We start from the raw sequence: 72,089 nt of genomic DNA, 5'->3' as shown, positions 1-72,089 counted from the left end.
AAGAAGATGTGGTACATATATACAATGGAATATTACTCAGCTATAAAAAGAAATGAAATTGAGCTATTTGTAGTGAGGTGGATGGACCTAGAGTCTGTCATACAGAGTGAAGTAGGTCAGAAAGAGAAAAACAAATACTGTATGCTAATGCATATATATGGAATCTAAAAAAGAAAAAAAAATGGTACTGATGAACCTAGTGGCAGGGCAGGAATAAAGACGTAGACATAGAGAATGGACTTGAGGACACAGAGTGGGAGGGGAAGCTGGGGCAAAGTGAGAGTAGCATTGACATATCTACACTAACAAATGTAAAACAGTTAGCTAGTGGGAAGCAGCAGCATAGCACAGGGAGATCAGCTCGGTGCTTTGTGACCACCTAGAGGCGTGGGATAGGGAGGGTCCGAGGGAGGTTCAAGAGGGAGGGGATATATGTATGCATATGGTTGATTCACTTTGTTGTACAACAGAAACTAACAGAGTATTGTGAAGCAATTATACTCCAATAAAGATTTGTTTAAAAAAATAATAAAATAAAATAACAAACAACAAAAAAAGCACTGTTGCTTTTGCCATGTGATCTTTGAATTACTCAGCATGAGGGAAGCCAACCACCATGTTGTGAGGACATTCAAGCAGCCTGTGAGGAAGCTCACATCGGAAGAAACTGAGGCCTCCCACCAACAACCAGCACCTATTTTCCAGCCATTTGAGTGGGTTACCTTGAAAGCCGATTTTCTAGTTCCATTTAAACCTTTAGATGCCTACATCCCCAGCTGACAACTTGACTGCAAACTTCATGAGAGACTTCAAGCTAGCTAAACTGTTCATGAATTCCCAACTCAGAGAAACTGTGAGGAAAATAAATACTTATTATTTTTTAAGTCACTAAGTTTTGAAATAATTTGCTATGCAGCAAAAGATACTTAATACATGCATGTAACATATTATAAATTAAGAAATAGAATAAAATGGACATCCATGAAGTAATCACCAAATTAAAACCAGAATATTGCCAATATCATACACCAGAGGTATTGGTGATCTTTCCTCTCTCTTTCAATCTGTCTCACCTTCAGACTGTTTTCTTAAAATACAGCACATCTGTGTAATTCCTCTTTCAACTCTATCTCATGTGATTCCCCTCTGTGCTAGTCTGAATCCAAGAAAGCTTCTGCAGGCAGCCCAACCATCCCAGTCTTGTTATTTAAAAGGGATTGTTGATATTTCCCTTCAGATTATGATACCAATTTTGGAAAATAGTAACCTAATTTTCTTTTTCTTTTTCTTTTTTTAATTGCTCTTCAAAAGCCCAGCTTTCAGAGCTGTTATATAAGAGATGTGCACTAAGGAATATGTTAGTTTCTCAATTTTTTTAAGATTCCTAAGATTTTAACCATGTATTAAGACAAAGCATTAAAAGTAGCAATCCTGAACCACTATATTCTCTATTTTCCCTTTGCCCCATCCATTCACCAACTACTATCTATTTGCAGACCTGTGCTTTCTCATTATTTCATGCACTTTCACTGAAGGCCATCATAAAGAACAGTAAGTGGAGAAACACTGATGCACTTCTTTTAAAGTTGCTCTCGACTTAATTTTCTATTATGCTACTTAAGCTCCTTACCCCCAAAGACCTTTAATGATAAATTTATCATAGGATTCAAGTCCAAGGAGGAAAAAATAGTTTTATGATGAACTAGTATATAATTTCTTACTGGTAAATTTTCTGGTTCAGAGTTTATAAAAATGGGATCCATGTGCATATATTTACTGTTAGTATTACATTAGTACCAAGTAGAAAGGAAGGTTTAATAATAGGTATAATAGAAAAAAATGGAAGAATTGAGTCTTCACAGGAGAGAAATTAAATTAGTAAACACTTCCTTTTGTAAACTAAAACGGTTTTCCAGAATACTGTTACTTACAATAATGTATACCCTTTTCTCAATTAAGGCTTATAGTAAGGACGATATGAAAGTTTATTTCTAAATCTATGTATCATACTTCTTGCTCCTCCTATCCATTTTGAGATTCTCAAATGGGAATGCACAACAGCAGTCCTGGCATTAGGCATCATCTACACAACACTTTAAGTAAGTCTTTTCATTTAATGTCTTTTCATCTTGTGCCCTATTTTGGAGGAGAGAGGATGGGAGAAGAAAAAAAAAAAAAAAAAAAAAAAACAGGTATTACAAAGATACCACACTCAGAAGAACCAGTGTCTTAGTGGTAATACTTCCAAGTTGCAATTTTATGTTAGTAAATGTCCAAAATTACTTTTTTATTGTTGAATTATCATTAATTTATACATTTATTTTTCTAATTTTATCTATTTATAAGTTCTAAAACATAGAGTACACACTTTGTTAATTGTATTTCAGTTCCATTTAAGTTATATTATGAGGCAGTTAATTTAAATCTTCCTTATGAATCTATGAATATGTTTTTCCTTTTCTCTAAAATACTGATATTGATCATTGTTTTTCCCTCTTTGCCCTGGTTGCTAAGAAACTCAGAGCTAAGCTTTGTTATCAATTGCTACTCCATCACAGATAGTTCCCTATACAGTTTTCTTCCTTCCTTCCTTATGTCTCCATTTCTTTTGTCTTTGGTAAATTTTTTTGACCTCATCATATTTGTTTTTTACAAGATTCCTAAAATAAATTTAACACATATAGAAAGTAAAAGTAATCAATAAAGTATATACTAAAGTGCTATGCAAAAATTTTAGTCTCTATTTCTATAATAGTACAATCAAATTTAACTTTCTGCAATGATGGAAATGTTCTATATTGTAGCCACTGTTCAGTATGGTAGCCACTAGACACAATTGCCTACTGGAGCACTTGAAATGTGGCTGTGTGACTCAGGAACTGAATTTTAAATTGTACATCATTTTAATTAATTTAAATTTAAATAGCCATACATATCCAGTGGCTACAATATTGGACTGCAAAGGTGTAACTTATATTTATGTATTTCTTCCCATAAGATATAAACTTCATGTGGAATATTATATATTTTATATAATGCCTCAAGCACACCAAGGCAAGTTCATAAATAAAAAGTAAGATAGTATACTCTTTGCAATGGACTGAATGGTTATGCTCCCCCAGATTCATATGTTCAAACCCTAGCCCCCATATGATGGTATTAGGAGAGAGGGTTGAGCACTCATAAATGGGATTAGTGACCTTATAAAAGAGTCTCTAGGGAGCTCCCTTGCCCCTTCTGCTATATGAAGACACAGCAAAAAGACAGCTGTCTATGAACCAGGAAGCAGACTCTTACCAGACACTGAATCTGCTAATGCCATGATCTTGGATTTCCCAGGCTCCAGAACTGCGAGACATTCTTCCTGTTTCAGCCACCCAGCTTATGGTATTCTTTTACGGCAGCCTTAACAAAGATATTCTTGTTCTGTGAAAGACCATTAAACCATGAAACATTTTTGAGTTTTTACATCTAATGCAAATCAATACACCACTATGAGTTCTTCATCTATAAAGTCCAGATATAATGTGATTCCTACTATATCTCACAAAGTTATGTTAAGAGTTGATAAAAATACTTTATTACTGGGCTTCCCTGGTGGTGCAGTGGTTGAGAGTCCGCCTGCCGATGCAGGGTACGTGGGTTCATGCTCCAGTCCGGGAAGATCCCACATGCCGTGGAGCGGCTGGGCCCGCGGGCCATGGCCGCTGAGCCTGCGTGTCTAGAGCCTGTGTGCCGCAATGTGAGAGGCCACAGCAGTGAAAGGCCCGCGTACCGCAAAAAAAAAAAAAAAACTTTATTACTATGTTGGAGACTTAGGAGAAGAAGCTTGGTATTCAGAGGGCAACACTTTTATTGTGTTATGACCTCCCTTTTATGGTTTGGGTAATGAGTTATTTAATTCCCATAATATTAAACAATTTAAATAAAACTTTTGGAGATGGCTAAATTAAATGGTTTGATGGCATAATGTTTAGACTTAGGCAACTGAATAAAACTGTAGGGAGCATGTGTAATCAAGCTAGATTTAAGTAACATCTGATGCACATTTATGGAATAATAGCCTTGATGATAAGCTAATTTGAGAAAAGTCGGTCCAGCTGTATATTCATTAGAAAGAAGGAAAATGCTCTCCTTAAAACATAAAGCAACACACAAGAGGCAATCTAGTAAAATATCCATTAGCTTAAGGGTATGTGTAATTTCAACAGCAGTCTTAGTTCCCTCATTGACTAAGCAAGTTCATTTCAGTTCCTTCCTTTATGTTCCAGTGCCTCAGAAAAATAGAGGGGAACAATAGTATATTTGTCTTGCATGTTTCATGAATACATTGTGATTATAAGTATACCAATATGGATGAGGGAACAGTGTATACTGAACATTTTAGGCAATGTATAATATTACTTCAATGTATTAGGATAAGAACTTCAGAACTTTTCAAACCATACACAGTGTGAAAGGACAGTATGTTATCGTTAAAGAGTTATTTATATGCAGTCCAAACTTACTTGCACTTACTGACTTTAATAAGTACCTGTAAAATTCTTTTAACACCTGAGCAATTTCATAAAATGTTTTCAGAATGAAGTTTTAAAAATGTTTACAAATCCATGCTGAGGTGTACAGTATTCCTCACTCTGTTCTATGGAAGATCACAATGTAATATATCACAAAGATGGGCTTTATGCGCCCAACAAACCTGAGTTTGAGACTCAACAAATAGTTTGTTACTTAGTAATGTTACCTCTTCATGTCTGTTTCCTCATTTATAAAATGGGTATTGTAAAACCTATCAGTATGTTTTAGAAAACTAAGCGAAAAACGTATGTATTTAGTATCTGTGATAACATAGATGCTTATAAATATATTCTTTACCATTAATTCTGAGTTATCCGTCAATTTGTTCTCCCTTACTCCCATTGCTGTGCATATTTTACCCTCTTTCTATACCACAATCTGATCATATGATTCAATCACAAGAGGATGAAGAAAGAACATTATATCTCCTTTTATTTCCTTTCGGGACTACAATCATGGGTTGAAAAACTACAGCTCGGGCCAAACACAGCCTGCAGCCTGTTTTTGTATGGCCCATGAGCTAAGCATAGGTTGCAAAGAGGAAGGAAGAAGAGGGCAAGGAGAAAAAGAAGGAGAAGGAAGAAGAGAAGGAAAACGGAGAGGAGGAGAATATGTGACAGACTATATGTGGCCTCTAACACCTACAATATTTACTCCCTGGCCCTTAAATGAAAACGTTTGCCAACTTCTGGACTATACCCCAAAGTCTTTATGATTGAAGGTCTCCTCTTATTGTGTAGTATTGAGAATTCAGGATAATTGTTTGTAAGGAAATAATAAATAAAAAACCTAGACTTGGAAATAACAATGTTCACTAACAATAAAGAAACTATAGGAAGATTAAAGGTATAACAAATCTGTGATTATTTTTAGATATTAGTAAAGATAATTCTTAGTTACACGGAGTCTGAGTTAAAATTAAATTCATTTGAAATGTTGCTTAAATTACTGGAGGGCTTCCAGTTTTGCAACCAAAAAGGCTCACTGCATCATGCATTATTTGAATATTATGCCAGTGAAAGTTAGATGCTTAACTAAAAAGCCTAAACCACGATATTAGTAGTTATTTATTGAGCTGTTATTTCAGAGTGTTGGAGGAAATACAATTTATATCTTAAGCAGTCAATAAAAATTCCAGTAGCAGAGTGGAGTCAAGATGGCAGTGTGGGAAGACACAGAGTTCACATCTCCCCACAACTAGGGCACCTTCCAGAAGCTGGTGGGGGACCCTGACGCCCAAGAAGACAGGAAGAACCCCCAAACGAACTGGTAGGATGTGTGGGGACTGAGGGGGGAGGAGAAGTGCAGGCCAGACAGGACCAGAGCCCCAGAGGGGTGGCTGAGATGGGGGAGGGATTCCCATGCCTGGAGGGACCCTCAGGGGCTCAGACCAGCAGGGAACAGACCCAGCATTTCCCCTGCCCAATCGGTCGGGGAAGTCTGCCAGGCTCTCGGGCCGGGTCCTACACCCTCAGAGGTCCCCTCTGAGCCAAACTGGTCCTGGGGACATAGGAGAGAGGCCGGGGAGATCAGGAGAAGCAGGTGGGAGGGGACCTCCAGTACCAGAGGAACAGGAGAGGAGCAGAGGGCATTTGCCCCACCCACTTGAGCCCAGGAAGCCTGCTGGGCTCCCAGGTGGGGTCCTCCACCCTCTGAGACTAGAGGCAGAGGCACACCTGGCCCCCTTCTGTTCTGTTGAGCCTAAGCCTCACCCCCCACACCATCTCCCCTGGGACTTTTCCAGCCCTGTGGGTCCTAAGCATAGGCCTTGCCCACGGCCCAAAACTCACACCTGCTTAGGCCACACTCTCCACAGCCAAGGCCTTTCTCCACCTCCTCTTTTTTACTATTGTGGTTCTGTTTTACATTTCCATTGTTATTACATCTATATTTTTATTTTTATGTTCTTCCAACATATCAGTTAGTTTCCTGGTCTAATTTTAATTTTTACTTTCTTATTGCCCTCCTGTTTTTTTTTTTTTCTTGCCACCCCACGTACATTAAAGGATCTTGGTTCATGAGGCAGGGGTCAGGCCAAAGCTCCTGCGGTGGGAGCTTCATGTCCAAACCACTGGACTAACAGAACCTCAGACCCCAGGGAATATTCATCCGAGTGAGGTCACCCGGAGGTCCTCATCTCAGTAGCAAGACCCAGCTCTATCCAACAGCCTACAAACTCCAGTGTTGGAAGCCTCAGGCCAAACAACAAGTAAGACAGGAACACAATCCCACTCATCAAAAAAAAAAAAAAAAAAAAGACATGGCAAAACAATATGTCACAGATGGATGAGCAAGGTAAAAACCAACAAGACCAAATAAATGAAGAGGAAATAGGCAATCTACCTGAAAAAGAATTCAGAGTAATGATAGTAAAGATGATCCAGAATCTCAGAAATAGAATGGAGGCATGGACTGAGAAAATATAAGAAATGTTTAACAAAGATCTAGAAGAACTTAAGAACAAACAAACAGAGATGAGCAACACAATAACAAATGAAAAATACACTAGAAGGAATCAATAACAGAATAACTGAGGCAGAAGAACGAATAACTGAGCTGGAAAAGAAAATGGTGGAAATAACTGCCAAGGAGCAGAATAAAGAAAACAGAATGAAAAGAATTGAAGACAATCTCAGAGACCTCTGGGACAACACTAAACGCATCAACATTCAAATTATAGGGGTCCCAAAAGAAGAAGAGAAAAACAAAGGGTCTGAGAAAATATTTGAAGATTTTGTAGTGGAAAACTTCCCTAATATGGGAAAGGAAATAGTCACCCAAGTCCAGGAAGCGCAGAGTCCCATACAGGATAAACCCTAGAAGAAACACACCAAGACACATATTAATCAAACTAACAAAAATTAAATTCAAAGAAAAAATATTAAAAGCAGCAAGGGGAAAAAAAATTACATAGAAAGGATTCCCCATAAGGTTATCAGCTGATTTTTCAGCAGCAACTCTGCGGCCAGAAAGGACTGGCAGGACATACTTAAAGTGACAAAACAGAAAAACCTATAACCAAGATTACTCTACCCAGCAAGGATCTCATTCAGATTCAACAGAGAAGACAAAAGCTAATCAGACAAGCAAAAGCTAAGAGAACTCAGCACCACCAAACCAGCTTTACAACAAATGCTAAAGAAACTTCTCTAGGCGGGAAACACAAGAGAAGAAAAAGACCCACAAAAACAATTAAGAAAATAGTAATAGGAACATACACATATTGATAATAACCTTGAATGTAAACTGATTAAATGCCCCAACCAAAACATACACACTAGCTGAATGGATACAAAAACAAAACCCATATATATGCTGTCTACCAGAGACTCACTTCAAACTTAGGGACGCATACAGACTGAAAGTAAAGGGATGGAAAAAGATATTCCATGCAAATGGAAATCAAAATAAAGCTGGAATAGCAATACTCATATCAGGTAACATACACTTTAAAATAAAGACTGTTACAAGAGATAAGGAAGGACACTACATAATGATCAAGGGATCAATCCAAGAAGAAGATAAAACAATTATAAATGTTTATGCACCCAACACAGGAGCCCCTCAATACATAAGGCAAATCCTAACAACCATGAAAGGGGAAATCAACAGTAACACAATACCAGGTGGGGACTTTAACACCCAACTTACACCAATGGAAACTTCATCCAAACAGAAAATAAATAAGGAAACACAAGCTTTAAATGACACAATCGACAAGATAGATTTAATTGATATTTATAGATCATTGTACCTGAGAGTGGCAGAATACACTTTCTCCTCAAGTGCACATGGAACATTCTCCAGGATTAATCAAATCTTGGTTCCAAATCAAGCCTTGGAAAATTTAAGAAAATTGCAATCATATCAAGTATCTTTTCTGACCACAACACTATGAGATTGGAAATCAGTTACAGGAAAATATATCTGTAAAAAACACAAATACATGGAGGCTAAACAATACACTGCTAAATAACCAAGAGATAACTGAATAAATCAAAGAAGGAATTAAAAAATACATAGAAACAAATGACAATGAAAACACCATGACCTAAAACTTTTGGGACACAGCAAAAGTAGTTCTAAGAGGGAAGTTTACAGAAATTCAATCTCACCTCAAGAAACAAGAAGAATCTCAAATAAAAAATCTAATCCTACACCTAAGGTAACTAGAGAAAGAAGAACAAAGAAAACCCAAAGTCAGTAGAAGGAAAAAAATCGTCAAGATCAGAGAAGAAATAAACGAAATAGAAATGAAGAAAATAATAGCAAAGATCACTAAAACTAAAAGCTGGTTCTTTGAAAAGATAAACAAAATTGATAAATCCTTAGCCAGACTCATCAACAAAAAAGAGAGAACATGCAAATCAATAATATTAGAAATGAAAAAGGAGAAATCACAACTGACACCACAGAATTACAAAGGATTATAAGAGACTACTACAAACAGCTATATACCAATAAAAAGGACAACCACGAAGGAATGGACAAATTCTTGGAAAGGTACAATTTTCCAAGACTGAAACACGAAGAATTAGAAAATATAAACAGACTTATCACAAGTAATGAAATTGAAACTGTACTTAAAAATATTCCAACAGGGCTTCCCTGGTGGCACAGTGGTTGAGAGTCCGCCTGCTGATGCAGGGGAGACGGGTTCATGACCCGGTCTGGGAAGATCCCACATGCTGCAGAGTGGCTGGGCCTGTGAGCCATGGCTGCTGAGCCTGTGCATCCGGAGCCTGTGCTCCACAACAGGAGAGGCCACAACAGTGAGAGGCCCGCGTACCACAAAAAAAAAAAAAAAAAAAAAATCTTCCAACAAACAAAAGTCCAGGACCAGATGGCTTCACAGGCTAATTCTATCAAACATTTAGAGAAGAGCTAACACTGATCCTTCTCAAACTCTTCCAAAAAACTACACAGGGAGAAACACTCCCAAATTCATTCTACAAAGCCAACATCACCCTGATACAAAAACAAGAAAAAGATATCACAAAAAGAGAAAATTATAGGCCAATATCACTGATGAACATAGATGCAAAAATCCTGAACAAAATACTAGCAAACAGAATCCAACAACATATTAAAAGGATCATACACTATGATCAACTGGGATTTACCCCAGGGATGCAATGATTCTTCAACATAAGCAAGTCAATCAATGTGATACACCATATTAACAAATTAAGGAATAAAAACCATATGATCATCTCATCAGATGCAGAAAAATATTTTGACAAAATTCAACACCCATTTATGATAAAAACTCTCCAGAAAATGGGCATAGAGGGAACCTTCCTCAACATAATAAAGGCCATATATGACAAACACACAGCAAACATCAAACTCAATGATAAAAAACTGAAAGCATTTCCTTTAAGATCAGGAACAAGACAAGGATGTCCACTCTCACCACTCTTATTCAACAGTTTTGGAAGTCCTAGCCACAGCAGTCAGAGAAGAAAAAGAAATAAAAGGAATACAAATGGGAAAAGAACAAGTAAAACTGTCACTGTTTGCAGATGACATGATACTATACATAGAAAATCCTAAAGATGCCACCAGAAAACTACTAGAACCAATCAATGAATTTGGTAAGGTTGCTGGATACAATATTAATGCACAAAAATATCTGGCATTCCTATATACTAAAAAGGAAAAATCAGAAAGAGAAATTAAGGAAATAATCCCATTTACCACTGCAACAGAAAGAATAAAATACCTAGGAATAAACTTACCTAAGGAGGTGAAACACTTTACTCAGAAAAACTATAAAACGCTGATGAAAGAAATCAAAGATGTCATAAAGAGATGGAGAAATATACCATGTTCTTGGATTGGATCAATATTGTGAAAATGACTATACTATCCAAAGCAATCTACAGATTCAATGCAATCTCTATCAAACTACCAATGGCATTCCTCACACAATTAGAACGAAAACTTTAACAATTCGTATGGAAACACAAAAGACCCAGAATAGCCTAAGCAATCTTGTGAAAGATAAACAGAGCTGGAGGAAGCAGGCTCCCCAACTTCAAACTATACCACAAAGCTACAGTCATCAAGACAGTATGGTAGTGGCACAAAAACAGAAATATAGATCAATGGTACAGGATAGAAAGCCCAAAGATAAACCCATGCACATATGGTCACCTAATTTATGTCAAAGGAAGCAAGAGCATACAATGGAGAAAAGACAGCCTCTTCAATAAGTGGTGCTGGGAAAACTGGACAGCTACATGTAAAAGAATGAAATTAGAACACTACCCAACACCATACACAAAAATAAACTCTAAATGGATTAAAGACTTAAATATAAGACCAGACACTATAAAACTCTTAGAGGAAAACATAGGAAAAACACTCTTTGACATAAACCACAGCAAGATCTTTTTTGACCCAACTCCTAGACTAAAGGAAATAAAACCAGAAAGAAACAAATGGGACCTAATTCAACTTCAAAGCTTTTGCACAGCAAAAGAAACCATAAACAAGACAAAAAGTCAACCCTCAGAATGGGAGAACATATTTGCAAATGAAACAATGGACAAAGGATTCATCTCCAAAATACAGAAACAGCTCATGGAGCTCAATATCAAAACAACGAACAATTCAATTAAAAAATGGGTGGGAGACCAAATAGACCACAGAAGACATACAGATGGCCAAGAGGCGCATGAAAAGATGCTCAACATCACTAATTATTAGAGAAATGCAAATCAAAGCTACAATGAGGTATCACCTCACACCAGTCAGAATGGCCATTATCAAAAAATCTAGAAACAATAAATGCTGGAAAGGGTATGCAGAAAAGGGAACCCTCCTGCACTGTTGGTGGGAATATAAATTGATACAACCAACCACTATGGAGAACAGTATGGAAGTTCCTTACAAAACTAAAAATAGAACTACCATATGACCCAGCAATCCCACTACTGGGCATATACCCTGAGAAAACCATAACTCAAAAAGAGACTTGTGCCACAATGTTCACTGCAGCACTATTTACAATAGCCAGGACATGGAAGCAACCTAAACGTCCATCAACAGATAAATGGATAGAGATGTGGCACATATGTACAATGGAATACTACTCAGCCATAAAGAGAAATGAAATTGAGTTATTTATAGTGAGGTGGATGGACCTAGAATCTGTCATGCAGAGTGAAGTAGGTCAGAAAGAGAAAAACAAATACTGTATGCTAATGCATATATATGGAATCTAAAAAAGAAAAAAAAAATGGTACTGATGAACCTAGTGGCAGGGCAGGAATAAAGACGTAGACATAGAGAATGGACTTAAGGCCATGGGGGCGAGGGGGAAGCTGGAGTGAAGTGAGTGTAGCATTGACATATATACACTACTGAATATAAAATAGTTAGCTTGTGGGAAGCAGCAGCATAGCACAGGGAGATCAGCTCGGTGCTTTGTGATGACCTAGAGAGGTGGGATATGGAGGGTAGGAGGGAGGCTCAAGAGAGAGGGGATATGGGATTTATGTATGCATATGGCTGATTCACTTTCTTGTACAACAGAAACTAACACAGTATTGTGAAGCAATTATATTCCATAAAGATCTATTAAAATAAAAAATTCCAGTATGAAAGTCAAACTTTCAACCACCTTTCACTCCAGCAGAAATTTAACTTTCTTGCCAAACCCAATTTATTTTCATATATCCAGGCATATGGAAATGAGCATAGAACTTAGTCAAAGTACAAAAGAATCAAACTGTGGACAAGAAATTTAGTAAAAATTAGAAAGGTAATTCATTAATATTAGTGGCCTTACATCTTGAGTCCTGATGTTCACTGTGATACATAAGCCCTTGTCCTGACTGACTCGTGTCACACAAGTGTGAGTCCCCTTCAGCCCTGTTTGTCACATATGATTCTGTCAGCATGGCCAAAACTTATCCAAATTGACTGGATCAAATCTTTCTCCTAAAATTGGGTTTCTAATTCATTAATCAATCTCTATTAACCCCTTGAGCTCTTGTGGAGCTAAGGAAGGGTTACTTTTCAGACATATGTATAGAGAAGCAGATTAAAAAAATCTTTAAACAAGTAAAACTTCAGAAGATTCACAGAGTAAATCCAGGACAGACCATGCCATCCTGTACGTAAAGAGTCTGTGTCATTGCCTTGTGTCCTGATGGCTTTTGTGTTTCTGTTTCACATCCTTCATGAGGCCCACCTGACCTACCTGTTCCCCGGTTGCATGAAACACTATGGCTCCATATGTAGTACATATAAGTTTGCTCTATAGACTAGTCACTAGAGTTTCTAATTAGTAGGTCTAAGAATTTGTATTTCTAAAATGTTTAGAAGTGAAAATAAAGTCTGAGGGTCAGTTAATAGTAGTATTGGTTTATTAGTTTTGTCAATTTACCAATGTAATGTGACATGTTACCCATAAGGGAAACTGTGTGAAGGGAATATGGAAATTCTCTGTATTATCTTTGCAACTTTTCTGGAATTCTAAATTATTCTAAACTAAAAATGTTATTGTTTTTAAATCCTCTGACATAACAGAATAAAAAATTAATGTAGAAAAAAATAAAATAAAACATTTACAAGTGATTCTGACATATGGAAAGGAACCATACTTCAAGAATTACTACCCTAAGTTCATACACACAAAAGTCTTGGGTTGGAGTGATGGGATGGGGTGGTTAATGGAGTGATAGGATGGGGTGGTTAAGTTATTGGATGGAGTGGTTACATACATAGTTCAACAAATTGGGGGAAAGGGACTATGGTCTTCACTTCCATATGATTCCTCTGTGACATGAATTGTCCCATCATCCCTTTATAGACTAGTGTTTATACCCCCTCTGTGATAACTTAGGATTCAAGGAATAATTAATAAGTGTCTCAAGCCATGACTTCTAGTGCCACAATACATTCAGTCTTATGGAAGATCCATTACTTCCAAGAACTATGGGTATGAGGGGAACAAGATGCTGGTCCCTATTATTCCAAACAACCTTCCATCATCTGTGACACCTAAACAAAAGGACTCTAACACTGTCTCTCCCAGGGTGGAATACTGCCATTGGAATCCTTCCAGCCCAAAACAATCAATTTGCATCGCCTTGATGACTCTAGGTTTTCAAAAACAAAGGTTCCATTTGATATCCTGTAAAGACAAGAGGCTAAGTTTCTGGAGGAGGAAGGGAAAATCTCTGAATATAAAATGCAGGTAGTTAGCTTTAGGCAGGTATTGGAATGGAAATATAATAAATTTGTACAGAGCAACTTCATAAAGTACAGAGTCTTGAAAGCATTTCCTCTAAGATCAGAAACAAGACAAGGATGCCCACTCTTGCCACTTTTATTCAATATATATTGGAAGTCCTAGCCACAGCCATCAGAGAAGAAAAAGAAATAAAAGGAACACAAATGGGAAAGGAAGAAGTAAAACTATCACTGTTTGAAGATGACATGATACAATTCCTAGAAAATCCTAAAAACACCACCAGAAATCTACTACAGCTCCTCAATGAACTCAGTAAAGTTTCAGGATATAAAATTAATACACAGAAATCTGTTGTATATCTATATACTAACAATGAAGAAAGAGAAATTAAGGAAACAATCCCATTTACCACTGCATCAAAAAGAATAAAATATCTAGGAATAAACCTATCTAAGGAGGCAAAAGACCTGTACTCCAAAAACTATAAGACGCTGATGAAAGAAACTGAGGATGACATAAACAGATGGAAAGACCTACTGTGTTGTTGAATTGGAAGAATCAATACTGTGAAAATATCTACACTACCTAAGGCAATCTACAGATTCAACGCAATCCCTATCAAAATAACAATGGCATTTTTTGCAGAACTAGAACAAATAATTTAAATTTTTACATGGAAACACAAAAGACCCCAATAGTCAAAACAATCTTGAGAAAGAAGAACAGAGCTGGAGGAGTCATGTGCCCTGACTTCCAACAATACTACAAAGCTACAGTAATCAAAACAGCATGGGACTGGCACAAAAACAGACACATAGATCAATGGAACAGAATAGAGAGACCAGAAGTGAACCCACGCACTTATAGGTAATTAATCTATGACAAAGGAGGCAAGAATATACAATGGGGAAAAGACAGTCTCTTCAACAAGTGGTGTTGGGAAAATCGAACAGCTACATGAAATCAGAACATTCTCTAACACAATATACAAAAATAAACTCAAACTAGGTTAAAGACCTAAATGTAAGACTGGATACTATAAAACTCCTAGAGTAAAACATAGGCAGAATACCCTTTCATGTAAATTGTACCAATATTTTTTTGGATATTTCTCCTAAAGCAAAGGAAATAAAAGGAAAAAATAAATAAATGGGACCTAATTAAACTTAAAAGCTTTTGCACAGCAAAATGAAAAGATAACCTACTGAATGGGAGAAAATATTTGCAGATAACATGACTAATAAGGGATTAATATCCAACATATATAAATAACTCACACAACTCAACATCAAAAAAACAAACAACCCAATTTAAAAATGTATAGCAGCACTAAATATTTTTCCAAAGAAGAAATGTAGATGGCCAACGGACACATGAAAAGATGCTCAGTATCACTGATCATCAGGAAAATTCAAATCAAAACCACAATGAGATATCATCTCACACCTGTCAGAATGGCTATCATCAAAAAGAACACAAATAACAAATATTGTCAAGGATGTGGACAGTTGGGAACCCTAGCACACTGTTGGTGGGATTATAAATTGGTGTGACCACTGTGGAAAATAGTATGGAGGTTACTCAAAAAACTAAAAATAGAACTACAATATGACCCAGCAATTCCACTCCTGGGTATATATCCAAAAAAACAAAAACACTAATTTGAAAAGATGCATGCACCCCAGTGTTCATAGCAGCATTATTTACAATTGCCAAGATATGGAAACAACATAAGTGTCCATCAACAGATACATAGATTAAGAAGCTGTGGTATTTATACACAATGAAATACTACTCAGCCATAAAAAGAAAAAAATTCTCCATTTGCAGCAACATGGCTGGACTTGGAGGGCAATATGCTAAGTGAGATAAGTCAGACAGACAAAGACAAATATTATGTGATATCACTTATATGTAGAATCGAAAAATACAACAAATTAATGAATATAACAAAAAAGAAGCAGATACAGGGAACAAACTTGTGGTCACCAGTGGAGGGGGGGAGGTGCTTCATAGGGTGGAGGAGTGGGAGGGACAAACTACTGGGTGTAAGACAGGCTCAAGGATGTACTGTACAAAATGGGGAATAGAGCCAATATTTTGTAATAACTGTAAATGGAAAGTAACCTTTAAAATTGTATAACTTTTTTAAAATTTTTTAAAAATAAAATAAATTGTTTCCATTTCAAACAGAAATAAAATAAATAAAGTACAGGGTCTTTCTCCCAGCCTTGAAGAGAAACTCCACCCAAAACTACTTAAGGTGAGAACTTCAGAATATCAAGTCACCTTGGCATCAAAACCAATTCCTGAAGATGCTTTACTCATTCAACAAATATTTGCTGAGCACATGTACTTCAGCGGAGGATATAGGCTTTATGAGGCCTTAATTTTTCACAGTTTAGGAGAAAAGGGCCTCTTTTAAAAACATAATATAAAATTATAAATACAAAAGCATCTAGGAAGGTATTTATTTGAAATGGTAAATCAAAAAATTACAAATTTTATTAAGTTGTAATACCAAAAACATAAAATGAGGAAAATGGCATATTTCTATCAATTAACTTCCTTTACTAAATTAACTTTCAGGTTCACAAATTGTCATTGGTAACAAGATGTAAAATTTTAGGATTGTTGTCATATTTGGGAAAACCACTATCAAGAAGAAGACTATTTTGACTAGGTTTAATGAGTACCCATTTCTCTGCTTATACTTTACTCATCCGATGTATGGAAGAATTTTCCACAAATTAGCTTCTGGTTCTGAACATATCTAACTTTGTCTCTCCCCACATACTTTAGGTGCTGAAGCTGTAGGACACATTCATATGATAAACAACTGTCTATGATGCAGTTTTATGTCTCAACCCTAACTGAGTGAACACAACAGGCTATAGTAATATTCCTAAAAATCATCTCTGCATCAACATGGCTAGCAGTGATTTAACTATATGAGGGAGCAACTGCAAACCATACAAATAAATCTCATTATTCAAGTGTATTACCAAATCAATTTCCTCTAAGCCAGATCCCAAAATTGCCCACGGCTACTTGAATGCCAACTCAGTACAAGGGGAAGTAAGATAAAGGTGAAGATGAAGTGGACAGATTGACTATAGATATTTTAAAATATTACTTTAAAAAAATATTGCAAAATCTTATACGAATATATGAACATTTTTAGGGCCTCTCCCTAGACTTTGGAATGAGCTCAGGCAAAGTGAGGGATCCTGAAACTATGCTTCCTTTAATTCATGCTAAACCTGCCCCTGCATCCTCTCACAAGCAAGACTAGGACTTTATTTTAGAAAAATGGGTGATGTGTAAAGGGTAAATGCTCTGGAATCAAGAAGGCTGGGTACAATTTGCAGGCCCCTATTTAACTGCTGTTGGCAATGGGCCGTGTACTTGACTTTAGTTTCCTCACCTCTAATATGAGGCTGATGACAATAATGTCTCCCAAAAGATATAATTTAAGAATATGCAGTTCTTAAACTATAGAGTGCTCTATAACTGTTCATAATTATTCTTATTAACATTATCAGTAATAGTATTAGTAGTACTGTTAGTATGAATAATCAACTTAATTTTAGGTTATAAAAATTGCTTTTGCCCTTCTGAATTCTTAGCATCTAGACTTTAATGTCTGCTCTTCAGTTGCTAACCTAGATGAAATGGAAGCACAGCAAGATTACAGCCTTGTTATACATGGACTCCTAGTACACAACTATCCTTTACCAGTGAGGAAAAAATTTCCTTCGTAACTTGTCTTACAAAGCCCATTCCTCATAGATACCTGAAATAGCCAAGCAATAGGTTGAGTATGCAAGTTATTTCTTTAGCAATCTCTATAAATTCCTAGCAATTTTTTGAACAGGACTTCTTAATGATTATTTTTGTGTTTTTAACAAAGATATGTGTTGATCTGCTCATATCAAGTGATCAAGCAAATGTAACTCATGACGGTTCATGGTTGATCTCCCAGGTAAATCTACTTGGAAACCCAGTAATACTCCCAAAATTTGTAAGAAATTATAAAACATGTCATTTAATACTTTACATCAAATTTCATTCATATTTCTCTAACAGACTAAATTTAGATTTAAATTTTCTCTTGAATACTTTGTTTGGAAATCAAGTTTTCAAAAAAGAAATTTTAAAATCTAGGAAAATAATCTGGCATTTTAAAGTGAGTATAAAAGTCTTACAAAATCACTTAAGTGCCAAGGGGACTATTTTAATGTGATTTGGAAAAGACTGAACAAAAATAAGAATATTTCTTGGACAGTGCCTTTTAATAATCCTAAGTAAATCTGAGATCATTTCATAGTCATTATATTACAGCAGAACTCTCTGTAGAAATACAGTAAAGTTTTAAATTTATTCCCACAGTTCTCATAAAGTAATTATTTAACTAATAAATGGAAAGTGAAACCATAGCATAAAAGTATAGAAATCTATACAATAAATACAAGGGTACCAAAGGGACCAATTTAAGAACTTAGGTGTTTTAATCTATAAAGATGACATTAGCAATTTCTCTGGGTGCCTATTTCCAGGACTGTGTCTTCTCTAGCTGTTGTGTGTTACAGAGTTTAGGATCAGGTTTTCTGGGTATTATGTTTGTCTTTTAATTCATTCAACAAATATTTATTAAACCCTATTATTTTGCATATAGACCCTGGAGATACAAAATCAGAACAGGAGAATAATGATCCCAGATCTCTGGTATTAATTTTTAGTCGAGTGTAACCGAGGACCATATGAGATTTTGTCCTGTTTTCTAGGAATTGCTGCAAAGACTCAAAATTAAATGCAAAACGTGCAAAATTCTTGCATTCTAAGCTCAGAGATCACTAGGAGTTGGGGCCAGACACATCTTCAAGGTCTAATGAGAGGCAGAATCCAAGCATCTTCTCTTCCATGTCTAATGCCCATAACTCTGACAGTCAAAACACATAGAAGACTGGTGGTAAGAAAATGAATTGCCTTTTCAGAAGCAGTGTCCAAGAGGAAAGACTATTTTCTTCCTTTTTCAGCATGAACCTATAGGAATGCTTATCCTTCCAAAATCCACTGGAAATGGGGAGCTTCATGAGAATCACTTATTCAATAGTAGGATTTCTGCCAGAAAAGGAGAAAAGTATTTTGTCCCCCAGTTGTACACTGCGTAACCAGCAGACTCACTAATTTGTCCCTGGGTCACCATGAGCTAGGAAAAGAAGAAGAAAACAGGGCTAAAATAGAGGGAAAAGTGAAACTTCACATACTGTTAAGGCTGAGGCGAGTGAACATTTCAGAAGACAGCTGGGTTTGAGCGATCTTGAAAGAACTTCTCCCAAGAGGAACCTAAGCAGGAAGGTGTTGTGGGAGAAGCCAGGAGCTACGAGTACAGGAGGTGGAAAATACCAAGTCAGAGCTAGATCTCCCATATCAGGGACTCAGCAGGAAATCTGAACGGGGCCCTCCTGGGTCCCATGACAGGAATGACCAATGTGAGCCAGACACCTCTCATCAACGAACAAGTAACTGCTTTCACCTACAGTCCAATAAGGAGAGGTCTAGCCTTTTCCCTCTCCTTCCTCTCTACCAGAACCTAACAGAGAAGCTAGCACCTAGGAGGAGGCAGATGGAGAAACTGCTCCAAGTTGCTAAAGACACAGAAAGTCCTACCTATGCTTTGAAGAGAAGAGAAAGCTTTGAACTGAGTTTCAGACAGAAGTCTTAAAATATACAAGACTGGATGTTAAATGCTGAAATAGGACTGTCCTAATAACTGAAAAGTGCCTGGAATGTGAAAGAGTCTATTCACAATTACATTAGGCAAAGTGAATGGCTTTGCTCTCCCCAGAGTTTGGCCCAAGTCTTAAGTAAAGCTATCAGCAATAAAAACTCAGTTAAGCAGATGTTTTGTTGAAAGCTAGATGTAGGGCACAGGCAGACCTGAATCCCAGAAAAGGTATCTGAACTGAAGGCACAGAGTTGGAAGCTCTTAGCACTTAAAAGTAATATCACCAATAAATAATATTAACCAAAATATATTAACAAAAATAATAGTATTAACAATAATAATTAACATTTATTGACCTCTTACCACCGGCCAGGCACTATACTGAGAGCTCTATATGAGTTACATAATTTAATCCTTAGGACATCCTAATGTACCTAAGGTACCACTATTGTGCTTATTTTACATGGAAGTAAAATGAAAATTTAGAAAATTTGAGGAACTTGCCCCAGTTTCCCAGCTAGTAAACAACAGAACAAGCATCTAGATAAAAGTAGTTCTGACTCCAATGTCCACTTGCTTAACTGAATTCATTAAACTGCCTTCTGAACATTTTTAACTGTATGAAAGTAGATGTTATCATTTAGAGACATGAAGTAAGAAGGAAGGGGAACTCTGAAAAACAAAGTAGAAAAGACAGAAAATGAATAAAAATAAGTAAGGTTAATTTAGATACTTTGTAAGGTGAGGGCAGTGAAATGATTACAGAAATATAAAAGTTTTTTTCTCCCCAATCAGTGTTGAGGGCCAATTTAGGATGGAGAACATGAATTTATAATAGCACCAACTTTGCTGGTGGTTGCTATGTCTTCACAGGTAAAATGCTTGTTTTCTTTAAGAAATAACACTTCGTCTACAAATTCTATTCTGTATTCCTTGATAGCAGCACAGGATAAGTACATGATTAATAACTTCTATATATGTATACTTATATGGAAAAGCTACAACTAGTGGATGAGTATATATACATTTTTAAAAATAGAAGTATAATTTGTGGATCACATTCTTTTAACATAATTCATTTTATGGGTTACAGAACTTATTTCCAGTAAGGTGCAGGAAACTAAACTAAGACTGTTAAGGTCCATTTCATAGCTAAATATCCAAAGCTACTGCATTCACTATCCCTCTTGTTTTATATGGTCATACCTCATTTAACTGACACTGCTCAGGAATATGGTATGCAACATAGATCAATTTTCCAGATAGCTAAAGCTTGCCCACTATAGTATCAAATTGACTCAATTTTAATGAATCTGATAGAAACCTTCTAAAATATATACTTCCTGTCCTTCTTACAGTTGGTGTATTATATAAAATGTATCCTTTTCTTGATGGTCTAGAATCATCCTTATACTCATCAGTGTTTGTGCTGCACTATAATACAGCAATGCCCTGAGGAGCCATCCAGGTAGTTTTTCCTTTAGACAAAGACTACCTCAGAGTTGGCATAATTATATTGAATAAAACAAAGCACAACGAACAACACCATGAGCCTTGAATCCAGCCATATATGTATTAAAATCGTGGGTCTCCCATTTAAGAGTTGGGTTACTCTTTAGGTAAGTTATTAACCACTTATAAGTCTTTGATTTCCCATTAGCAAAATGGAGGTAAAATAAGAGCTAATATTGAGTATGTGCTAAGTGCTGGCCACTGTGCTACAGTCTTAACTCCACACTGAGAAGCATACAGTGCAGGAATCAAAAACACAGACTGTGGAGCTGGACCATTTCCTAGCTTTGTGACCTTAGGCAAATTACTTAACCTCTCCATGACTTAGCTTCCTCATCGGTAAAAATGAGACCATAAAAATACCTTCTTTATGGAGTTACTGTGAAAGTCAGTATACTGAAAACACTAAAAGGAGTGCCTGAATCCTAGTAAGTGTTGAGTAAGTGATGATGACGGTGATGATCTCATTTAATCCTCAGAGCGATCTTGAGAGTAACTTAATAACTCCTTATTTTGGAGATGAGGAAGCTAAGATTTAGAGACCTTAATTAACTTGACAAAGTAACAGCACTAGTAAGGAAGTGCTGACTTCAGACACAAAGATGTAGACACTAAACATGGCCACTAGATGCACACTCCAACACATGCTGCTCACATTGTTGGTAATGACCTGGGACTTATGCAGGGCACAGCCCAAACAGCAGCTCTACCCCCTAGGCTAACTCTGTATTTCATGCAACATTTTTTTGAAGATTAAATGAAAGTATGAAGGCACGCAACACAATTTTTTGCACATAGCCTTTCAATAAATGATAAATCCTTGTCACCTCAACATGCTTCCGTTTTTTTAGCCCTTGGAGCCGCATCCAATCTAGTACACTGTGAATCTAAAGAGAAGTGAGATAACTTGTCAATTCAATAATTAATTCGAAGCCACTTTCTGGCCTGAAAAATATACTCTTATCTCCTACAAGGAAAAGTTCATGGACTTTTTGACAGATATTTTATTCTGGGTGTTGTAGGTAGTTTCTAAAATGGTCCCCAATGATCCCCACCTCCTGCCTTTGGGTAATCTCTTTCCCTTGAGTATGGGGTCAACCTAGTGACTTGCTTCTAACAAACAGAACAGGGCAAAAGTGATAAATGTCACTTCCAAGATTAAATTATGAAAACTACGACTCCTATCTTGCTTGCACTCCCTCTCTTGTCCTCTCACTTGCTTACTCTGATGAAGTTAGCTGGTGTACTATGGGCTGCCTTACAGAGAGGCACTCCTGGTAAGAAAGTAAAGGTGGCCTCCTGGTAACAGCAGCAAAGAACTGAGGCCCTCAGTCCAACAACTCACCAGAAACTGAATCCTGCCAACAACCACATGAGTGTGCCTGGAAACAGACCCACTCCTGACAAACCTTATGATGACTACAGCCCAACTTTATTCCAGCCTTGTTAGGGACCCTGAGTCAGAGGACCCATTAAGCCAGCTCCTGACCGACAGAAATTTCCAGATAGTTGCTTTAAGCCATTAAGTTCTGGGATAATTTGCTACATAGCAATAGAAAAGTAATATAAATCTCTGACAAAACTTGCCACATGATATTGTCATTATCTGACTCCTTTTTTGCCTATCCTACTAGACTATGAGCTCCTTGAGAGCTAAAATTGTACCTTTTGCCTTTATTTTCCAAAATCAGGAGCCCTGTTATCTAACAATTAAAATATCTAGAGCAAGGTTTAAAGACATAGATGAAGTACAAGTCCAGGAGAAGCAACAATATTGGAAGGTAGGGGAAGGGAGAAGAGGAGGCTGTGATCAAAGAGAGATTTCAGAGTTTGAAATCCTACAAACAAAACAATCAGAATGATGACAATGTGTGAAATGTGACAGTACTCTGCTGGGCTGCTAGGCACACAAGCCATTCTTTTTTTTTTTTGCGGTACGCAGGCCTCTCACTGTTGCGGCCTCTCCCGTTGCGGAGCACGGGCTCCGGACGTGCAGGCTCAGCGGCCATGGCTCACGGGCCCAGCCGCTCTTAGGCATGTGGGATCTTCCCGGACCGGGGCACGAACCCGTGTCCCCTGCATCGGCAGGCGGTCTCTCAACTACTGTGCCACCTGGGAAGCCCCACAAGCCATTCTTAATTAGCTCTTGAGTAGTAGCTTGTTAAAGGCAATGACCACAGGAGGAAGAATTAGTGGTGAGCCAAGCTCCCTCCATTTTGAGAAAGCAGTCTAGAGCTAATGCTGACAGCCCAATGCCTCTCTAACATTTCCTGGCCTCAGTAATGAGATCCAGGATGAGAACATCACACCCAGTTCCATTTCCAGGCCCAGCACGACAAAAGGAGTAGGGGCCCAAACCTTGACACATCACTTAGACTGCTAATCAAAAGAAAAAAGTGTCTGCATGAAGTTTCATGAGCAGAGCTTTGAAAGGTTACTATTACATTAGTGTATTTTATCTGCCCAAGTTGACCTGATCTTTGATGATAACTTTTTAAGACTAATTCAGAAATGTCATAATCAGTTTTTGTTTAATAACCACTCTACTTTTAACAGCTTAACAAATAGGAAAGAGACTATATCCTGTGGAAACAACACAGATCAGAACACAGGAAGTTTGAGTGCAAGTCTCAGATATTCAGTAAACAAAATGTGTCCTTAGGTAATACTTGACTCCTTTATGGCTTAGTTTCTTTATTAGTCCAATTGGTATGATAACTGCTACAGAATTTTTGTCTACATAATATAGAATGATGTGAAAACCCTTTGATAAGGTTAAATGAGCTGTTCAGTGCAAATTATAACACAAACACCAATCTGCTTCTATGACCTCCTTCAAGAAAGAACTCACTTTCTTTAAGAAACGTTCTCTAACTCATCAGCAATCTCCCTCACTCTAGAATTATTCTGTCCTTCTTGTGTGGTTTATTTTATCATGTGCTTATTTATAGTTACAAAAATTTTCACTCAAGTTAAAGGTACAAAAGTAGAAAAGGTTTTAAGTTCTATATCAAAGTGAAGTTTCACCTTCCTGTTAGCACCAAACCAAACTAAATGTGTGCCCCCATGTAATTTGTTAACCTCTCCAATAACCTGATTGAATGTTTTACATCTAGGATATTCCACAATGCCATCTCTCACCACCAGCAACAACTGGCCAATACTTTCAGAATCACATTTTTCAGGATGCACAATAGAATTTCCAGAAAGTTGGTTTTGTTTATAGGGAATCAAAACCTCCTGGTTTCAGGAAGAATCCCTGCAAGAGATAAAGCCTCATGGAAGAAAGAAATGGAAACAAATGTCTCCACTCTTGCCCTAAGAAGCCCACTTCCCTCTATCCAACTTTACCTAACACCTGATTAGAGCTGGGTCATGGTGCAACCTTCCAAACACACAAGTCCACCCTGCCTAGAATTCCAGGCCAGCTGTGAGCACACCATGCTGGACACTTTTCAATGCCATCTCCAGACACCCAGTGAGGTAAACTTTGCAGGTTAGAGGATCCAACATCAGCAGGTCTTTTTCCTTTGCTGCTGTGGCAGGAGCTCCTCATTTTCTCCAAAACTCTTTTCCCTGTATCTAGGGAGTTCCTCTACATCAGGTACAGGTAGAATGAATTACAAGCATTTCGCAGCTTAAGCAAAACTTAGTTGATTCATATATCATCTCTACTCTTTTTTAGGGTTTTACTCCCAGTTCATTGTCCCGGATTTGCTTTCCCCTGTCTTTTGGTGACTGGTGTGGTGGGAGGAAAGGTGAAGAGGAGACAGTGACACATAGTCCACTAACTCCACAAGGGATCCTACCTCAACAGGAACATTACAGAGATGCTAAATCACTAGGTTGTTAGCACTGCAGTCCTTCAATTGTAATCACAGTGCCCCATCTTTGAGTTACTTCTCTGGCATGAAGGCATTTGCCAGTGCTTTCCAAGTCACCCAGCCTTCCAGTATAGTCACTCTTATCCCAGAGTACACTAGTCATCTCTTACTATTATTGCAGCTTCTACAGAGTATATAGTCAAGACTCCCCAAAACTGTGCTCTCTTTCAAAAGGCAGGAAGCTATTCCTAGAGAAGACAGCATATTCCAGATAAGTTTAAGTCTCTCTTACGTGCACCTACAGCACACTGTGCATGCCCTTATTAAAGCACCTATCACAGCATTGTATTGAAATTATCCATTTTCACAGTTAAAGTGTAAACTCTTTGAAGACACATACCAGATCTTAGCATTCTTTTTTTAGAGTTATGCATCTGTCTTTTAAACTGAACTAAGTGAGAGCAATGTACTGGGAAGTTGTAAATCTCTGGGTTATCCTTGCTATATTTCATATGATCAAGATAGAAAATGTTCCTAAAACCCTTGTAATGAAAATTTTCAAATATAAAATATGCTCTAGGATATTGAATTTATAAATGTTAAAATCATTTTTTATTCTTTATTTTTTCTGTCATTAAGATTTTCAAAAATGTGTATATTTCTTAATATTGATATATATTAAGATTCTAATTCTTTGGCTTTAACTCAATGCTGCATTATTCAACTACCATAATAAGATACTCTCACCAAAACAGAAAATCTAATACTTCCCATTTATAGAATATGATAGTAGTACAAAATTGGATTATAAAAGATTGTGAGTGCTTGGATAAGCAGTGATTAGGAAGTAGAAATGTATCAAATTTTCTATATTAATTATGATTTAAGGAGATAATAAAGTCTTGAAACTAAGCAACTGAGTAATTGCATAACAGATTAGAAATTGCTTTAAGTGAAAAGCTAGTCATCTCATTTTTTGTTTTAGACTATTAATCATAGGGTATTCTTACTTTTTGCTTTATATTAATAGATGGTATCATAGTAATAAAAACAACATAAATTCAGCTCTGTGATTCCTGTAGGCCCCTTGATTTCAGAGTAGACAAATCTCCTCAGTCTCTGTAAAACTGGCCATGCTCATAGGGACCAAGTGCTATCCAAGTGTATTTCTCTCTCCAACACTGCCCCAAACCACCCACCTAACCACAAATACACATAAAGAACCTCCACAGGTACAACTTTTATTTTATTTCACATAAGAGTAAACCTAGCTCTCTCTAAAGAGACAAAGCTTGGTATTGCAGCATGCCATGTTCCTTGACTCAGTCCACAACATTTACTGAAGAGCCACAATATGTCAGCCAACTCCTTCGTTGAACGTGCAATCCAATAAGCATAATCCAACACTCAAGCTCATCACATCCTTAAGACTGTGGCCATTCAAGCACAACCTAAGAAACTTCAATTATTCTTCTCTACACACTTCACTTAGTAGAAGCCCATCTACTTGTACATTTTGTAATACCCAGGTTCTCCATCAGAGTATCTAGGTCCCCATGTGCTGTCACTCTCCCAGAGGTCTGGAGTTCACTTGAAAATAACCTGGAAATAAATTATCTTGACCTCTCAAAGCCCTCTTGTCCATAAAGATAGAAATACTCATTGCCACCATTACCTTTAAGTCATGCTCTTTCTCTCCTGAAGGCTTTGGATTCTACAGTCTATTCTCCTTTAATTTTATTCAATCATCCATCTTGTCCAGCCAAACAAGATTATTTGTTTTTATCTCACTATGCTGTAGGAAAATATTAAAACACTAACTTGAAGGAATAAACTCAGAAATGAAACTTCCAGTGATAAGAGGAGAAAAAAAAGCAAAAGATATCTGAGAACAAGGTAGCAGAGACATTAAACTAACATATACTATACTTGAAAGCCATGCTGATTTTTCTGGAAAACTGAGGATAAACTAGGTAATGAATCTAACAAAAATGGGATTGACATTTCACAAGGACATTTCTTATCCCTTATCATTAAGAGATAAGAAAGAACGGAAGCCCTCTGGAAACAAAACTGCAAGACAAGCAAATAGACACATGAATCCACTGTCACGTGAGAAAACAGTAAAGGAAAGCTGCTGACAGATTTCATCAAGAATCATTATAGAATGCTTGATTTATGATGCTTTACCCATATAGAATTATTTATTAGTAACTGGTAATTATGCATGATAACATTTCTTTATGATCAAACATTGTTTCATTCATTTGTATCTGATCAGGATTATATATTAATTAGGTTCATGGCATCATTTAGAGTAGAGAAAAAGTATATAAACTTTTCTACGTACTGATTCTTTAGGAGATACAAAATAATATTGAACTGGAATAATAAAGCATCACTATTTACAGACAGGTGTCAGGAGATCTCCTTGTGCAAAGTTACTCAAAAATCAAAGACAGCTTCAATCATCTCTTCACTTGGCTGATTTGCTCTTGGCCTTGAGTGTTATTCTAGGCCTTCTTTGAGTTAGATGTTCCTCTTATGTACTCCTATAATATCTTATGCTTCTATCACAACACCAGTTAAACTTTATATTATTGGCTTGTATTTCATGCTAGATTTCAAATAAGTGTGACTGAAACTGTGTTTTACTGACTAATATAGCATTATCTAGCAAAGTCCCAGAAAACAGTAGGCAGTCAGTAGATATTTACTGAAGCAATGTAGGAAAGCTTACATAGGAATGATTACTTACCAAAGAGTCAAGAATATGTAGTCTAAAAAAAAGTTTGTCATTTCCTGATAGGTACTCCTGGAGAATCTTAGAGAGAATTAATGCTAACATTAAGGCTATGATTGAAAGCATCATGGTCCCTAGGAAATGAATGCCTATTAGAAGCTTGGAATTTGAGGAAGTAGGCATCCAACCTAATTATAGTCTCATGATGATGACAAGAGAAGGCAGATAAACTAGACTCATTCCTGCCCTAGCCTGATTCTCAGAGTCTTGTAGTTCATTTTACAGTGTTCATGACACCATGTTTCCTATATTTAGAATTCCTTGTAATGACTAAATTCCAATGAGACTAAAGTCTCTGATATGCAGTTGAGATAGAACAATATTAAATGTTCACGAGCTTTAAAGTACCAACTACAATACAATCCCCTTGCAATTGCTTGTAATTCCAACTTACATATGTTTTATAAAGGGACAACCCAGAAATAAATTAGAGTTTTAGTAATTTTGATACAAGTAAACACTTTTTCCTCCTCTATACTCAGTAGTTAACATGTGTCCTGAGAAGTGGTTTTGTAATTATAAATCCTTTCATTTAATAAAAGATTAAAGAATGATATTTACTCCTATGACCACTTATACAATAATTTCATTTTAAATTTATTTTTTAAGTTATAATAATGAACCTAATATTTTAATGAAAAGGGAAGCAAGTATAGTAACACAAATTTTCATTTATTGCATCTTAAGTTTTCAAAGAACAAATGCTATTGAAATGGTTGAGACTATTTGATTGATAGGATATTTTGTACTATGGTGGCTGGCTTTATATAGTTTAACATTTTGACTGTTTCTTCAGAAACACTTAGGCCTTTGTTTCATTTTGAATTATTAGAACACATTAAGATCTACAAACACTGTGCACTTTAAAATAGTAATCAGACTGAAGAGACACATAAAACATAATTTTTTGAAAATCAGTAACATACTAAACCTGTAGCAAATACTTTGTGGAGTAAACAATGATGTGAAGAACATTATTTCTTTCAGGATAACAAAAGACAATTTAGTTTAATATCTAAAAGAAGACTTTAACAAGAGAGGAATTAAACTTCCCCTAATAAAAGAAAACAGATTACTTCTAAAAAGTATTTCATTGAAAAATTCCTAAATTGAGAAGCTATGATAACCTCTCATCCATAATGAACCAAACAATTATTTATTAATAATTCACTACTGTACCAAATACAGCTATAAAACCTGAACAGAATGCATAGGGCAGTTACTTGAGGATTCTAAGTATTAAATTGTAGCAAGCAGACTGGGAAAGAAAAAACAGAAATCAGAGTGCCACTAAACCGACATTGAGTTTTAACTTTTATTTTACTCTGGCATCCCATATCTGGACTCAATTCAGCCTGAAATTCAGAAATGGAATTTGGTCAAGAACAGCAAATACCAAGAGAATTCCTGCAGTTCTGGCTCAAGAACTGAGAAAGGCGTCCCCTAACACTCAGAGAGAGAGCAAGAGCTCTATTTTTCTTCCTTTTTCTCCATTCTCTCATGCCCCAGATCCAAGCAAGCCAATGGTGGCTCAGTGACCACGGCAAAGGTGGCAATGAGAGGTACGGGAGCCTAAAACTCTAGTGAGGAGAACTTTCATCTCCTGTAGATGAGTTGTGGTCCAAAGAGGGTAAGGGAACTCCTCCCCACCCACCCGCCTTTGTCTTCTTGCTACTTTGCATCAAATGTCATATTTAGAATTCCTCCCTATGATAGAGTCATAGGAAGTATGAGAGTAGAGTAAATAAAGACATATTTCTGGCCAGAGGACCAAAAAGGGGAGTCCCAGGAAACAGGTAAGTACAGTAAATACTGCAGACTAAGGATTGTGGGAAAGTGACATCACAAATTGTTTATGAACTACAGTGCTCAACCCTAGCTACATATGTGTGTACTTGACCTTAAACAGCACACTAACAACTCTGAGAAGTGAATCAGTATTTAGACCACTGCCCAGATCCCATACTGGCCATTGTGAGTGGTACACATACAAACAGGACCCTTTGCACTATAAAAACTTTGAAAACAGAGCTGACCTTGAAACCACATTCTGCAGAAAACTGGTTATAATTCGTGGTCTGAACCCAACTTGGCCAACTGCCAGCTAAAACAAAAATATCAATATTTTTCATAGGATTTAAACAAGACCCAGTACCTCATAACATAATATTCAAAATGTCCTAGATACAACCCCAAGTTACTTGGGGTTACCAAGAAATCTCTCACAGGGAAAGAAAATCAATAAATGCCAATGCTGTAATGGCAGATTCTGTAATTATCTGACAAAGATTTAAAACCATTATTATAAAAACATTCCAACAAGGTCAAATACCTTGAAATAAATGGAATGGTAGAAAATCTTGAAATAAAACAGCAATTATAAAGAACCACCAAATGGTAATTTTAGAACTAAAAATACAATAACTTAAAAATTTACTGAATGGGATCCATGGAGATGACAAAGGAAAAAGATTAGTGAATTTGAAGATAGAGCAATAGAAACTATGTAATCTGAAAAACAGAAAAATGATTGAAAAATTTAAATGGAACCTCAGGAACCTGTGGTACAATAATAAAAGGCCTGATATCTGTGTCATCTGAGTCCCAGACAGAGTGGAGAAAGAGTACATTAATAAAACATATATATATATATATTTGAAGAAATAATGGTTGAAAACTACCCAAATGTGCAGGGAAATGCACAAACCTGAAAGTTCAAGAAACTCAGTAAACCCAAACAGAATAAACACAAAAAAAATCCATGCCCAGACTCATCATAATTGAACTGCTGAAAACTATAGACAAAGAAAATATCATGACAGCAGCCAGAGAGAAATAATGCATTACGGATAGAGAAACATTTACTCAAATTAACAACTGTCTCATGGAGGCCAGAAGGAAATGGAACATTTAAAAAATGCTAAAGGGCTTCCCTGGCGGCGCAGTGGTTGAGAATCTGCCTGCCAATGCAGGGGACACGGGTTCGAGCCCTGGTCTGGGAAGATCCCACATGCTGCGGAGCAACTGGGCCCGTGAGCCACAACTACTGAGCCTGCGTGTCTGGAGCCTGTGCTCCACAACAAGAGAGACCACGACAGTGAGAGGCCCGTGCACAGCAATGAAGAGTGGCCCCCGCTCGCCACAACTAGAGAAGGCCCTCGCACAGAAACGAAGACCCAACACAGCCAAAAATTTTTTAAAATAATTAATTAATTAATTTTTAAAAATGCTGAAAGAAAATAATTTTTAACCCAGAATTCCATATCCATAGAAAATATCTTTTAAGAATGAAAGTAAAATAGTCTCAGATCAAGGTAAATAAACTAAGAGAATTTTCTTGCCAGCAGATCTGTTCCAAAAGAATTGTTAAAGGAACTTCTTCAGACAGGAGAGAAATAATACCCAAAAGATGCCTGCAGCATTGAAAATGAAGAAAGAGCAACAGAAATGGTAAATATATGGGTAAACATAATAGACTATTCTTATCCCCTGTAGTTCTTTAAAATATGTTTGATATTTGAAAGCAAGAATTATAACACTGAGTTTTAAAGTATGTGTAGATATAATACATAAGATAGTTACAATACAAGGCAAGATAATAAAAACTATATGGTGGAAAAGTAAGTGGGTGCTTTATAAATGATAACCTATAGGAAGACAAAACTAAATATAAAGATTCCAAATGCAGTGTGACTGTCTACAGGAAAATGACTTCAAAAGTCAGAAGCAAGGTTAATCAGAAATAGATTGGGGAGTGGTATAATATGAAATCCTCACACAGCACGTAAGTATGCTCATGATCTTGACCCATCATGAGGACTGCTTACCTCTCCAGCTTCATCTCACTCTTCATTTCCTTGTACTATATACCCTAGTCATATAAAAATTATTTGCAATTCCCCAAATATTCCATACTAACAAACCTCCATGACTCTGTATAAGCTACTCCTTCTCACGAGGCTTCCTTCATTCCTTTCTTCACCTGGCTAATTCCAATTTATTTGTCAAGATTAGCTCAGGTGTTTCCTTCTCACACAGGACCCAAAATTAGGTTTCATGACTGTCCTATGCAGTCCACATACATATTATTATATGCATATGTATATTATTATACACACATTATATGTGTATATATACATATTATATACACATATACATATGATACATATTATTATATACATATTAATTATATAATACATATATAATATGCTAATATATACATAAATATTAATTATTTGGTTTAAAATTTCTAACAAATGCTATCAAATTAGTATATAATGAAATTATAAAGCAATAAAACTATTTGGGGAAATAACAAAAGTACTCTTAAATCAATACATCAGTAGAATAATTGAAAAATGAACTAATTTAAAATCATTTAGAATCAGTAAAAAATGCATTTAAAATTATCTCTAATACACTCTTATTTAGTTATCATCTTGCTACCATTATTAGAATGATCTTAACTAATGTATTAAACTAAATGCCCTAAGGTAAAATTACTTTTATGAATAATATTTAATGATCCAGAAGAACAATATTAAACCCACAAAAATGTTTTTCAAAACCCATTTTTAAATCTCCGTATTAAAATCACTGTTAAATAAACGTGTGTTCTGGCATTTGATAAATTTATTACAAGTTTGCTGGAACTGAATGAATCTAAGAAATCTACTTCAACTTCTCTATTTTACAGACAAGAAAATAAAGAACCAGGGAGGTGACTTGGGGAAGTTACATAGCTAATTAATGGTAGAGCTACATTAGAATCAATATTCTTTGACTCCTTCCTAGAGCAGAGTTCTTTTTTTTTTTTTAATTGGGAGTATAGTTGCTTTACAATACTGTGTTAGTTTCTGCTGTACAGCAAAGTGAATCAGCTATATATATACATATATCCCATCTTTTTTGGATTTCCTTCCCATTTAGGTCACCACAGAGCACCAAGTAGAGTTCCCTGTGCTATTCAGTAGATTCTCATTAGTTATCTATTTTATACATGTAGTGTATATATGTCAATCTCAATCTCCCAATTCTTTCTAATACACTACCAAACCTCTCATAGATACAATAAATTCTAAACTTATGAATGGATTGTATTTTAAAAATTCATTTATGATTCACTTTCAGTTAGAACTGGGAATTAATTTTTCCCCTAGAATAATTTTTTATTTGGGTTGAATTCCTAAATTAGTCCCCAAATATAGGTACTCTGAGGAACTAACAGTCCTTTAATTCAACGATCTGAACAGAGAAAAATTAAGTTTAAAGGAAGGGCTATTTTTATGTGTAGATCTTTGACGCTCATAAATTAAACTCCTTGAACATGCCACTAATGATTATTGCTATAGTTGAAAATGCAAGATGACTTTCGAAACAGGTATTACTAGGATTCTAGCACAACTTCCTGACTTTCATGATCCAACTTTGTAAAATTATATTTGGGGATTTTGCCCCCTTCCTTATGGTATCTGCCAGATGTTTTGTAGTTGCTAGCCATCTTCAGCTGTGTACCTACCTGACTTCACAACCCTCCTATAGGAGCTGGAAGGATTTTTGTAGAACATGGCAAATTCAACATACTCATTGGCTTAAATCCAACCAACACTAACTGCATCCAGGAGAACTGAATGTTCTTATTGGTTTAAGGCAATTCAGGGCTACCCCCTGAGCTGGCAGTAGTATATCTCCCTGAACTTATGGGCCATGTACCAAAGGGGTGGATGGCCTAAGAAAAATCTGGGTATTATAAGGAAGGTGGGTAAGGGAAAGAGATGTTATGTAATCAATCAATAAATGTCCACTACACTAGGAGATAATGTTCCTTGTTCTATGAAGTTCCTTCAAGGCAGAGTCATTTATAGTCTTCATGCAGTCTTTAATGACCAAAAAATACACAAACTGCCCCTCCTCTATAAATTCCCTTCTACTAATGTTTTTGTCATACCCTGAGTTTACCAGATTTCCCATGTACATAATATAGTTATGGAGCAGTCCACCAAAGGATTTTTTCTGATTTGAGAATTTATACATACATTCATATCTTAAACATGTATAGTTGTACAGCTAAAGACCAATTGATTATTAATGAATCACTTTTAATTGAAAAACACAAAAATTCCATTAAACAAAGGGGAACCCAGATATTTGATGGTTGTATATTACATTCGCATTTTCCACATACACTGACTAAAATTCATTATTAATTTTTACTCCTTGCAGGATATTAAAAGCTCTGACTAAGCAGAGTTAAAAGAGAATAAAGAATTAGCACTAAAGTTCAAAGAAAAGTAGAAGTCTATAAAATGACATATGGTATGAAGACTAGAGTTCCCTGTAGCCTCCTTCCTTACTGCTACACCGCCATCAGATGAGACAAAGGATGAAGGGGAAAAAAGTAGATAGAATAAAAGAAGACATAAGAGAAAACTACTTCATGTGAATGGCTGTAAGGAAAAAACTAAAGTTCTGCATTAATGGCAGAATATAATTTATAAAACTGTATTGCCTATTGTCATGCACTAAACAAACACATAAACACACACACACACACACACACACACAAATTAGAATTATTCAAAGAGAAAAAACCCAGGGAGGGGAACTAAACACTGTAACATTCAAGTATAGTAAAACCCTAACTGAAACAAAATTGAAAATTACTTAAAAATTTTTCCATATAATTTTAATATGCTTTTTTCTTTTTTTTTTTTTCTTCTTGCGGTATGCGGGCCTCTCACTGTTGTGGCCTCTCCCGCTGCGGAGCACAGGCTCCGGACACGCAGGCTCAGTGACAATGGCTCACGGGCCTAGCCGCTCCGCTGCATGTGGGATCTTCCCGGACCGGGGCACGAACCCGTATCCCCTGCATCGGCAGGCGGACTCACAACCACTGCGCCACCAGGGAAGCCCTTAATATGCATTTTTAAGCATTAACACGGCATCAAAGGAAAGTGATTTATTTTGGAAAGATGTTCAACAATAATATTGAAACCAATAGTATTCTGATTAGCTAGTATACCCCACATACATTCAAGATTTTTTTATCTGAATTTCAATTTTATATACACACATGCACATTCAACACACGATACTTAAGATATAATTTTCACAGAGATTAGCTTAAATTCTAAAATGCAGAATTTCCCCTTGAAAGCTATTAGATATTGATATTAGTTTTTAAGGAAATGTTCAATTCCTTATCTCTGAAGACTTCTAAAATCTGTTGTGGTTTAGGAGCCATCAAGCCTAAATCAGTACACTTACGTGCTGCTAAACAGACAACTCCAAGGACAGTCCACTAAACAGCTAATATGCAAATATGTGAAAACATTCACATAAACCACAGGAAGAAATGTAGAAAAGGATTCACCGTCACCTTTTTACTGTGTTCTCCCATACATGAATGAGGTGTCTCAGAATCATCACTGCTATTTTTATTATTATGGCTATTATTAACCAGCTCAATTGCAAATTCCTGCTTTTCCTTATAGTTTCCATTAAGTCTTGGCTAAGAAGCCTTCCCTGTCTCCCCTCAACAGGCTTGGGTCCTTCTTCCTGCTATGATCCAAAGCACTTTGAACACATCTCGATTATCAACATTAAATTACTGCATTTTAATTACTTAATTGCATGACCATTTCCGAAGTAGGTTTCTCCTAGAGAAAGACATTCTATCACTTTGCCTAAGTAACTTCTACTTTGTTGGAGTTCAATATATGCCTGTCGAATGAATGGTCAATCAAAATCTGTATCAGAGATTAATTCCTTCAGTTAATTATATAGAGTAGGAGTTGAGATGGCAAGACAGTTTTTCTGACATGCTTTCCCTTCCCACACTCTGTATTACTAAAGAAAAAGCCTAAATTGCCTTCTTAATAGAAGGGAGGAAGTATTTCCTGCTCCCATCAAAGGCCAGCATATCCACTTCTATTCCATTCCCTCTCAGTCTCTCATGGGGTTTGCTCCCACAATTATCCCTTTCCTGCATCATCAATTATTTTCTTGAGCTTAATTATTCCCATCAGCTTACAAACATAGCCTTGTATCCTGTATCTTAAATTTTTTAATTATAAATACATCAAATAGAAACCCCGCTGTTGCCTTCATATCCTCTCCCAGCTACCTTCACATTTCTCACCTCTTCTTCACTGCAAAATTTCATGAACCTGTTAGTGATGTCTGTCTTAACTTCCTCATTCCCATTCTCTTGTCAAGTCACTCCAATTGTCCTTCATTCTTCCCCCACTACACTAAGACTGCTCTCATGAAGGTGCTGCTGATCTCTGTGTCTCCAACTCCCACAGACAACTTCTCTGCTATCATCCTGCTCAGCCTCTCAGGTCATTGGACAGCGTGGATCACTCCCTTCTGGAGAGTTTATTCTCTTGGCTTCCTTAACACACAGGCTAGTTTCTTTTCCTACCTCAATGACTGTGCCTTTTCTGACTTCTCTGCTAGCTCTTCTTCCTCTCCTCAATGCCAGGAGTGACTCAGTGATGAGCTCTATTCTCTTCTCTATCTACATCTCTTCCTATAATTTTAAATAGAATCTATATACAGATGCCTCTCAAATTTCATTCTGTAACTCTGACCTCTCTCTAAGACTCAAAAATCTTACGTCCAACTGCATATTTGACATCTGCACTTGAATTTCTACTTGGCATCTCATAATTAACAAGTCCAATGCAGAAATGTTGGTTTGTATTTGTTCTTCCCCTAATCTTTTCCATCAGGATAAACTCTACTACCATTTATTCAGTTGATTTCTTAAGACAATGAGGATCTTTATATTAATCATGTATTGATTGCTGTGTAACAATTCTCCCAAAACTTAACTGCTTAAAACAATGAACATTTATTGTTTTGAACAGTTTCTGTAGGTCAGGAATCCAGATATGGCTTAGTAGCTCTGGCTCAGGGACTCTCATAAGATTGCAGTCAAGATGTTGCCTGAGGCTGGTCATCCAAAGCCTTGACTGGGGCTGAAGGATCCACTCTAGTGGCTCAACAGTGCTGATTGTTAAACAGAGGGTTTCAGCTCCTCTCCACAGGGACCTCTCCAAATGCCTGCCTAAATGGCCTCAGAATATGGCAACTGACTTCCTCCAAAGCCAAAGATCCAAGAGATAGCAAGACTGGAGCAGGAATTTCTTTCTGATCTAGTGTCAAGAGTCACAACGTCATTTCTGCAATATCCTATTGGTTACACAGGTTAGTCATACTTGGTTTGTGATGGGATGACACAAGGACATAAATACCAGGAAGCATGAATCATTAGGGACTCTCTTGGAAGCTGGTTAATACAATTTTGCATAGGGGGAAAAACATCACATAGTTGAATCCTTCACAGTCTTTTCAACCCCAAATGTTTCTTTCCTGTAAATTACTCCATCACACACAAACACAACACAGAAAAATATGGAATACGGCAGCCTAACTATAGGTCCACATCCTCCTCCTTCTCCTCTCAAACCTCAGTAGACTTGGATAGTGCATTTGAAACCATGAGCTTTACTAGAGGCTTTGGAAAAATAAGTTAGGGACTTCCATCTACTCTGTACTAGGTAGGAGATTGAGGTCTCATGAAGTAAAACTCCCCCCAAAAGACAAAATACTATAGGTCACAGAAATAGCTTAGTTGTCAAACACCTGAGAAGCTCCTCAGGAAGACCAGCACCTGATTGTAAGCAATCCGGATAATCTCCCCAATGTAGTCATATGGCTTCTGTTACTATATAGAGTTCTGTAACATAGTGGAATGATATAAAACCTTACCAAGGAGTTAAGTGGCATCCTCCCTAAGAAATATCAACATCATTAGTATTCTTGAAAAATTCTCTTTTACTGGAGATCTTTATGTAACCGAGCAGGACCCTGTGGGTACTTCCTGGGACAGGAACCCCCCTCCAACCCCATGTCCTCTGCCTGCCTCCTGTTTGTAGAAAAGCCATAGTCTCCCAGGACTCCCCCTGAGTCACAAAAGCGTGGCTCAAGAATTAATGACTGAAAGAATGTGAACATGTAGTGACAAAAATATTAGTTGGGCTAGGAGAACTGGTAACAATTTAAACAGTCAATCTGCCATATATCAGTCACAGAATTTTTAGTTCCTCCCTGAAGAACATAGGTAACAGTGTCTGATGCACATTCCTGAGTCATTTTACAGATACCAAAACTCCCACCAAATGGAAGTTAACTACTTGATGATCATGAGCACAGAGCCCCCAGATCAGCTGGAGCCTGCGGACTGATGATGTTAACCCCTGTGACACCACACTGTTACCTCACCATCAACCAATTAGAGAATTGTGCATGAGCTGGTCACTCACCCTGCAACTCCCCAGCCTCACCTGGCCTTTAAAACTGCTTCCCTGAAACCCATCACTGGAGAGTGAGGGGGTTTTGAGTATTAGCTGTCCATACTCCTTCTCTGGCACCTGCAATAAACACTGCACTTTCCTTCACCACAACCCAGTGTCAGTAGACTGGCTTTACTGCACACAGGCGAGTGGACTCAAGTTTGGTTTGGCAACATTTAGATGGTGACAAATATCTAAACAAACTGAAAGAAAAAATTATGCATCATGTAATCAAATCATAGGGATATAACTAGCCTCAGAAAGACTAAAACTAGCTCTCTCTAGCTCTCCTTTCTGTTTCTTCTTTGGCATCAGTGTATTTTACCAGACCAGAAGTCTCCATTCAGTTGTAATTATAGCCACCGCTGCCTCCTGGCTCATATCTTCTCAGTTCAGTCACAAGAAAGAGAAGGCTCTTCCCTCTTGACCCAGTTTGAAAAAAATCTCATAGGACTCTGCTTGACTCAGCTTGGTCACATGACTACCTCATTGAGTCAGGGGAGCAGAATGCTATGACTCAGTTGGACATATTGTTCATTCCTGAGAGCAAGGAATATGGAAGAGTTCATTCAGAATTCATGCTACAGTGGGAGAAGTAGTGTTCCAAATGAGGAAGTATGCTATTCTCAAAAGAAATAAGAGTCAGTTGCCAGACAAAACAATGAATGTCAACCATACTTCCAACCCTAAACTATAGCATCTGTCTGCATACCTGAGGATACAGGAATTGAGAAATTAATGGTTGAAAGTAAAAAGTAGTTATTTTTAAATACTTGCATGGACTTATCCAGTCTTCACAGGGACTCATCTCAGTTACCGATGGTAAATTTTTTTTAAAGTCTCTTATAAGAACACATAAATTAAAGAAAATTAATGTATGCAATGAAAAACACAGCAGTTCAAAGAAGAGGGTCCTTTTTGAGCATATAGTGAGTTACTATAAAACATAAGAGAGTAAAAGAAATTGGACCAGTGAATTTAAAGCTCAGTTGGAAGAATTCTCTCAGAACTTAAGGGAAAAAAAGAATAAAATGAAAATTATGGAAGGAAGGACTTTAGAAAAATAAGATAGGGCTTCCCTGGTGGCCCAGTGGTTGAGAGTCCGCCTGCCGACACAGGGGACACGGGATCGTGCCCCGGTCCAGGAAGACCCCACATGCCGCGGAGCGGCTGGACCCGTGAGCCATGGCCTCTGAGCCTGCGGATCCGGAGCCTGTGCTCCGCAACGGGAGAGGCCACAACAGTGAGAGGCCCGCGTACTGCAAAAAAAAAAAAAAAAGTTTCCTAGGAAAGATAACTGAATTACATCACCTATAGATAAGCTTTCCTTTTAGTGATAAGAAACTCATCCATTCGCCAGATATTTACTAAATTCCTACTACGTACTGTTTAGCAGCTGGAGATAGAGCAGTGAACAAACTACACAGTCTCTGCCATAGAATCTTCATTCTAGTGGGAAAAAATTAAACTGCAAGGCAAAGTGGAGAAAGCTTACCAAGACAGATAATCTCTGTCAAGGTGGAAAAATTTTGTTTCATCATATTTTATGTCTCACCATATTTAAGAAGTGATGCATACATTTCATTTTACTTTGAGATATTCATTCTGTCAATTAGGATTAGGTTCAGCCACAAGAGTAAATTAACAGAGGCCCTTATTTCTTTCACATATAAGTCCACAGTTAGGCAGTCTGTGGGCATTTTAGCAGATCAGCTCCATGAAATATACAGAGTCTCAAGACTCCTCTATTCCTAAGAATGTACCCTGTACCACCCTACCATGCCCACCCACATACATACACTCCCCCAAAACTGTTTGGGGAATCCAAGGAATCTGCATTTTAACAGGTATCCCAGGTAATCCAAATGCAGGTAGTTTATAACCCACCTGAGACATCCTGATATAGAAGACTGAGGAAAAAGATGATAAAATGACTCCTAAAACCTTGGTAATGAGAGAAATAAAATTACTTCTAAGAATCAAACTGTGAAATCAATAAATAGTTCCTAAGAGCAGAGATAAGTAAAGTCACCTTAAAGAAAGCCAAACCACCCACATTTGACAAAACCTCAACTTTTAGGTATTTTCTTATCTAAAGAAATTGTCGAAGTGAAGGTGGATGATGCAGAGTGAGCCCATAAACAATATGGAAGCAACTAAAAGATAGTCTCAGAGGTCTTCTCCAGACATGATGCCTACATCTTATTGCACACATTTTCAGAACTCCTCCAACCATTCTCTTATGAAAAGTTTGGATTTACTTTTATTGTTACCTTTTAAAATGTTTCACATGAAACTTTATAATTTTAAATTAATTTTGTGCCATTAATAGTATCCCCTGTCAGGTTATGTCTTGGAAACATAGGTAATATTAGGCTGTGGCTACTCATACCAAAGGCTGTATATCAGATAATGTTCAACTACAGAGCTGGGCAAAAATGCAAGATAAATTTTGGCTTCCACGTTCTCATCTTCATTTCATTCTAAAGGGAAATAAGAAACAAAAGAAAAGAGAGAAGAAAACCCTAGAACAATGTGTCATAAAGCCAGATTTAAAAAAAAGGGTTAACACTATTTTGTAACATCTATCACTGTACTTCTTTTCCATAACACAAATGCAAAACTGAGTTGATTATTCCTGTCCACCAAGAACTTTTCAAAAATTCCTAAAAGAATTTTAGGTCCCGTTCAGAAAATATATGTATCTCCAACGAAATAATCCTAAATTCAATAGGTAAGGTAAACTGCATGCCATTATACTACTCCACCCTAAAAAATTTTCTCTTACCTCTCCTTTTTACTAAAGCCTATCCTTTCAAATTGCTGTTTAATTTCCAAATTAATTCTTCCACAGCTTCATATCACTCAGGTAACCTCTCAGTCTCTGAACTAAGGGACTTCCACCACCAGTTTCCGGCTGGAGATAGAACTTTTATTAAAAGTACGAAGTATGAGGTCGGCCAACAGGACCTGAGATTTGGGGCAAGTTCTTCAACGCTGGGAAACTTAGCTTTTTCATTTGAAAAATGACGTTTGATGCAGATTTCTAAAATTCCCTCAAATGTATAACGGTGATTTAAACATAACCAGAGCTCTTGTTTGATATGGCAGTAGATTTTCTTAAGGGAAGCAATTTGGCAAGTTTTGCATCACCTGTCCCAAGCCCCTTATTGTGTGCACTTACGGAAAACTACTTAAGCTCCATTTTACTACCGAATTAACCCGTGGGGAGGTGGAGCGGGGGGCGGGGATGTTAACCTACATTTTAGCACTGGGGAGAATGGAACTGTTGCCCCTGCAAAAATCTACGAAGGGGACAGCACTGCAACATACACCCAGGAAGCTTTCCAGAAGCAAAACCAAGGGATCTGTCAGGTGAAAAGTACGCCCCAGGTTGGTTTCGCATGCTAACCACTGCCTGAGATCCCCTAAGGCCAGGCAGAAAACGCTTATCTGTTCTTTTTTTCTTTGCAAATTTCAAATTCCTTCAACCCGAAGGCTTGGCTCCAAACCATGCTGTGGGGAGCTAAACCGCCTCACCCGTTCTGAATGTGGAAACATGACTCCGCCTCGCCAACGACCGCAAGAGGGAGAAGCAGCTACAGGGAAGCCAGGTTAAGCCGGGCGCCTGTCTCGTCGGCCCCGCCCGGGAGTAGACCAGCCAGCGCAAGCCCCACGGCCCCGCGCGAAAGCCTTAAGAGTCCACAGCCCACGCCGACTGCGGCGGGGTCAGGGCGGCGCGTCACGTGGCCCAACGGCGCAGCCAATCAGCGCAGCCCTCTGAGGTATTCAAATCGATGGCGGGGCCGACGGTTGTGGGAGGCCGCGCTGCCGCCGGCTTCTCGGGGGCTGAGTGTCGCCTTGCGCCGCCATGCCGGGCACCGGGCGCTGACAGACCTTCGGGCCCAGTGGGCGGAATGGAAAATCAGGGTGTGCCTCCCGGGCCTTATCGGGCCACCAGGCTGGTAAGACCGCGCATTAACGAGACTGGCCAGCCGGGGTGATGGCTGCTTTTACGTGAGAACGTTTGTAGCTTTCCCTCGGGCGGAGGGATAGGTCGCAGAACCTCTTGGGTGGCTGAAGAGGAGAATGAGGGGAGTTCGTGGATATCGCGGACCCTTGCAGGGCACGCCTGTCCCCCTCCTTTGCTCCGGGCACCCCAAGTGGGCGCATCGGAGTCAGCTTCTGAAGCTACCCCTCTTCTAGGTGCTGTCGGCGTCCCCTGAAATGTCTTGGAATATTCTGAGTTTAGCCGCTCCGCACGCCTGATTTTCTACCCGCATTAGGATTCGAGAAGAGTTTTGAGTTCCAGTGCTTTGTAGGGTCAGACTGGGGGCAAGCCCGATTGTTTGTGACAGCTTCGTTTAGCCGGTCCTGTAGAATTTAATGCAGGATGTACCGACTGAATGCCATTCAGTAACAGCTATTTCATAACTAAGAATGTTTTAAATACCCATCAGGAACCACTGTTGGTAGTCACTGGATTTGTACTTGCATAGAGTGTCTTGTGTATTTGGATCATCAATCCAAGAGGATACTGTGCCACTGGTTATGTGACATTAGGAGAGTCACTTCTGTGAGCGTCAGTTTCCACCTTGGTAAACTAGAGCTAATGATACATGCCCAGGCTAAAAGATGTCCTAGAGTAGACATACTGTATGTGAAAGTGTGCTGTGATCTGTAGAATAACAAACAACTTATTCTCTGGATAAATTGCAGCTCAATATAAGTTTCTTGAATAATATATGAAGTGTGGAAAGAAAAGGATACAGTTACTGTGTTTTCAGCTCTTAAATTCTGTGTTGTGATGTTGGGACCACATAGGTTAGATAAGTGGTAGCATAGTGAGTAGTAGCATAGTTGGGGTTACAAATCAGATTTCTTAACCTCTAACGTAAGATTTTTTAATTAAAAAGTTATATGTTTATTCTATACCACTCCTCGTAGACCTGCCACGAACCCAAAAGTTTGGGTAATTTGAAAACAGTTTTGGAAAGTGTGAGTATCTTTTGAAAATGTAGATATATCACAGCGTCATTAAACAAACAGTAGACTTAAAACTTAACTTACTGCATATGTTCTATGTAAATTATTGGGATCTTCACTAGTAAATATACTAAAGGTATATTAATACTTTAATACTAAAGGTATTTTACCAGTAAAACTATTGCCTGCCAAGAGTTTTGTTTGGCCTGCATAGTTAGTTATGAGTACAGGTTCTAGAGTCAATCCAATGCCTGGGTTTTAGCTGTGTGACCTTTGTCAAATTATTAAATATCTCTGTGCTTCATATTCCTTATCTGAAAATGGGATAGTAATAGTACCTATTCATAGAATTGTGAGAATTAAAGTGAAATAATGAGTGTAATGCATAGTGTCTGACACAAATGCTACTATCATATTATTAATATTAGTTGAGGTTAAAGAAACAGGAAGAAACAGGAATAAATGCTTTCTCTGTTGAGGACTAAAGGCAGGTTCATTGTAGTTCTTTATTCCTAGGTTTCCTAAGTAAGCCAACCAGCCAGTGAAGTGCTTGTAGTCCAAAACTATTACATAAAAATATTATTACAACACTAGAATTAATAAAAATAAATCAGTATGGGATGTAAAATTTTCTTTAGCACAAATAAGACAAGTGATTTCTTCATGAATTTTAATGATTTAACAAGATGCGAATGAGAGAATTTTCTCTGATTAAAAAATTTTTTTTTCCTTTCCATTTGCAGTGGAATGAAGTTACCACATCTTTTCGAGTGGGAATGCCTCTAAGGAAACACAGGCAACACTTTAAAAAATATGGCAATTGTTTTACAGCAGGAGAAGCAGTAGACTGGCTTTATGACCTATTAAGAAATAATAGCAATTTTGGTCCTGAAGTTACAAGGCAACAGACTATCCAGCTATTGAGAAAATTTCTTAAGAACCATGTCATTGAAGATATCAAAGGCAAATGGGGATCAGAAAATCTTGATGACAACAGTCAGCTATTCAGGTACTAAACAAAGAAATAACTGCAAAACTGAATTACTTAACAATGAAGTTTCACTCCACTTCTAATACTTTTACTAAAACAGCAGCCTCTTCAGGGGAAGTAATATTTTCTGCAGAAAACTTACTGTTCTTAGTCCAATTAAAACCATTTAAAAGTTAAAGTTAGTTAAAGGTTATTGCTGCACAATTCAAACTTATAATAAAATAAGGAGTTGGGAGGAAAGAATAAGATAGTGTCACTTTTACATATTCTGAAAGCTCTGTAACATGTCAAGGACAGAACGTTATCAATCTTTAGTTTCATAGATTTAAGAATTACAAGACAAGTTCTCACAGGTCCTTACCTTCAAGTGATATGTAATCTATAGAATCTAAGAACACATGTGATGAAATAAAAAATAGCAAACTTTATATAATAACTAACAAAAGAAATATACCACAGGTTGAAGAGATTATTTATTAAGAATTTATCATGTATGAGAAGCCCTACTTTATGAGTTACATGTTTTCTTTATTTAATCCCTAGAATAGCTCAGCAAGGAAAATATTAATTCCTTCTTACAGGTGAAGAGCCTGAGACTATGCTTCAACAAATTTTATTCCCTTGGTCTGAAATATGTTCATGTACACATTCATCAGACTAGTAAACACGTTTCTTCTCATGTCAGCTGTATTGTAGCATCTGTGGGGCCTTTCTGACTCCCTCAGGCCAGCATAATTGATTTTTCTCTCTCGTACCCGGAGTTCTTGATTATATATCCCTTAAATTAGGTCTTTGGATTCTAATACCCATGTGTTTTTTGTGGGGTTTTTTTTGTTTTGTTTTGTTTTGTTTTTTGCGGTACGCGGGCCTCTCATTGTTGTGGCCTCTCCCGTTGCGGAGCACAGGCTCCGGACGCGCAGGCTCAGCGGCCATGGCTCATGGGCCCAGCCGCTCCGCAGCATGTGGGATCTTCCCAGACCGGGGCACGAACCCGTGTTCCCTGCATCGGCAGGCGGACTCTCAACCACTGCGCCACCAGGAAAGCCCCCCATGTTTTTTTACTCTGCAAAATTAGTACTTTTCAAATGAAATGTAGAAATTGATTCTTGCCTATGTGTCAAAGATGACTTATGTCATACAAGTAAACTGCAATAACAAGCATATGAATATCTTGTATAACACCCTACAAATCTTTCCTCTCTCTACTACTCATCAGTCACCTTTTGAGTTCCTTTGCTGCTGCTCATCCTTTAGCTTTTACTGTCCTCAAGGTCCTAGGCTTGTCTACCCTTCACCTCTCTCCCTGGGCAATCTCATACCATGTCTCCACTTACTTTTCTTATGACTTTCAAACCTCCAACCCAAATACCTCTCCTGAGCTTTAGGCCCACTTTTGCCTATTAAACAGGCACTTCAAATATAGTATATGGAAAATCACTAACATCTCTTAACCTAAATTCTGACCTCTTATATCCATATCTGAATGAATGGCACAGTCTTCCCTGTAGTTACCTTCATTCTTTCCCTTCTCCCTTTTAAATATGATGTAATTATCAAACCATGTCTATCATGTTGCCTCAGTATTCTCTGATCTGTCTACTTCTCTTAATGAATGTTCTTTTTGTGAGACTACTATTCTCTCTTACCTGGAATTCTGCATAACTCTTCAACTAGTCTCTCTACCTCTAGTGCTTTTATAGTGGTAACAATACTATGACGTAGTTAAAAATAAAGTATAACAAAAATGTGTAAGACCTTACTGGAGAAAATTATCAAATTGTACTTAAAGTAATAAGTGGAGAAGGATATTCTGTTCATGAATGAAAAGACTTAGTGTCATAAATAAGTCACTTCTTCCCAAATTTATGTATAAATTCAGTGCATCTTCATTCAAAACCCCTACATAATTTTTTGTAGGATTTAACAAGCAGATTTTAGAGTTAATTTGATAATGTAAAGGTCCAAGTCAATTTTGAGGAACAATGAGGGGATAATTGCCTTAACTGATTATCTGGGCTTAATTAAATTTAAATTAAGACCATTAAGTGCTGAGAATATAAACCCTTACATATAAAGAAACTTGGTGTGAGTTATACATGAATTAAATACCTAAATATGAAAATAAAACTCTTCTGAAAGAATATAAGAAACTATTTTTAGGACAGAGGAATAAGAAAATAACTTCTGAGGTGACTAAAAACTTATGCATAAACTTGATGTATGTTAAAAGATACCATAGAGATATTGTTTATGTATATTTACTTAAAGTATGAAAACATGAACAAGAAGGAAATACACTAACTATAGGTTAATGATTTCCCTTAGGAAGAGAGAAATAGAATTAGCAAAGAATTTCTTTCATTAATAAAAAAGATAATGGGGCTTCCCTGGTGGTGCAGTGGTTAAGAATCCACCTGCCAGTGCAGGGGACACAGTTTCGAGCCCTGGTCCAGGAAGATCCCACATGCCGCAGAGCAACTAAGCCCACATGCCACGACTACTGAGCCTGCGCTCTAGAGCCCGCAAGCCACAACAACTGAGCCCACACGCTGCAACTACTAAAGCCCACGTGCCTAGAGCCCGTACTCTACAACAAGAGAAGCCACTGCAATGAGAAGTCTGCACACCCCAATGAAGAGTAGCCCCCACTCGCCGCAACTAGAGAAAGCCCACGCGCAGCAACAAAGACCCAACGTAGCCATTAATTAATTAATTAATTTTTAAAAATAATAATAAATTAAAAATTTTTTTTTAATTTAAAAAAATTTAAAAAGATAAAGAAGTCTTGGTAAAATGTTAATAGTTGCATTGGTTGATGGTTACCTATGTGGATGTTGTTTTATATTATTTTCTGTACTTTTTTGTATCTTTGAAATACATACAGTTTACTAAAGAAAGCAGGAAACTATTAAAATTTTTTAAAAGGTTTAATGGGAAAATTAATTTATGTAGAAAATTCATTCCTTGATAATGTAAATAAACCCAGTTTTTTTAGTTATTTTTAAGATAAATGGCACTAAAAGTTTGTTTATGATCTCACATTATTTAATTGCATATTATTCTTAAACCAGATTTCCTGCAAATTCTCCACTTAAAACTCTTCCACGAAGGCATCCAGAATTGAGAAAAAACAGAATAGAGAACTTTTCCAAAGATAAAGATAGTATTTTTAAATTACGAAACTTATCTCGGAGAACTCCTAAAAAGCATGGATTACATTTCTCTCAGGTAAAACATCCTTTACTAGTATAAATATAATTACTGCGTGCTTAATAATAGAATCATTAAAAGTGAATGACTAATATTTGAAGCCAACACTTGGAATCTCTTAACTATATTATATTCTAAAAATGTATGTGTAAATTTGTTTGGAACTCACAGAAACGAAAATAAAAATGGTAGTGAGACATACTTGAAATAGTATTTGTATAATTTAAGCATGTTTTGTTTTAAATTAATTTGAGGGTAGTGGAGGCAGCTGCAAAACCGAAAGCTCTATTACAATATATTGCATTATTTCTTCAAGTGACACCTTACAGCTCCACAATGGGCTGATACTAATAGAATTACTAAATATTAGAAGTGGTGTCAGTTCATTATTTCCAAAATGTGAGCATACCATATTAAACCAAAGTAATTCTTTTTTCAGGAAAATGCAGAGAAAATGAACTGTGAAATAATCAATGAACATCAAGAAAACTCCGTTGATAATAGAGAAATAAGCCAGAAAGATGTTGAAGAAGCTTGGAGATATGTTATTCTGATCTAGTAAGCTATAACTAAGCTATAAGCAAGTTCCTGAGGTGTTTAGAATGTTAATTTGATATTTTCATCAAGATATGCAGTTGAGGAAGAACAGATTAATTCGCAAAGCTTAGAATTTAACCTGTATATGTGTTTCTTAAATATTCTTGCGATAGTTCTGGTGCAATAGAAGTAGAATGTTTTCAATATAATTTGCTTTTTCTTTGACTCAAAGTTGTAGCTCTAGTTTGGGGTCTATATTGGAATCCTGCAACAGTTATTAAGATATTTTAAAGTAAATACTAATATAAGTCTTAGAGGTTGATTTAAGAAAAATATTCCAAAAGCTTTGTTTGTTTTCCATTCAAACTCTTTCATATTTGTATTCTATTCCACTTATTCTATGGAGGAAAAACAGTTTGTATTCTTTCTCCTATTTAGCCTGCAAACAATTTTAGGTGTGTCATCCCTAGAAGAAGTCATAAATCCCAAGCAAGTAATTCCTCAATGTATAATGTACAACATGACCAATACAAGTAAGCATGGAGTAGTTATACTGCAAGACAAATCAGGTTGGTATCAATAAAAGAAGTTGGAATCATTTTAAACATGCTAACAAAGGTTGCAGCTATTGTGGCGATAAAGAGAGAACAAAATGTAGAAAGTAGAATACTTCAGTTGAGAGAACGTCAGGGAGACTACTGATTTATCAGAGGCGCGTTAGTAATCATAGTGGGCTAATTTTTAAATGAATATTATTCACACTTATTTTAGCTCCTAAGGTGGTTTCCTGAATGATTTTTTTTTTTAATGACAGGGTTAAGCATCCAAAAGGTATGCAAATATAATTAAAACTATTGATTAATCACATTTTATTGAGGACCTACAATGTGCCAGGCACTATGCTAAAGATTAGTGATGAGCAAGAGAGAAATGGTCCATGCCTTCCTGGAGCTTACATGAGAAGTTATATACAAATTTAAAGGGGTCAAGACATACATACAAAACCAAAGTAACACCCTATAAAATAAGTCAAAACTCTCATGAACAGTATTCTAAAGAACACTGGCTTTGTATTATATATGTGTTTATATAATATATTGATTTCAGATATAAGATAGGAAAATCGGGGAAATAATTTAAGCCAGATGTATTGGAAAGCTTATAGGAAATGTATTAATAAATTTACTGAAAATGTTGGCTCATATTTTTATAATCAATTGCTGTCTGTAGAATTAATTGACATGCATTACTTTGAGTTTCTTTTTGTGGGCAAGAACTTTGAGGGTTTAATTGTAGGAGCAAAAAAGTAAATGTTAAAACTTAAGAACTATGTTGTGTATGCTTGTAGCTTTGGACCAGTTGTATCTTTCATTACCTAAAATAACTTGATTATATGCTCTCCATCTAAGCTTTCTATTCTTTATAACTATTAACTTTTCAAGTCAAATGTATGTGTGGTTTTTGTGTTTGTGTCAAAAAACTGCTACACTTATGTGTCATGTTTAACATAGTGGCAATTGAAAGATTTTAAGCAAGCCTCACTGTGAAAGTACCTTAATATTCAAATATAGCTTGTTTCAATCATAGGTCTCACTCAAATCAGTAATATTCAAATAGCATAGCTAACTTTTTAAACTTGTATTGTAAAATACTGTCTTGGCCCTATGTCTTATTAAATATGTAATCATTTTTAATCCTAGTACACATACATGTGTGTGTGTGTGTATATATATATATATATATATACACACACACACACACGTATGTATAATTATATAATATAATAAGTGTGAAGTTTTAAATATACTATCATCATAATTGTATGATTGAACACTATTAATTTTTTGTGTAGATGACCTTCCTCACTGGGTATTATCTGCCATGAAGTGCCTAGCAAATTGTAAGTTAAACTGTGTGTGTGTGTGTGCGTGTGTGTGCGTGTGTGTGTGTATTATATTGATAAAATATTTAATAAGAACCAAGGAATTATTTTTAATAATTTATAAAGTCCTGATAAAATTAAATTATATTCTTTCTGTTGATGTTTAAATGAATATCTAGTAGAACTGATTACACTTCTTTGCATGTGGAGTGTGTTATAGAGCCCTTAACTTTTTCTATGCAGATAGTGATTTTATAATCCAAGCCCGTCATTTATGACTCAGTTCTCATAAATCATAAAATCATAGGCTAGAGGATCTCAGAGGATGTTTAGGTATAATCTACATCAATTGCCTTAGTGAGTCCAGGGAGTTCAAATAGCAACTTCTAAGTAAAGCAGCTGGTAAGTTGAAAGTTTCCATCAGAAATGAAATCTTATAAAACCCACTTCAGTCCCCTTGCCATTGTACACAGCTTCAACATTTGGTGTTTCATGACATGCTTCTACTCCATAGGATATATTAATGGGACTTTTATGTTTATGAAAAAAAATGGTCTGTCATTAATCAGATCATTTTTTAGCATTTCATTCTTCAAGTTTTTTCCATAGTGATCAGTGAGTTTTATAATTTAAGACCCTAGTTCTAGTACAAAACCCTAATTGCTCTCGAAAATCAGTTTTTAAAATATGCAGAGGTGTTTTGATGCTTCTAAATCATCAAAAGTTAAATTATATTTTAATAATTTTGTTACAAAAGTATTTTTCTAGTTTTTATAAAATTAGTATTTTATTAATGTTCAGGATAAGTATATATTCCCTTGTTGTCCACTGGGTGTCAATATGACAAAATAACAGGATAACTAGCAATAAGTAAATAATATTAGTTATAGAAAAAATTTATCAATTCAAGGTAAAGATCTTGATCAGAAGCTAAAGATTTCTGAGATTCTCTTTCTACCTTCTCGCTACGTAACTGTCCTTCTCTCTCATACCTTGGCTCATGATTAGCAACTCAGATAGCATACTTCAGGGATTTCTCTGATGCCCCATCTTTAGGGATTTGTTTCTTTTTCTTTTCAATCCACATTATACATAAATGATACCAAGATATAGCTTACTAAATTCCAGTTTAACAACAATATGTCTAGCCAGAGGCAATATTAAGACTTTTATTTAACTTGTTTGTTATTTAATCCCCCACCGTAATCCTGTGACATACAGGAATCAAAGATCAATATACTATTCATAATTTTTTTTCTAGAAGAGAAAACTAAGGCTTAGAAAGTCTTTTTTTCTGATACATAAGGAGCTATGTATTCAAACCTAGATTCTCTAACTGTAAATTCTGTTTTTAATTCCAGTAAAGTATTTTCTATCTTAGAAAACTTTTAATGATTATCAAATTTTTTATTCTACATATTAAGAATATTTCTTATATCCGCCTCAGAAAAATTGTCTATTTGTTCCACATAAAATCCTTATTAGCCTTTAAGCTATTAAGTGTGTGTATGTGTGTTAACTTGAAAGATAACATAGTAACTCTCAAATCTGAGTGCATATCACAGCCACTAGAGAAACTCAGCAAATATTCAGATTCAGTCGATTCAGTATGTCAGGAATTTTTTTTTTTTTTAAATCACGTCTCAGAAGATTCTTATAGCAAGATGCCCAGCTCCGTGTTAGGAAACTACTTAATTAGTGAACCAGAAGCAAACATTTCTAGATCAGTAATTCCTAGCTCCATAGGAATTCTGATAGATTCTGGACTGTTTAGAGGAGATTATATATACTTTTAATAGGTACACTGGATGATTCTGATTATAAAGTCCACGGACCACACTTCAAATGCTATTAAACCTCAAGATCCTGTGACTTGCTCTCACTTTATACTGCTCTAAATTCTAATTTTAGCTTTGCCACCAAACCCCTTTTACCTTAAGCAAGTTGCTCTGAGCTTCAGTTTCCTCACCTGTAACATAAGATCAGAATTTATTTCTGAGGAAAATACTAATGAGTAGACATGATTATTTCAATAATGTTAAGCTAATGGAACAGCGATGTAAAGATATTATTTAAACTCATTCAGGGTATGCTTCACGTCAGGCAAAATTTAATCACAAAAATGTAAATTTACAAAAGACAATTTGAAAGAATTATTTGCATAATCCAAATAATCTTTGCTTTATAAAATGAATTGTGATAAAATCCCATTAAAATAAGCTGTCCTGATGCTTTTAAAATATATTTCAAATTTTGCTTTATATACAATTTTTCAGTCATATAAATATTAAAATTAAACAAAATGCTAATAGTTGCAGTGATTTCTAATGAAAAGATGGTGAGAAGGAATGAGATATGCATAGAAGGAAATAAATATGCATATTTAAATTTAAATTTATCTAAATTTAAATTTAAATTAAATTAAATTTAATTAAATTTAAGTTTAAATTAAATTTAATTTAAATTTTTAAATTGTGACAATTTGTTAAACATAACTCCTTCATGAAATAAGTATATGTTTTATGCTTTTTATAAGTATCTTTAAAAATTATATTTAAAATAAATTATATTTCATCTTTTTTTTTATTTTTTGCCTCTACTTAGGGCCAAGAAGTAATGATATGAATAATCCAACTTATGTTGGATTTGAACGAGATGTATTCAGAACAATTGCAGATTATTTTCTAGATCTCCCTGAACCTCTACTTACCTTTGAATATTATGAATTATTTGTGAACATTTTGGGTATGTATAGATTTTTATTTATTATTTAAATTTATTTTATTAGTTTCCAAGTCCCCCATAATTTAAAAGATCTAAAAGTATAGGTAAACATGAAGGTGGCAGGCTATAAATTATTTTAAACTTCAGGAATACTCTGGTTGTTGTTATGTTGTTTTCCAGTAATTCAAATATACCATTCCAACACCAATTCTCTACATCAATAGGGTGTCTTACAATTCAGTTCATTTCTGACACCAACTACCCAGTGTTAACCCAGACCCCAAAAAGTTGAGGACAAAGTCTTTCAGCTCTGATACTAACTACCCAGTGCTAGCTCAGACCCCAGAGATCAAGGGCTCAGTTCCACAACGCTGCCCTCACTTCAGGCACCAGCTGCAAATGAGGTCCTCAGGTTTACTGACATTTCTGCCTGGCTAACTACCAAGTTAGGGGTTCCCACAACCCCCTGAAGTTTAATAATTCACTGTAATGGCTCACAGAACTCTGGAAAGTGCTTTACTTAATGATTACCAGTTTATTATAAAGGATACAAGTCAGGAACAGCCAAATGGAAGAGATATATAGGGCAAGGAATGGGGGTAAGGGTTGTGCAGAGCTTCTATGTTCTCTCCAGGAATGTCATCCCCCCAAGCGTGTCCATGTATTCACCAACTGGTAAGCTCCCATAGCTGTGTTGTTTCAGAGTTTTAATTGAGGTTTCATTACATAGGCATGGTTGATTAAATCATTGCTCATTGTTGACTAAGTCTGACCTCCACCAACCACCACTACCCCACCACCCCCTCCAGGGAGGTCTGAGGTAAGGCTAAAAGTTCCAACCTTCCAAGAAGGGCTAAGCCTAAATCACCTCATTAGCATAAACTGAGGCTAGCTCTAATAGGCCCATTGTGAATAACAAAAGACTCCTGTCACTCTGGAGATGGGTTTTAGGAGTTCTATACCAGGTACCAGAAACAAAAACTATATATATGTTTTATTAAACTACAGTTGTCTTATAATTAAGAATTTTCTAATACTTGTAGACTGAAAGTAGATATTTTTTCATGTATTTGACTGAATCCATTTAATTAGATTGTTGAAATAAATTTTAAAGTTATTTTCATCACAAGTTGGAAAACCTCGAGTCTTGCACTTTGTAACTGAATGTTGCATGTGTCCTATTTAAGTGGCTTCTGAATTAAGCAACTGCTATTTGTACTATACTAACAATATGTACTATAGTGATGCTTTGTTTTTTTTAACGTTACTCTTGTTTTTGTTTTATTTTTGTCCACTGTCATACAGTTGCATCTTAATTTTTGTTTCATTTCCTGGTAGTTGTTTGTGGCTACGTCACAGTTTCAGATAGACCCAGTGGGATACATAAAATCCAAGATGATCCACAGTCTTCAAAAATCCTTCACTTAAACAGTCTGAATTCCTTCAAATCAACTGAGTGTCTTCTTCTCAGTCTGCTTCATAAAGACAAAAACAAAGAAGAATCAGATACTACTGAGAGACTGCAGATAAGTGATCAAGGATTTCAAGAAAACTATGCTAAGAAAATGCAGCTAGTTAATTTAAAAAACAGAAGAGCCAGTGTTAATGACATAATGGGAGGACGTTGTCATAATTTAATAGGCTTAAGTAGTATGCATGTTCTATCCTCTAGCATCAAACCAAGGTGCTATTCATTAGAAGGAATTGTAGATTTACCAGGGAGTTCAAGTAAAGAGGTCTCCAGTGTCTTCCATCAATCTGTTCTGAACATAAAAGGACAAAATAATAAACAATTTTTAGAGTCTGAGACCAAACAGGAATCCCTAATGCATCTTCATTCAGAGGAAAGTATTCAAAAACCACTCTGTGTTGGTTTTAAAAGAACCTCTACTTTGACCGTTCAAGACCAAGAGGAGTTATGTAATGGAAAGTGCAAGTCAAAACAGCTTTGTAGATCTCAGAGTTTACTTTTAAGAAGTAGTACAAGAAGGAATAGTTATATTAATATGCCAGTGGCTGAAATTATCATGAAACCAAATCTTGGACAAGGCAGCACAAGTGTGCAAACAGCTATGGAAGGTGAACTCGGAGAGTCTAGTACTACAGTCAATAAAAGACTCTGCAAAAGTACAATAGAACTTTCAGAAAACTCTTTACCTCCAGCTTCCTCTATGTTGACTGGCACACAAAGTAAGGTTGATGCTTTCAACGCATGTAATGTTAACTTTTAGTGTTTACTAACCCTATTTCACTTACCTGGCTTTTCTTCTCTGAAATTGCTTTCCTTTTTCCCTCCAGAAGGAAAGTTTCATATTGTAAAAGACTTGTCATGGCATAACCAAGATTTATTCTACTTACCTAAAGCACTCCTTTTCTTTCCCTTAAATTGCACTTATTCTGAGTCACTTTATTTGTAATAAGTGAAGGATTTTCAATCCTTCATAATCCAATGGGTTATGAAGAAAATAATGAGTATCTTACCATGCTTTTGAAGAATGTGGAAATTTCTGGGAATAGTCAAAAGAAACAAAATATTAAAATATTATTTTGCCTTTATATAACTATATGCTAGTAGTATGAAAGCAGCTAGTGTGATTGATGATTTTTTTCTGGGGGGTAATTTGCCTTCTAGGTTTGCTACAACCTCATTTAGAGAGGGTTGCCATCGATGCACTACAGTTGTGTTGTTTGTTACTTCCCCCACCAAATCGTAGACGGCTTCAACTTCTAATGCGCATGATTTCGCGAATGAGTCAAAATGTTGATATGCCCCAACTTCATGATGCAATGGGTACAAGATCACTGGTAAGTTCATTTCTTAAGGAAAGAATAAGTCCGGTTCATAAACTGCACCGCACCCCCACCACCGAAAAAAAAAGAAAGAAAGAAGACCAAACCATCTAAGCATACTACTCAAGTGATGTCGTGGTCTTGAAATCCTAGATTCTTGAGTTAAAAAAAGGCTCTTGAAAGTCTAACCTTTCCTAGCAGCAGAATACTGGTACATTAATCCTTTGTGCCCAGTCTTTTATACTTTCACATCTTGATCTTTACCTAAGGACTTTGCCTATTCACTCACGCTATATCACTTCATAGTGGTTAACTGTCAGGCCATATTATATTGCCTTGTGCCAATTCTGTTTGGTGGGGAAGGAAGAGGAGATGTAGGCACTGTTGAAAGCCGAAGGGCACTATAACCCTGTGAAATAAAGAATTAATGGGAAATTCATGTGTAGTAAGTCAAAGTGTTTCAGATATTGTAGTAGTGGGAAAGTTGTATTTGATGTGTTATGTGAATTAGGATAGCTTGTCATTGTGGGCAGGAAGTTGGGAGAGGTACTGTGAAGCAGTCTTAGGCTCCATATGAAGATGAGGGAAACAAGGCATTTATATGCAGATGTTGACTGGAAATGAACTCTTGAAATAGTATCTCTAATATCTCTTTCCCTCCCTCTCTTTATCTCTCTCTTCCTCTCTCTCTCTCTCTCTCTCTCTCTCACTCTCTCTCTCTGTCTTTCTATAAAGAGCTGCCACTTCCTCAGAGCACAGCTTCAATTTACAGAATGTTCTTGTAGCAAGGAGTCTGTAGCTAAGCTCCGTTCTTCCACTTATTAAGGACAGTTTTTTAATAAAACGACATACCTAATATAAAGAGGAAGAATTATTCTTAAGTAATTGTGGCATCATTAAAAAGCATAGGGAAGTTTGTAGGAAAAGATATTTAGAGAGATATGAGTAAGAAGGGGGTAATTTTGATTTTACACTTTTTGAGGTTGAGGTTATAGAACATCTAAGTGAAATTTATCCTACAGACAGAAGGTTGGAAATGAACCTGGTGAAGAAATATTAGGGCAGAAAGTATATTTTTTGGAAAAGTGGTAGTTGAGGCTATGGGAGTAAATGAGTTCTACAAAGCTGAGCAAACAAAGAATAAAAGCTGAGGACTGAGCATTGGAAAAAGATAGGAAAACCTGCCAGGCATGTAGGAATAAGACCAAAAATATTTCAATTCAATAAATATGCTCACCATCTATTATGTGCAAAATACTTAAAATACAATTCTGATATTCAAATTATTTTAGAATGAGGTGTGTGTTTATTATGTGTGCGTGTGTACATGTGTGTGTCTTATATTTGGTGGGTCATATGGACATGAATGAGAGTAAATTAGTTTTGAAACACAAAATTTACCCCAGGATTTGAAGATTGTCATGATGGAATTGAAAAATACAATGTACTAATTGTTTTGAAAGACTAATAGAATAGGATTAAAAACTGTTTTCCAGTTTCAAAAGATAAATGATGCCAACCTTGTAACCACTTGTGTTTATATATTCTCCTAGTCTGTGCTTTTATGGGGTTAATTTAATAAGTCACTGTTCTCTAACAGTCTTTAAGCACCATATTTGTATGGTATTAATGGAACCTAGGTGTTTAGTGATAAAATTGAGACAAAATTGAAGAAAAAGCTAAGACTTCTGTAATCATTTGGAATTTATATTAAGGAAATACTTAACAAGCACTATAAAAAAATTGGCATTTTATTCTTTCTAATGTAATAAGTTATTGTCCTCATTTTGTAAGCTGAAGTCTGCTTATCACTTTATCTCAATCCTTTAGCATAATACTACCTAGAAATTACTGGTATTCTAATTTATATAAAACCTTAAGTTTTTAAATTCACATCTTTTAATGTTTCTAGATGATACATACTTTTTCTCGGTGTGTGTTACGCTGTGCTGAAGAAGTAGATCTTGATGAGCTTCTTGCTGCACGATTAGTTTCTTTCTTGATGGATCATCAACAGGAAATTCTCCAAGTACCCTCTTACCTACAGACTGCAGTGGAGAAACATCTTGACTACTTAAGAAAGGGCCATGTATGTATTCTAAGTCTTAAAATTCTCTGCATTAGTCAGTTGCAAGTGGCAAACTCATCTCAAACTAGCCTAATCAGAAAGGGAGACTTTATCAGCTCACATAAATAACCTCCAAAAGTCGAGAATGTAGACAGAATATGGATATTCAAATAACAATAGGACTGTTTCCATCCCTTCATCACTTATTTCCATTTCGGTCCTATATTTTAAAAATGGCTCCTTCACATGGTTGGATATGGCTGATTAAAGATCTTGAGTCATAGACTTATATTTGCAATCCAAAGGAAAAAAAAAAAAACATTCCTCACCTCCAATTTGAAAAGTTAATGGTATGGACACAGAGTGGCCAAATCTAGATTAAATGCACATTCTTTAGGTGGTTGAGGGTGAGTGGGTTGAAGAGAGGGCCCATTCTCTGAGTGGCTCTACATAGATTAGAGAAGAATCTGTTCTTCACAAAAGGTAAGGATAGTTGGAGTAGAATGGGAAGAACTTTTATAAGGAGAGAAGGAATCTAAGCATCCAAAAACAACAGATGTCTGCTATATGCAGTCCTTGGCTGCCCAACACACATATTCATGTTTCTTCCTATACATACTATTCTAATATTGCCATGACTTACTGTAAGTATAACTATCCCCCACAATTCTTTCTCTTGTCTACAAATTTTTATTTTTCCTACAGCAGGTCCTAATTGGTCATCAATTTTATACACATCAGTGTATACATATCAATCCCAATCGCCCAATTCATCACACCACCACTCCCACCCCCCAACCGCTTTCCCCCCTTAGTGTCCATACATTTGTTCTCTACATCCATGTCTCAATTTCTTCCCTGAAAACCAGTTCATCTGTACCATTTTCTAGGTTCCACATATATGCGCTAACATACGATATTTGTTTTTCTCTTTCTGACTTACTTCACTCTGTATGACAGTCTCTAGATCCATCCACGTCTCTACAAATGGCCCAATTCCATTCCTTTTTATGGCTGAGTACTGTTCCATTGTATATATGTACCACATATTCTTTATCCATTCATCTGTCGATGGGCATTTACATTGCTTCCATGACCTGGCTATTGTAAATAGTGCTGCAATGAACATTGAGGTGCATGTGTCTTTTTGAATTATGGTTTTCTCTGGCTATATGCCCGTAGTGGGATTGTTGGGCCATGTGGTAGTTCTATTTTTGGTTTTTAAGGAACCTCCATACTGTTCTCCATAGTGGCTATATCAATTTACATTCCCACAAACAGTGCAAGAGGGTCCCCTTTTCTCCACACCTTTGCCAGCACTTGTTCTTTGTAGATTTTCTGATGATGCCCATTCTAACTGTTGTGAGGTGATACCTCATTGTAGTTTTGATTTGCATTTCTCTAATAATTAGTGACATTGAGCAGCTTTACATGTGCTTCTTGCCCATCTGTATCTCTTCTTTGGAGAAATGTCTATTTAGGTCTCTGCCCATTTTTGGATTGGGTTGTTTGTTCTTTTTAATATTGAGCTGCATGAGCTGTTTATATACTTTGGAGATTAATCCTTTCTCCGTTGATTCGTTTGCAAATATTTTCGCCCATTCTGAGGGTTGTCTTTTCGTCCTGTTTATGGTTTCCTTTGCTGTGCAAAAGCTTTGAAGTTTCATTAGGTCCCATTTGTTTATTTTTGTTTTTATTTTCATTACTGTAGGAGGTAGATCCAAAAAGATCTTGCTGTGACTTATATCAAAGAGTGTTCTTCCTATGTTCTCCTCTAAGAGTTTGATGGTGTCTGGCCTTACATTTAGGTCTTTAATCCATTTTGAGTTTATTTCTGAGTATGGTGTTAGGGAGTGTTCTCATCTCATTCTTTTACATGTAGCTTTCCAGTTTTCCCAGCACCACTTATTGAAGAGACTGTCTTTTCTCCATTGCACGTCCTTGCCTCCTTTGTCATAGATTAGTTGACCATAGGTGCGTGGGTTTATCTCTGGGCTTTCTATCTTGTTCCACTGATCTATGTTTCTGTTTATGTGCCAGTACCATATTGTCTTGATCACTGTAGCTTTGTAGTATAGTCTGAAGTCAGGGAGTCTGATTCCTCCAGCTCTGTTTTTTTCCCTCAAGACTTCTTTGGCTATTTGGGGTCTTTTGTGTCTCCAAACAAATTTTAAGATTTTTTGTTCTAGTTCTGTAAAAAATGCCATTGGTAATTTAATAGGGATTGTATTGAATCTGTAGATTGCTTTGGGTGGTATAGTCATTTTCACAATATTGATTCTTCCAATCCAAGAACATGGTATACCTCTCCATCTGTTGGTATCATCTTTAATTTCTTTCATCAGTGTCTTATAGTTTTCTGCATACAGGTCTATTGTCTCCCTAGGTAGGTTTATTCCTAGGTATTTTATTCTTTTCGTTGCAATGGTAAATGGGAGTGTTTGCTTAATTTCTCTTTCAGATTTTTCATCATTAGTGTATAGGAATGCAAGAGATTTCTGTGCATTAATTTTGTATCCTGCAACTTTACCTAATTCATTGATTAACTCTAGTAGTTTTCTGGTGGCAACTTTAGGATTCTCTATGTATAGTATCATGTCATCTGCAAACAGTGACAGTTTTACTTCTCCTTTTCCAATCTGTATTCCTTTTATTTCTTTTTCTTCTCTGATTGCTGTGGCTAGAACTTATAAAACTATGTTGAATAATAGTGGTGAGAGTGGACATCCTTGTCTTGTTCCTGATCTTAGAGGAAATTTTTTCAGTTTTTCACTATTGAGAATGATGTTTGCTGTGGGTTTGTTGTACATGGCCTTTATTATGCTGAGGTAGCTTCCATCTATGCCCACTTTCTGGAGAGTTTTTATTATAAATGGGTGTTGAATATTGTCAGAAGCTTTTTCTGGATCTGTTGAGATGATCATATGGTTTTTATTCTTCAATTTGTTAATATGGTGTATCACATTGATTGATTTGCATATATTGAAGAATCCTTGCATCCCTGGGATAAATCCCACTTGATCATGGTGTATGATCCTTTTAATGTGTTGCTGGATTCTGTTTGCTAGTATTTTGTTGAGGATTTTTGCATCTATATTCATCAGTGATATTGGTCTGTAATTTTCTTTTTTTGTAGTATCTTTGTCTCGTTTGGGTATCGGGGTGATGGTGGCCTCGTAGAATGAGTTTGGGAGTGTTCCTTCCTCTGCAATTTTTTGTAAGAGTTTGGGAAGGATGGGTGTTAGCTCTTCTCTAAATGTTTGATAGAATTCACCTGTGAAGCCATCTGGTCCTGGACTTTTGTTTGTTGGAAGATTTTTAATCACAATTTCAGTTTCATTACTTGTGATTGGTCTGTTCATATTTTCTATTTCTTCCTGTTTCAGTCTTGGAAGGTTATACCTTTCTAAGAATTTGTGCATTTCTTCCAGGTTGTCCATTTTATTGGCATAGAGTTGCTTGTAGTAGTTTCTTAACGATGCTTTGTATTTCTGTAGTGTCTGTTGTAACTTCTCCTTTTTCATTTCTAATTTTATTGATTTGAGTCCTCTCTTTTTCTTGATGAGTCTGGCTAATGGTTTATCAGTTTTGTTTATCTTCTCAAAGAACCAGCTTTTAGTTTTATTGATCCTTGCTATTGTTTTCTTTCTTTCTATTTCATTTATTTCTGCTCTGATCTTTATGATTTCTTTCCTTCTGCTAACTTTGGCTTTTGTTTGTTCTTCTTTCTCTAGTTCCTATAGGTGTACGGTTAGATTGTTTATTTGAGATTTTTCTTGTTTCTTGAGGTAGGCTTGTATAGCTATAAACTACCCTCTTAGAACTACTTTTGCTGCATCCCATAGGTTTGGATCATCATGTTTTCATTGTCATTTGTCTCTAGGTATTTTTTTATTTCCTCTTTGATTTCTTCAGTGATCTCTTGGTTATTTAGTAACATCATGTTTAGCCTCCATGTGTTTGTGTTTCTTACGGTTTTTTTCCCTGTAATTTATTTGTAATCTCATAGCATTGTGATCAGAAAAGATGCTTGATATGATTTCAATTTTCTTAAATTTACGGTGGCCTGATTTGTGACCCATGATGTGATCTATCCTGGAGAATGTTCTGTTTGCACTTGAGAAGGAAGTGTAATCTGCTGTTTCTGGATGGAATGCTTATAAATATCAATTAAATCTATCTGGTCTATTGTGTCATTTAAAGCTTCTGTTTCCTTATTTGTTTTCATTTTGGATGATCTGTCCATTGGTGTAAATGGGGTGTTTAAGTCCCCCACTATTATTGTGTTACTGTCAATTTCCTGTTTTATAGCTGTTAGCAGTTGCCTTATGTATTGAGGTGCTCCTATGTTGGGTGCATATATATTTATAATTGTTATATCTTCTTCTTGGATTGATCCCTTGATCATTATGTAATGTCCTTCCTTGTCTCTTGTAACATTCTTTATTTTAAAGTCTATTTTATCTGATATGAGTATTGCTACTCCAGCTTTCTTTTGATTTCCATTTGCATGGAATAACTTTTTCCATCCCCTCACTTTCAGTCTGAATGTGTCCCTAGGTCTGAAGTGGGTCTCTTGTATACAGCATATAGATGGGTCTTGTTTTTGTACCCATTCTGCAAGCCTGTGTCTTTTGGTTGGAGCATTTAATCCATTCACGTTTAAGGTAGTTATCAATATGTATGTTTCTATGACCATTTTCTTAAGTTTGGGGGGTTTGTTTTTGTAGGTCCTTTTCTTTTGTGTTTCCCACTTAGAGAAGTTCCTTTAGCATTTGTTGTAGAGCTGGTTTGGTGGTGCTGAATTCTCTTAGCTTTTGCTTGTCTGTAAAGCTTTTGATTTCTCCATCGAATCTGAATGAGATCATTACCAGGTAGAGTAATCTTGGTTGTAGGTTCTTCCCTTTCATCACTTTAAGTATATCATGCCACTCCCTTCTGGCTTGTAGAGTTTCTACTGAGAAATCAGCTGTTAACCTTATGGGAGTTCCCTTGTATGTTATTTGTCAGTTTTCCCTTGCTGCTTTCAATAATTTTTCTTTGTCTTTAATTTTTGCCAGTTTGATTACTATGTGTCTCGGCATGTTTCTCCTTGGGTTTATCCTGTATGGGACTCTCTGTGCTTCCTGGACTTGGGTGGCTATTTCCTTTCCCATGTTAGGGAAGTTTTTGACTATGATCTCTTCAAGTATTTTCTCGGGTCCTTTCTCTCTCTCTTCTCCTTCTGAGACCCCTATAATGCGAATGTTATTGCGTTTAATGTTGTCCCCAAGGTCTCTTAGGCTGTCTTCATTTTTTTTTCATTGTTTTTTCTTTATTCTGTTCCGCATCAGTGAATTCCACCATTTTGTCTTCCAGGTCACTTATCCACTCTTCTGTCTCAGTTATTCTGCTATTGATTCCTTCTAGTGTAGTTTTCATTTCAGTTATTGTATTGTTCATCTGTTTGTTTGTTCTTTAATTCTTCTAGGTCTTTGTTAAACAGTTCTTGCATCTTCTCCATTTTTTCCTCCATTCTTTTTCCGAGATCTTGGATCATCTTCACTATCATTATTCTGAATTCTCTTCTGAAAGTTTGCCTATCTCCACCTCATTTAGTTGTTTTTCTGGGGTTTATCTTGTTCCTTCATCTGGTACATAGCCCTCTGCCTTTTCATCTTGTCTGTTTTTGTGAATGTGGTTTTTGTTCCACAGGCTGCAGGATTGTAGTTCTTGCTTCAGCTGTCTACCCTCTGGTGGATGAGGCTATCTAAGAGGCTTGTGCAAGCTTCCTAATGGGAGGGACTGGTGGTGGGTAGAGCTGACTGTTGCTCTGGTGGGCAGAGCTCAGTAAAACTTTAATCCACTTGACTGCTGATGGGTGGGGCTGGGTTCCTTCCCTGTTGGTTGTTTGGCCTGAGGAGACCCAACACTGAAGCCTACCTGGGCTCTTTGGTGGGGCTAATGGTGGACTCTGGGAGGGCTCACTCCAAGGAGTACTTCCCAGAACTTCTGCTGCCAGTGTCCTTGTCCCCAGGGTGAGCCACAGCCACCGCCCACCTCTGCAGGAGACCCTCCAACACTAGCAGGTAGGTCTGGTTCAGTCTCCCCTGGGGTCACTGCTCCTTCCCCTGGGTCCCAATGTGCACACTACTTTGTGTGTGCCCTCCAAGAGTGGAGTCTCCGTTTCCCCCAGTCCTGTCGAAGTCCTGCAGTCAAATCCCACTAGCCTTCAAAGTCTGATTCTCTAGAAGTTCCTCCTTCCATTGCCAGACCCCCAGGTTGGGAACCTGACGTGGGGCTCAGAACCTTCACTCCAGTGGGTGGACTTCTGTGGTATAAGTGTTCTCCAGTCTGTGAGTCACCCACCCAGCAGTTATGGGATTTGTTTTTACTGTGATTGTGCCTCTCCTACCATCTCATTGTGGCTTCTCCTTTTTTCTTTGGGTGTGGGGTATCTTTTTTGGTGAGTTCCAGTGTCTTCCTGTCGATGATTGTCCAGCAGCTAGTTGTGATTCTCGTGTTCTCTCAAGAGGGAGTGAGCACGTCCTTCTACTCTGCCATCTTGGTTCCTAATCACCTTGTCTACAGATGTTATGGGCCCTGCCCATGCTCTTACATCTCAAAAATAGTAGATGAACACTTTATTACCATTTCAAAATGTTAATGTTTTAAGATGAATTAAAATATCACTTTGTTAGTGTTTTGTAGTTAAAAGAATAAAATCCATGGTTATTGGTTCTAATGATGTTAGCTACCTTTATTTAATACTTGTGTGCTAAGCATTTTATATACATTATCTCACGTACATTCACATTTTACAGATGAGGAGACAGACCAAGACCAGTTTAAATAACTTACTGATGGTTATAAAGCTAGTAGGTTGTAGGGCTGGGATTGAGACGCTACTGACTTATTGCTACTCCGCTGCATAATACAGTTTTCTTAAAGTGCTGAATGTTTGGTGGCAAAATAATAGGTATTAAAACCCATCAGAAGAACCCTTTACCAAATAGGAACATGACCAGAATTAATGGATTTGACTGTATGTATCATTTTGTTCATTACAGATTAAAAATCCTGGAGATGGAGTGATTGCTCCTTTGCCAACGTATTCATACTGTAAACAAATTAGTGCTCAGGAGTTTGATGAACAAAAAGTTTCTACCTCTCAAGCTGCAGTTGCAGAACTTTTAGAGAATATTATTAAAAATAAGAGTTTGCCTGTGAAGGAGAAAAGGAAAAAACTAAAACAGGTAAGGGAATGAAAAAGTTTCAATCATAAATATTTTCTAATATGCTATTGCTGATTGTTATTTAATGACATTTAGAATCTAATTTCTCATTTTAATATTTTGAATTTTAAATATCATATATGTAGGCTATGTATGACTACCTGCTGGTTTTACTCTGTCCTGAAGTTTTCATAATAACCATAATAACAGATACTCTCCTTTACTTCCAGTGTTTTATATTTAAAGCATGCATTACCCTGGGAAAATAATTGTAAACTTAGGACTATAATATGTAACTTTTAGTGACTCATCATTACCATTTAGAATTTTTAGCTCTACATCAAAACCCTGTAGCCACATGATTCTGGCAAGTCCAATTCCTGGTCTGAGACACTCAAAGAAGTATGAAATATACTAACTAGATCCTTGTGACCTTCATAGGCTTTACCACTGAGAAGGAAGAACATCTGGAATTTAGGAGAATTAACAGCAGAAGAGAATCCTAGATGTTAATGCTAACTGGAATCTAAGAAATATTACAGGGTACCTTTCATGTGTGAGAAAGTGGAGGGAGAAGCAAGAATAAAGTGAAAGGATACTGATCTCTGTAATACATCTTTGAGAAAGGCATTGAATCCTTATAAAATGTTGACCAGTGGCTTCAGCTCAGGTAATAATGTTAAATACCCTCTAATTCCTCACCTCATTTTTAAGTTTCAGAAGGAATATCCCTTGATATATCAGAAAAGATTTCCAGCCTCTGAAAGTGAAGCAGCACTTTTTGGTGACAAACCTACAATCAAGCAACCAATGCTAATTTTAAGAAAACCAAAGTTTCGTAGTTTAAGATACTAATTGAATTGAAAATTATGTAATACTTGTGGAACTTTGGTAAGTGAAGCCATATCTAAGAATTCAGCTACTAAAAAGGAAGTCTATTTATGAATAAGGTTTTTCTAAATAGAACATTATATAAGGAAGTGCCAAAATAGTTTTTATCAATGTGAAACTGCTGAGAAACTAGTGAATCTCAATGGAGAGCAAGTGACAATAGGTGATACCAAATATTTTAATCAGAAATAATCTTTTTTTTTTATACAACTATCTGGAAAAGCTATCATGATGTGTGCTAAAGTTTCATTTACTTGAATTTTGAAAAATGACGTTTGCTCTTCAAGATTAAGCTGTAATTCTTTAAAAAAAAAACAAAAAAACAACTTATCTGCATGTGCTTATGGATGTTAGCTTAAAGAGCTAGTTGTTTAGGATTACTTTTGTTTCTAAGTGTAAGAATGTGAAGAATATTTGAAAATTCAATGAATTAATTTTCAACTGCTAAATATTGCACTCATATGTTCTTTTGCTACTTTTTATCTATTTATATATGTATGTGTTTTTAAAATATGAATATATATTATAAGACTTTGGTTTGCCTTAAACATTTACCCTAATTGCTTCAGTCATTCATTTTTTCAATAAATATCTTTTGCATTCTTATCTTCATGAATCTACTAGAATATAAAGATATGAAAGAAGTATAAGGCAATCACGTATTCATTTAAAAGATATTTATTTAGCAACTACTATGTGCCTTTCATTCTTCAAGATGTGGAGAGAAAATGATGAATAAACCAGAAAACCTCTTCCCTAAAGTATTTGCTTCCTAATCAAGGGAGATATACCTACCAGATACTTAAAAAAATAATACACCCCCTGAAATCAAGTCATGAGGATTCATTCAACTGAAGACTAGCCTTTTTAATTATGCAACAATTTCCTAAGCTAGTGTTTTCAAATTGTTGCATATTAGAATCACCTGGAGAGTTTTAAAATAATACATGCTCAGGCCCTACCTTATACTGATTAAATCAAAATTTTAAGGGATGGCATATAGGCCTCAGTATTTTTTAAACCCTCTAGATGATTCCAATATTCAGCCACCTTTGAGAATCAGTGCCCTAAATACTTTTTATAAATAAAATGTCAAGCTGGTTTCACACTGGCTTTATTATTTCATTGGAAGAAAATGCCAAGTATAAATCCCTTTCATCTTAATAGAAGGTTCTACAAATTTCTGCTTGACTAACTACGTACAAACTTGAAGCAGCTTTTCTTCCACATTTTCCTGAAGATTATTTAATATCTATTTGGTAAGTGTAAAGATATACATAATGCCTGGGATGTAATAGACACTTATTGTTCAATGACTGTTTTGATTTTTCAGTGTAATTTTGTACTGTAAAATGACAATGTTCCATTTGAAATTAATACTTTTATTAAAAATATGGACAGAAAATAACTATATCTTTTGCCCAGAAACCTTAGCTATAAAAATATTGAAGCGAATTAGAATTCTTCCCAAGGTGTTTGTATACTAAAAGTTTTCCTGTTTAAAGGTATGTAATAATGTGAATTATGTTGCATATTGAGATAAAAACTATTGTGGGTTTTATAACAATTTAATTTTGTATTTATTGATGGATATTAAATATATAAATATTATAAAGACATAAATTTTGATCTCCCTTAATGTGCATGCAATTGAGGTTACAAAATACATGATGTAACAGTTTAATAATATGAACTCTGAAGTCAGATTTGAATCCTACTGTGCTGTTTACTGTGTAACCTGAGACAGGTTATTTAACTTCTCTAAATCCCAGTTTTCTTATCTGTACAATAAAGATTATAATAGTACCTGTTCCTTAGGATTGTTGTGAGTATTAAATAGAATAATTCGTGAGAAGTTTTTATCACAATATCTAGTATAGAATAGGCACTCTATTAAATGTTAGAAATTAATACTAGAAACACCTAGAATTATGACACTAGAAGAGATCTTAGCAAAAATACAGTCCTCTCAATTGCTTTGATCAGAAAGGAACCAAAACAAAATTGTGACCAACTGGTGAGTCTTATTAAACTATTTTTTAGTCATGAAACACAGCTTCTGATTGTACATACTGGTTGAAAATACCTGGTCTAATATAATGAGAAAATTTGATGAGGAAGGAAAGCATTAATATCTTCAGAAGCAATATCCTTGAATATGTGAAAGCATACAGGACACATTACACAAATAGAAGGCTTATTAACCTTTGGCTGGAGCATGGACAGATACCGTTGTATCAGAAAAAAAGGGCAGAGTCTTTAATTTCAAATATTGATGGGTTGATTTGATGTTGAGTGCTTATAAAAAGTATCTTCTAATTGCTTTTGCCTTCTCAGGAAATAAGAATCAGAGTCAACCCTTGAGAGTAAAGCATGGTGGGGAAGATATTGCAAGTTTGAAGGGAGAGGGTGTGAAATAGTAAATCTGTGGCAATGCACAGGGAATTGTAGTTCTGGTCCCAGAAGTTATTGCCACCAACCATTCCCAACAGCTTCTGCTAATTGTTGTCGTTTAGTGATCCACTCTTCTCATATACTGTCTAGTTATCTAGCACTCAGTAATGGAAAGTATCAATACAAGGAATTTCCTACTGACTAGCTTCTGTCCTTGGAAAATGTAAATTCTGAGTTTCCTCATCCATAAAATATGAATAATAACATCTACCTAACTGGGTTGTTAAGATAATTTAAAGCAGCAGTATATTTAAATCTTGACCTTAGCAAGCCCAAGCTCAATTTCTAAGTCCTTTCCTCTGATAATGAGTTTAATAAGATTTCTGCTGATTAAAACTCCTTCCCTTCCAAATCTCTGTCCTCATATCTCACAATATATTTTCTTTTCTATTCTATCAGTGGTGATATTTTTTATCCCATCTTTGGAAGAATTAAAAATAGTTTTATATCCTGGCAGCCTGTGTATCTCTCCCAAAGATATATCTCCTTTTGATTTTGAAGGTAAAGCACATATGTGTATATGTATATGCATGTGGTGTTATTGTTGAAATGAAACTTCTAGGAGAGAAAGGATTGCTGGTTTTAATATTAAACTCTAAATTTAAAGAAATAAAGTCAGTTCACTGGAATAAACTTAATAGTTCTAAATACAATAAAGTATAGCAACTAAGAATCTTTTGTTATCTCAGAATTAGCTTTTGTATTAACTAAGAATCTTATTTTCTAAGAACTGGGGGAAAAAATGTACAGAGTAGCTGTTTCTAACTCTCCTGAAAACCTCTCAGAATGTGTACTGAGGGAACACAGAATGTATAAGACATTTGAAAGTAGTTTTGACTTTTTGCTCATTGTAAAAACAATTTTTGTATCATCATTAGTTGGTCTCTAACTTATCCTTCCATAAGCAAGTAGAAAACCAAAGTATATGCAACAACTGTTTCTAGGCATCGAACTACAGGTAATAAAAGACTGATTCCTGAGAAAAGGAAAACAAAGGAGGTAAGTCCTATGATTGTCCCCAGATTACTGCCTACAGGCAGTTGGCAGGCCACAGTGCAGGGAGGGGCATCCAAAATAAAGCCCAGTGTCTCACTGCATTAAGGAGCTAGAGATCAGAGTTCAGGATGACTGAGAGAGATATTAAAAAAAAAAAAAAAAGAAGAAAAGAAAAAACCCTTCAGAGATCTGCAGTGGTCTAAAGGTTTTGTTGAGTACTAATTGGCATGGAGCACAGTGAAGTAAGTCAGTTGAGTACTAAAAAAAAAAAAAAAAAAACTAGCCAAGGAAAGAATGAGAACAGACTGGAAAGCAGTAAACCAAACAATCTCTGTACCTCATGGATCTGGGAATAATTCATATTCCCATCAGCCAAAATATAGAGAACTTCTAATACTTGGGACATTGGGTAGCATCTTCAGAAGAGTTGTGCTTCAGTAGTGAGGCCAAATTAGCCCTAGAATAAAAACTGCTATAAATTCACCCTAATAAATCTTAAAAACAGCCCGAAAATGTTCAAATTGCTCCTCAAGTAACTTCCTGTATGCCAGAACAAAGTTCAATACTTTAAAGAAATACAACAAAATCCAGCACTTAACAGTGTAAAATTCACAATGTCCAGCATCCAATCAAAAATTACCAGACATACAAAGAAACAGAAAAAAATATATAATCCATAACCGGGGGAAAAGCGATCAATAGAAACATACCCAGAAGTGACAGATAATGAAATTAGAGACACTTTAACAGTTATTATAAATATATTCTAGGATATAAAGAAAATCAGGAATATAGTGATAGAAATGAAAGATATAAAAAAGATTCAAAGAGAAATTCTGGAGGTTAAAAATACAATACCCAAAATGAAAAATACATGGAATGAAATTGAGAGCCAATTAGACACAGCAGAAGATTCATGAACTTGAAAACAGCAATAGGAACTACCCAAAATAAAGTACAAAGGAAACAAAACTGAAAAAGACAAAGAACAGAGTCTCAGTGATCTATGTGAAAATAACCGAGTAACATGTGGATTGGAGTCTGTGAGAGAAGAAAATGAGAAATGAGAGAAGAAAGAAAAAGGGAGGGCATAAAAGTTATTGACCAAAAATAATGGCTGAAGTTTTTCCAAATGTGACAAAGACCATAAACCCACAGAAGCTCAAGTAAGCCCCCCAAAAAACACATAAATTTGCAACAAGGCACACATAATCAAGTTGCTGAAAACTAGTGATAAAGAGGAAAATCTTAAAAGCAGAGAAAAAGCAGTTTATACAGAGGAACAAAAATAAGAATTATAGACTTCTTTTAAAAAACTGAAAACCAGAAGACAAGTGATATTGTTTTAGATTTGTTTTCTTGGCTGAGAATTGGTGCCAATTCACCACTAATAAAAATTTTGGCAGGAACTGTCAGTACTCTACCAACCACCAGTGATAGTCTCCTCATTACAAGCCAGCCATTGATTGATCCAGATCCAAAATTCTATTTTAGTCAGCGTCCTAAGACTAGTCTTAGTTCTGCCTAAGGTCATGTTACCCTAATATTGAGACAAATGTTTGTGTACTGGATGGTACACTTAGGAGCTGTACTTAAAGTGCTGCAGGGGATGGGGCAAAAGAAAAAGTTGAACTACCACAGAATTGTAACAGAGGCCTCAACTGATCCAGTGAACAGGCTGTGGAGCTGGGATGGGCCTTCAGAATTGTCCACAATAGAGAAAAGGAGCTGGGCCTTTGTACCTTCATGTAAACCAGTCACTGAACATGGGTTGATTCAGGAGGAAGTGTAACCTTGGGTGAAGCAGTTCCCTTTAGCCAAGCACAGTTCCTAAAGAGGAGTGCAGCCAATATTCCTGACAGCTGGGAAATGAATGAGTGAGCACTGAGAGGTTCTATGGAGAACACCTCATATTCACTGCAAATGATCCCTAGCATTAAGACGAACAAACTAGAAAAGGGATTGTGTTACTATGAGAGAGGTTATGAGAATTGATGTTTGGGTATTATTTTTTACTTTATTATTTGTTGATTTATTAAAAAGTAATGTCTGTTTATTATAGGTGATTTGGAAATGAAAAAGTTTAAATCACCTATAATCTTATCAACCACATAAAACCCTGTGAAATCTTGGAGTATTCTGTGTCTCAAAAACTCAAAAGAAAGTGGCTCTCTTTTTTTCTAAAGCTTATATGATTGACTAGGATTAGAGATTAGTAATAATTTTTCTTAAAAGTTCATGGTGAAGCTAAAAATACAGTGAAAAGACCTATATTCTTCTTCATTATGTACAGGATCTTAGACTTTTGTATTTTGGGGTTTTGATCAGCTTTCTGATTTATATCTTGGAAGTTCTAAAGACTGCATCCATCTTTAGATTTAGCAGTTTCAACCTGTCTCCTCACAATTAAGTGACCTGATTTGTCAGGCAGTACTTTATGCTAAAGCAAAGAGTCCAAATGTCTTTCTCTTCCCCAGCTTAATATTCATGTATCCCCTCCACTCAGATTTATGTTCCACCTATTGCTAGGCTGTAGGGCTATTAAGCATTGCTATTAAGTTCATTAAACAGAAAATTAAATTTCAACATCAAATCATAAATTGGAAGGAATTACACAATTTATAAATCACAGACGTTGGTGGAAGTTTAACTTTTGGAATCAGTGTTATATAATTCCTAAAATGACTGTGTATTTATTTTTTAAAAAAACTATTAGTAAATTAGATTTGGATGACTTATGGGCAGCAGTGCCATCTGCAGGCCTCCTCTGTTGTAGTTCTTTTTAGTCTGATGTTCTCTTTAAAAGGGATTTGACTCTACTGAATATTTATGGCTTTATAATGTCAAGTACAAAATGGTATTAATCACAGACTGCAGAAGGGTGAACTTATAGGTACAGATCCTCATTAGGGATTTTTAAACCACTGAGCTAATATCAACTGTCATATCCATATTTATAATTCAAATTTTAAACATAATGTGTAAGATCTAGAATATATATAGAATGAGTGTGGGTATTGGAATCAGGCAGAACTGAGTTCTAATTGTGTTTATATTAGTTGTCAGCTGTGTGATATTAAAAAATTTACTTCTCTGAGATGCAGGTTTTTTATTAGTAAAATGGGGATAATACTTCCTTCATGACATCTTTGAGAGCTCAAAATAGATAAAATGTATAAAGTACCTAGCACAAATGTGCATACAATATGCCTCCAATTGATAATAGTTCCCTTTCCCTTAAAATTGAAACAAAACAAAAATCTCAAGACCATTTATTGCCTTGTACACAGTGCATTTGAGTTATAAAATATATCATTACCTTTTTGGAT

General features: G+C 36.2%; 1 protein-coding gene across 1 annotated transcript; it reads left to right on the top strand.

Annotated features, from left to right (window-relative positions):
- Positions 1–41,934: 41,934 nt before the first annotated feature.
- DEPDC1 (DEP domain containing 1) lies at positions 41,935–65,274 on the top strand. The gene is made up of 12 exons (XM_065885722.1): positions 41,935–41,982; positions 43,747–44,012; positions 47,066–47,222; positions 47,644–47,762; positions 48,180–48,310; positions 49,594–49,641; positions 52,228–52,368; positions 53,686–54,537; positions 54,980–55,152; positions 57,050–57,226; positions 64,255–64,440; positions 65,134–65,274. Exons 1-12 carry the CDS (start codon positions 41,935–41,937, stop codon positions 65,272–65,274), a joined length of 2,439 nt encoding a protein of 812 aa, XP_065741794.1.
- The last annotated feature ends 6,815 nt before the right edge of the window (positions 65,275–72,089 follow it).

This window comes from Phocoena phocoena, chromosome 1 (assembly GCF_963924675.1).
Source record: "Phocoena phocoena chromosome 1, mPhoPho1.1, whole genome shotgun sequence".
NCBI lineage: Eukaryota > Metazoa > Chordata > Mammalia > Artiodactyla > Phocoenidae > Phocoena > Phocoena phocoena.
This window is presented reverse-complemented; position numbering and strand designations above follow the sequence as displayed.

Excerpts from the sequence above, each read along its gene's own strand:
- DEPDC1 (XM_065885722.1), top strand. The coding sequence starts at position 41,935 with ATGGAAAATCAGGGTGTGCCTCCCGGGCCTTATCGGGCCACCAGGCTG. Across the intron at positions 41,983-43,746 it reads CTTATCGGGCCACCAGGCTG|TGGAATGAAGTTACCACATC; the intron begins GTAAGACCGCGC and ends TTCCATTTGCAG. Across the intron at positions 47,223-47,643 it reads ATGGATTACATTTCTCTCAG|GAAAATGCAGAGAAAATGAA; the intron begins GTAAAACATCCT and ends TTCTTTTTTCAG.